The sequence below is a fragment of the Carassius gibelio genome, chromosome A4 (assembly GCF_023724105.1).
Source record: "Carassius gibelio isolate Cgi1373 ecotype wild population from Czech Republic chromosome A4, carGib1.2-hapl.c, whole genome shotgun sequence".
NCBI lineage: Eukaryota > Metazoa > Chordata > Actinopteri > Cypriniformes > Cyprinidae > Carassius > Carassius gibelio.
Genome location: NC_068374.1, coordinates 3704382 through 3765329, shown reverse-complemented (window position 1 = coordinate 3765329; position 60948 = coordinate 3704382). Strand labels below are relative to the sequence as shown.

General features: G+C 39.3%; 1 protein-coding gene and 1 long non-coding RNA gene across 4 annotated transcripts in view; both read right to left on the bottom strand.

The window, feature by feature from the left end:
* Positions 1 to 3206: 3206 nt before the first annotated feature.
* Positions 3207 to 28966, bottom strand: LOC127968688 (uncharacterized). Of its 2 annotated transcripts, none has more exons than XR_008156053.1 (3): positions 28735 to 28966; positions 16861 to 17155; positions 3207 to 3708 (listed from the first exon to the last, which is right to left on the bottom strand). It is a non-coding gene; the product is annotated as an uncharacterized LOC127968688 (long non-coding RNA). The 2 variants fall into 2 exon arrangements; XR_008156054.1 differs by lacking the exon at positions 16861 to 17155 and adding an exon at positions 14908 to 15202.
* Positions 28967 to 43889: 14923 nt separating this feature from the next.
* Positions 43890 to 60948, bottom strand: part of LOC127967162 (NACHT, LRR and PYD domains-containing protein 3) — an 89679-nt gene continuing 72620 nt past the window's right edge. For both annotated transcript variants that reach the window (XM_052568305.1, XM_052568306.1), the window contains exons 9-10: positions 60194 to 60240; positions 43890 to 44779 (exon numbers count right to left, since the gene is read on the bottom strand). In XM_052568305.1, coding sequence (XP_052424265.1) covers positions 44256 to 44779; positions 60194 to 60240 — 571 coding nt within the window. In that variant the 3' untranslated portion in view covers positions 43890 to 44255. The remainder of the gene's footprint in view (positions 44780 to 60193; positions 60241 to 60948) is intronic.

Below are 60948 nucleotides of genomic sequence, written 5' to 3'. Positions count from 1 at the left end.
TAATAATAATAATAATAATGCATTTTATTTAAGGCGCCTTTCAAACCACTCAAGGTCACCGTACAACAAGTAACAACAGTAACAATATTAGAAACAAAAAATAACAGCAAATAACAATGTCAATAAAAAACCACAATAATATTAGAATAGCACAACATATTGTGGAATACTATATTAAGACTTTATATATAGGCTTTATGAACAGATAGGTTTTGAAAGATGCTTGAAGTACTAGCATCACCTCCTCTTGTACGACGGTTTGAGGAATATATCTTCCAGATAGTACCGCCGCTCCCTATATGCAGAATACGCAGTCTTCGTAGGGCACCAACTCCCAGAGGAGGCACCATCCCAGTAAAATAAAACATGCGCCATTCTCCCAATTGGCTCGCGACCGCTCGGACATTTGCGGATGAATGTTCGTAATTGATGGATGGACATCTATGCCCGGGTAAAAGACATCAGCAATCCGGCACAGAGAAAAGAAAAATAAAGTAAAAAACAAAACAAAAACAGGCATAAAGTTGGCTTGACATTGGACATTCGAGAGTCTCAAATTTAGGGACCGTCTCTTAAGTTATATGTGATATTGTTATACAATTTTCTAACGTCAGTAGCATTTGAAGAGAATGACTTACAGTCATAAAAACAACTGTAATTGTTCATCTAGGTGACAGCTATAATGCACCATTAAATTGAATGTTTGATATTTATTAAAACAAACTGTAAGTCATATGTAAATTATGCTACTTTTTCACATGGGCTCGAAAGCAAATTTGAAGCTCAATAGCATTTGAGGAGAAAGACTTGCAGTCATAAACCAATTGCAATGTGTTCATTTAGGTGTCAGCTACGATGCACAACTTATACATTTTTTATATATATTAAAATAAAGTGTTACTAAAGTTATATATATTGTTCTGTGTATGTGATTTCAAAGTCTAGACGGGTCGGATTAACCCTTTAACTGCCATATCCCTTAAAATTTGATTGCCAGATGGTTACTGTAAATGCTTATGCCCGCTGGGCACAGTTTTCCCGATGCCACCGGGGTGGCGTTGCACTGACAGCTTGAGCCCGCCATCGCTGCTTGCAGCTATATTTATTATTATTATTCTTCTTCTCTAAGATGAATCGCATTTTAGAGGGCCTAAACATGCTCGAAAAGTCATGAAACTTTGCACACACCTCAGAACTGGCGAAAATTTACGTCTGATATGGGTTTCAGAAGTGGGTGTGCCAAAATGGCTCAACAGCGCCACCTATACACGTTCAACGGTGTGCGCCTCGAGCTACGTTTCATGTACATGTATGAAAATCGGTATACACATGTAACTCTCCAATACCTACAAAAAAGTCTCTTGGAGCAAAATCCGAAACCCAACAGGAAGTCGGTTATTTCTAATATTATGAGCAAATTTTGTGTCATTTTTGTCATTTCCATGCGTTGTATTTTAACGAACTACTCCTAGAGATTAATTCAGATCAACACCAAATTTGGTATGCCTAATCTAAAGGCCTTTGCGATGTTAAATTGCGAAGCTTTTGAGTTTTCGTTGAAGGGCCTGTGTGTGGCGGCCTGGCGAATTTCGATGATTCGCCATGAAACAGGAAGTTGCTATAACTCAGACATACAATGACCAATCTGCCCCAAACTTCACATGTTGGATGAGACTCCTGTCCTGAACAGTTTGACACGACCATATTCAGTTATAGTCATAGCGCCACCTATTGGCAACAGGAAGTGACATATTTTACGCTGCGACAAACTACTCCTAGAAATTTTTGACATCAATGTCTTTTTTGTCGTCAGTCTAATCTAAAGGCCTGTACGATGTTAAATTGAGAAGATCTTGAGTTTTCGTTAAAGGGCGTGTCCATGGCGCCATGTCAAAGTTCGATGTCTCGCCATGGGAGTAGAAGTTGCTGTAACTCAGTCATAAAATATCAGATCTTGCCCAAACTTCAAATGTTTGATAAGAGTACTGACCTGAACACATCTGGAGGCTAATATTCCATTGGGTGTGGCAAAATGGCTCGATAGCGCCACCTATACATTTTCAATGGAGTGCGCCTCGAGCTACATGTCATATACATATACGAAAATCGGTAAACATATGTAACATACCAATAGCTACAAAAAAGTCTCTTGGTACGAAATCCGAATCCCAACAGGAAGTCGGTTATTTGTAATTTTCCCTGCAAAATTGGTGTTGTTTTTGTCATTTTCAGGGGTTGTATTTTAACGAACTCCTCCTAGAGATTTATTCAGATCAACACCAAACTTGGTCAGTGTAATCTAAAGCTCTTTGCCATTTTAAATTGCGAAGGAATTGAGGTTTCGTTAAAGGGCGTGTCCATGGCGGCCTGACAAATTTCGATGATTCGCCATGAAAAATGATGGTGCTATAACTCAGACATACAATGTCCAATCTGCCCTAAACTTCACATGTTTGATAAGACTCTTGACCTGAACAGATCTACATGCCAATATTCAGTTATAGTCATAGCGCCACCTATTGGCAACTGGAAGTGACATATTTTACACTGTGACAAACTACTCCTAGAAATTTTATGACATCAATGTCTTTTTTGTGGTCAGTCTAATCTAAAGACCTGTGTGATGTTTAGTTGTGAAGATCTTGAATTTTTGTTAAAAGGCATGTCCATGTCGCCATGACGAAGTTCGATGTCTCGCCATGGGAATAAAAGATGTTATAACTCAGGCATAAAATGTCCGATCTTGCCCAAACTTCAAATGTTTGATAAGAGTACTGACCTGAACACATCTGGAGGCTAATATTCCATTGGGTGTGGCAAAATGGCTCGATAGCGCCACCTATACATTTTCAATGGAGTGCGCCTCGAGCTACATGTCATATACATATACGAAAATCGGTAAACATATGTAACATACCAATAGCTACAAAAAAGTCTCTTGGTACGAAATCCGAATCCCAACAGGAAGTCGGTTATTTGTAATTTTCCCTGCAAAATTGGTGTTGTTTTTGTCATTTTCAGGGGTTGTATTTTAACGAACTCCTCCTAGAGATTTATTCAGATCAACACCAAACTTGGTCAGTGTAATCTAAAGCTCTTTGCCATTTTAAATTGCGAAGGAATTGAGGTTTCGTTAAAGGGCGTGTCCATGGCGGCCTGACAAATTTCGATGATTCGCCATGAAAATGATGGTGCTATAACTCAGACATACAATGTCCAATCTGCCCTAAACTTCACATGTTTGATAAGACTCTTGACCTGAACAGATCTACATGCCAATATTCAGTTATAGTCATAGCGCCACCTATTGGCAACTGGAAGTGACATATTTTACACTGTGACAAACTACTCCTAGAAATTTTATGACATCAATGTCTTTTTTGTGGTCAGTCTAATCTAAAGACCTGTGTGATGTTTAGTTGTGAAGATCTTGAATTTTTGTTAAAAGGCATGTCCATGTCGCCATGACGAAGTTCGATGTCTCGCCATGGGAATAAAAGATGTTATAACTCAGGCATAAAATGTCCGATCTTGCCCAAACTTCACATGTGTGATAAGTGTCCTGGCTTGAACACATCTGAAGGCCAATATTCCATTATAACGATAGCGCCACCTGCTGGCAACAGGAAGATTGGCACACATATGGAATAAACTTTGATATATTGCACTTATATTTATGAGTTTAAATGCATATTTCTCAACGTTCACCTTTTTACTAAAGCCACACGATGGCGGTGAGCCCGGGTGCGAGGGCCCGTTCATCGCTGCTTGCAGCTTTAATTATTCTTCTTCTTCTTCTTCTTCTTCTTCTCCCGAATGAATCGCATTTTGAGGGCTTTAACATGCTCAAAAAGTCATGAAACTTTGCACACGCGTCAAACCTGGTGAAAATTTTCGTCTGATATAGGATTCAGAAGAGGGTGTGGCAAAATGGCTCGACAGCGCCACCTATACCAAGAAAATCAACAGCCTTCCAGCTATGTTTCACGTACATGCACGAAAATTGGCACACATATGTAACACACCAGTACCTACAAAAAAGACTCTTGGAGCCAAATTCTAAACCCAACAGGAAGTCGGTTATTTTTAATATTATGAGCATATTTTGTGTAATTTTGACCATTTCCATGTGTTGTATTTTAACGAACTCCTCCTAGAGAGTTATTCAAATCAACACCAAATTTGGTATGCCTAATCTAAAGGCCTTTGTGATGTTAAATTGCGAAGATCTTGAGTTTTCGTTGAAGGGCGTGTCTGTGGCGGCCTGGCGAATTTCGATGATTCGCCATGAAAAATGAAGTTGCTATAACTCACACATACAATGTCCAATCTGCCCCAAACTTCACATGTTTGATGAGACTCCGAACTTGAATAGATTGACATGCCCATATTCAGTTATAGTCATAGCGCCACCTATTGGCAACAGGAAGTGACATATTTTACCCTGCGACGAACTACTCCTAGAAATTTTATGACATCAATGTCTTTTTTGTGGTCAGTCTAATCTAAAGGCCTGTGCGATGTTCAGTTGTGAAGATCTTGAGTTTTCGTTAAAAGGCTTGTTCATGGCGCCGCGACGAAATTCGATGTCTCGCCATGGGAATAAAAGATGTTATAACTCAGGCATAAAATGTCCGATCTTCCCCAAACTTCACATGTGTGATAAGAGTCCTGGCCTGAACAGATCTGCAGGCCAATATTCCACCGGGTGTGGCAGAATGGCTCTATAGCGCCACCTATACACTTTCAACGGAGTGCGCCTCGCGCTATGTTTCACGTACATGTACAAAAATTGGTACAGACATGTAACACTCCAATACCTACAAAAAAGTCTCTTGGTACGAAATCCGGATCCCAACAGGAAGTCGGTTATTTTTAATTTTCCCTTCAAAATTGGTGTTGTTTTTGCCATTTTCAGGGGTTGTACTTTAACGAACTCCTCCTAGAGATTTATTCCGATCAACACCAAACTTGGTCAGTTAAATCTAAAGGCCTTTGCGATGTTAAATTACGAAGATCTTGAGGTTTCGTTAAAGGGCGGGTCCATGGCGGCCTGACAAATTTCGATGTTTCGCCATGAAAAAGGAAGTTGCTGTAACTCCGGCATACAATGTCCAATCTGCCTCAAACTTCACATGTTAAATAAGACTTCTGCCCTTAACAGATCTACATGCCCATATTCAGTTATAGTCATAGCGCCACCTGCTGGCAACAGGAAGTGACATGTTTTACGCTGCGACAAACTACTCCTAGAAATTTCATGACATCAATGTCTTTTTTGTGGTCAGTCTAATCTAAAGACCTGTGTGATGTTTAGTTGTGAAGATCTTGAGTTTTTGTTAAAAGGCGTGTCCATGGCGCCATGACGAAGATCGATGTCTCGCCATGTGCATAAAAGATGTTATAACTCAGGCATAAAATGTCCGATCTTGCCCAAACTTCACATGTGTGATAAGGGTCCTGGCTTGAACAGATCTGAAGGCCAATATTCCATTGGGTGAGTCAAAAAGGCTCGATAGCGCCACCTATACACTTTCAACGGCGTGAGTATACACTTTCAAAGGAGTGCGCCTGGAGCTATGTTTTACGTACATGTACAAAAATCGGTACACACATGTAACACACCAATATCTACAAAAAAGTCTCTTGGTACGAAATCCGAATCCCAACAGGATGTCAGTTATTTTGAATTTTCTCTGCAAAATTGGTGTTGTTTTTGCCATTTTCAGGGGTTGTACTTTAACGAACTCCTCCTAGAGATTTATTCAGATCAACACCACACTTGGTCAGTGTAATCTAAAGGCCTTTGCGAAGTTAAATTGCGACTATCCTGAGGTTTCGTTAAAGGGCGTGTCCATGGCGGCCTGACAAATTTCGATGTTTCGCCATGAAAAAGGAAGTTGCTGTAACTCAGACATACAATGTCCAATCTGCACCAAACTTCACATGTTAAATAAGACTTCTGCCCTTAACAGATCTACATGCCGATTTTCAGTTATAGCCATAGCGCCACCTGCTGGCAACAGGAAGTGACATATTTTACGCTGAGACAAACTACTCCTAGAGATTTTTTGACATTAATGTATTTTTATTGTGGTCAGTCTAATCTAAAGGCCTGTCCAATGTTTAATTGTGGTAATCTTGATTTTTTGTTAAAGAGCGTGTCCATGACGCCATGACAGAATTTGATGTCTCGCCACAGCAAGAGAAGTTGTTGTAACTCAGGCATAAAATATTTGATCTTCCCCAAACTTCACATGTTCGATAAGAGTCCTGGCCTGAACACATCTGAAGGCCAATATTCCATAATAATGATAGCGCCACCTGCTGGCAACAGGGAGATTGGAACAGTGTATATGGAATATACTTTGATATATTCCACTTATATTTATTACTTTAAATGCATATTTCTCACCGTTCACCTTTTTACTAATGCCACTCGTTGGCGGGGAGCCCGGGTGCGAGGGCCCGTTCATCGCTGCTTGCAGCTTTAATTATTATTATTCTTCTTCTTCTTCTTCTTCTTCTTCTCCCGAATGAATCGCATTTTTGAGGGCTTTAACATGCTCAAAAAGTCATGAAACTTTGCACACTCGTCAAACCTGGTGAAAATTTTCGTCTGATATAGGATTCAGAAGAGGGTGTGGCAAAATGGCTCGACAGCGCCACCTATACCAAGAAAATCAACAGCCTTCCAGCTATGTTTCACGTACATGCACGAAAATTGGCACACATATGTAACACACCAATACCTACAAAAAAGACTCTTGGAGCGAAATTCTAAACCCAACAGGAAGTCGGTTATTTTTAATATTATGAGCATATTTTGTGTAATTTTGGTCATTTCCATGTGTTGTATTTTAACGAACTCCTCCTAGAGAGTTCTTCAAATCAACACCAAATTTGGTATGCCTAATCTAAAGGCCTTTGCGATGTTAAATTGCGAAGATCCTGACTTTTCGTTGAAGGGCGTGTCCGTGGCGGCCTGGCGAATTTCGATGATTCGCCATGAAAAATGAAGTTGCTATAACTCAGACATACAATGACCAATCTGCCCCAAACTTCACATGTTTGATGAGACTCCGAACCTGAACAGATTGACATGCCCATATTCAGTTATAGTCATAGCGCCACCTATTGGCAACAGGAAGTGACATATTTTACGCTGCGACGAACTACTCCTAGAAATTTTATGACATCAATGTCTTTTTTGTGGTCAGTCTAATCTAAAGGCCTGTGCGATGTTCAGTTGTGAAGATCTTGAGTTTTCGTTAAAAGGCTTGTTCATGGCGCCGCGACGAAGTTCGATGTCTCGCCATGCGAATAAAAGATGTTATAACTCAGGCATAAGATGTCCGATCTTCCCCAAACTTCACATGTGTGATAAGAGTCCTGGCCTGAACAGATCTTCAGGCCAATATTCCACCGGGTGTGGCAGAATGGCTCTATAGCGCCACCTATACACTTTCAACGGAGTGCGCCTCGAGCTATGTTTCACGTACATGTACAAAAATTGGTACACACATGTAACACTCCAATACCTACAAAAAAGTCTCTTGGTACGAAATCCGGATCCCAACAGGAAGTCGGTTATTTTGAATTTTCCCTTCAAAATTGCTGTTGTTTTTGCCATTTTCAGGGGTTGGACTTTAACGAACTCCTCCTAGAGATTTATTCAGATCAACACCAAACTTGGTCAGTGTAATCTAAAGCCTTTTGCGATCTTAAATTGCGAAGATCTTGAGGTTTCGTTAAAGGGCGTGTCCATGGCGGCCTGACAAATTTTATTGTTTCGCCATGAAATAGGATGTTGTTGTAACTCAGGCATAAAATGTCCAATCCTCCCCAAACCTCACATGTTCGATAAAAGTCCTGCCCTGAACACATCTGAAGGCCAATTTTCCATTATAATGATAGCGCCACCTGCTGGCAACAGGAAGATTGGCACATATATGGAATAAACATTGATATATTCTACTTATATTTATGAGTTTAAACGCATATTTCTCACCGTTCACCTATTAACTAAAGCCACTCGCTGCCGGTGAGCCCGGGTGCGAGGGCCCGTTCATCGCTGCTTGCAGCTTTAATTAGGGCCCGAGCACCGATGGTGTGAGGACCCTCTTGTATCTGCTTTGTTTATTATTATTATTATTATTATTATTATTATTATTCTTCTTCTTCTTCTTCTCCCGAATGAATCGCATTTTTGAGGGCTTTAACATGCTCAAAAAGTCATGAAACTTTGCACACGCGTCAAACCTGGTGAAAATTTTCGTGTGATATAGGATTCAGAAGAGGGTGTGGCAAAATGGCTCGACAGCGCCACCTATACCAAGAAAATCAACAGCCTTCAAGCTATGTTTCACGTACATGCACGAAAATTGGCACACATATGTAACACACCAATACCTACAAAAAAGACTCTTGGAGCGAAATTCTAAACCCAACAGGAAGTCGGTTATTTTTAATATTATGAGCATTTTTTGTGTAATTTTGGTCATTTCCATGTGTTGTATTTTAACGAACTCCTCCTAGAGATTTCTTCAAATCAACACCAAATTTGGTATGCCTAATCTAAAGGCCTTAGCGATGTTAAATTGCGAAGATCTTGAGTTTTCGTTGAAGGGTGTGTCCGTGGCGGCCTGGCGAATTTCGATGATTCGCCATGAAAAATGAAGTTGCTATAACTCACACATACAATGTCCAATCTGCCCCAAACATCACATGTTTGATGAGACTCCGAACTTGAACAGATTGACATGCCCATATTCAGTTATAGTCATAGCGCCACCTATTGGCAACAGGAAGTGACATATTTTACGCTGCGACGAACTACTCCTAGAAATTTTATGACATCAATGTCTTTTGTGTGGTCAGTCTAATCTAAAGGCCTGTGCGATGTTCAGTTGTGAAGATCTTGAGTTTTCGTTAAAAGGCTTGTTCATGGCGCCGCGACGAAGTTCGATGTCTCGCCATGCGAATAAAAGATGTTATAACTCAGGCATAAGATGTCCGATCTTCCCCAAACTTCACATGTGTGATAAGAGTCCTGGCCTGAACAGATCTTCAGGCCAATATTCCACCGGGTGTGGCAGAATGGCTCTATAGCGCCACCTATACACTTTCAACGGAGTGCGCCTCGAGCTATGTTTCACGTACATGTACAAAAATTGGTACACACATGTAACACTCCAATACCTACAAAAAAGTATCTTGGTACGAAATCCGGATCCCAACAGGAAGTCGGTTATTTTGAATTTTCCCTTCAAAATTGCTGTTGTTTTTGCCATTTTCAGGGGTTGTACTTTAACGAACTCCTCCTAGAGATTTATTCAGATCAACACCAAACTTGGTCAGTGTAATCTAAAGCCCTTTGCGATAATAAATTGCGAAGGACTTGAGGTTTCGTTAAAGGGCGGGTCCATGGCGGCCTGACAAATTTCGATGTTTCGCCATGAAAAAGGAAGTTGCTGTAACTCAGACATACAATGTCCAATCTGCCCCAAACTTCACATGTTGGATAAGACTCTTGACCTGAACAGATCTACATGCCAATATTCAGTTATAGTCATAGCGCCACCTATTGGCAACAGGAAGTTACATATTTTACACTGCGACAAACTACTCCTAGAAATTTTATGACATCAGTGTCTTTTTTGTGATCAGTCTAATCTAAAGACCTGTGTGATGTTTAGTTGTGAAGATCTTGAGTTTTTGTTAAAAGGTGTGTCCATGGCGCCGTGATGAAGTTCAATGTCTTGCCATTGGAATAAAAGATGTTATAACTCAGACATAAAATGTCCGATCTTGCCCAAACTTCACTTGTGTGATAAGGGTCCTGGCCTGGACAGATCTGAAGGCCAATATTCCATTGAGTGTGGCAAAATGGCTCAATAGCGCCACCTATACACTTTCAACGGAGTGCGTATACACTTTAAACGGAGTGCGCCTTGAGCTATGTTTCACGTACATGTACAAAAATCGGTACACACATGTAACCCATCAATATCTACGAAAAAGTCTCTTGGTACGAAGTCCGAATCCCAACAGGAAGTCAGTTATTTGGAATTTTCTCTGCAAAATTAGTGTTGTTTTGGCCATTTTCAGGGGTTGTACTTTAACGAACTCCTCCTAGATATTTATTCAGATCAACACCAAACTTGGTCAGTGTAATCTAAAGCCTTTTGCGATCTTAAATTGCGAAGATCTTGAGGTTTCTTTAAAGGGCGTGTCCATGGCGGCCTGACAAATTTCATTGTTTCGCCATGAAATAGGATGTTGTTGTAACTCAGGCATAAAATGTCCAATCCTCCCCAAACCTCACATGTTCGATAAAAGTCCTGCCCTGAACACATCTGAAGGCCAATATTCCATTATAATGATAGCGCCACCTGCTGGCAACAGGAAGATTGGCACATATATGGAATAAACATTGATATATTCTACTTATATTTATGAGTTTAAACGCATATTTCTCACCGTTCACCTATTAACTAAAGCCACTCGCTGCCGGTGAGCCCGGGTGCGAGGGCCCGTTCATCGCTGCTTGCAGCTTTAATTAGGGCCCGAGCACCGATGGTGTGAGGACCCTATTGTATCTGCTCTGTTTATTATTATTATTCTTATTCTTCCGCTTCTCCAAAATGAATCGCATTTTTGAGGGCTTAAACATGCTCAAAAAGTCATGAAACTTTGCACACGCGTAAAACCAGGTGAAAATTTTTGTCTGATATAGGATTCAGAAGAGGGTGTGTCAAAATGGCTCGACAGCGCCACCTATACGAAGAAAATCAACAGCCTTCGAGCTATGTTTCACGTACATGCACGAAAATTGGCACACATATGTAACACACCAATACCTACAAAAAAGACTCTTGGAGCAAAATTCTAAAACCAACAGGAAGTCAGTTATTTGTAATATTATGAGCAAATTTTGTGTAATTTTGGTCATTTCCATATGTTGTATTTTAACGAACTCCTCCTAGAGATTTCTTCAAATCAACACCAAATTTGGTATGCCTAATCTAAAGGCCTTTGCGATGTTAAATTGCGAAGATCTTGAGTTTTCGTTGAAGGGCGTGTCTGTGGCGGCCTGGCGAATTTCGATGATTCGCCATGAAAAATGAAGTTGCTATAACTCAGACATACAATGTCCAATCTGCCCCAAACTTCACATGTTTGATGATACTCCGACCCTGAACAGATTGACATGCCCATATTCAGTTTTAGTCATAGCGCCACCTATTGGCAACAGGAAGTGACATATTTTACACTGTGATAGACTATTTCTAGAAATTTTATGACATCAATGTATTTGTTGTGGTCAATCTAATCTAAAGGCCTGTGCGATGTTCAGTTGTGAAGATCTTGAGTTTTCGTTAAAAGGCGTGTCCATGGCGCCGTGACGAAGTTCGATGTCTCGCCATGGGAATAAAAGATGTTATAACTCAGGCATAAAGTGTCGGATCTTGCCCAAACTTCACATGTGTGATAAGGGTCCTGGCCTGAACAGATCTGAAGGCCAAAATTCCACCGGGTGTGGCAGAATGGCTCGATAGCGCCACCTATACACTTTCAACGGAGTGTGCCTCGAGCTATGTTTCACGTACATGTACAAAAATTGGTACACACATGTAACTCACCAATATCTACAAAAAAGTCTCTTGGTACGAAATCGGAATCCCAACAGGAAGTCGGTTATTTTGAATTTTCCCTGCAAAATTGGTGTTGTTTTTGCCATTTTCAGGGGTTGTACTTTAACGAACTCCTCCTAGAGATTTATTCAGATCAACACCAAACGTGGTCAGTGTAATCTAAAGCCATTTGCGATGTTAAATTGCGAAGGACTTGAGGTTTCGTTAAAGGGCGTGTCCATGGCGGCCTGACAAATTTCGATGTTTCGCCATGAAAAAGGAAGTTGCTGTAACTCAGACATACAATGTCCAATCTGCCCCAAACTTCACATGTTGGATAAGACTCTTGACCTGAACAGATCTACATGCCCATATTCAGTTATAGTCATAGCGCCACCTATTGGCAACAGGAAGTGACATATTTTACACTGTGACAGACTACTCCTAGAAATGTTATGACATCGATGTCTTTTTTATGGTCAGTCTAATCTAAAGACCTGTGTGATGTTTAGCTGTGAAGATCTTGAGTTTTTGTTAAAAGGCGTGTCCATGGCGCCGTGATGAAGTTCAATGTCTCGCCATGGGAATAAAAGATGTTATAACTCAGGCATAAAATGTCCGATCTTGCCCAAACTTCACATGTGTGATAAGGGTCCTGGCCTAAGCAGATCTTAAGGCCAATATTCCATAGAGTGTGGCAAAATGGCTCGATAGCGCCACCTATACACTTTCAACGGAGTGCGTATACACTTTAAACGGAGTGCGCCTCGAGCTATGTTTCACGTACATGTACAAAAATCGGTACACACATGTAACACACCAATATCTACGAAAAAGTCTCTTGGTACGAAATCCGAATCCCAAAAGGAAGTCAGTTATTTAGAATTTTCTCTGCAAAATTAGTGTTGTTTTGGCCATTTTCAGGGGTTGGACTTTAACAAACTCCTCCTAGAGATTTATTCAGATCAACACCAAACTTGGTCAGTGTAATCTAAAGCCTTTTGCGATCTCAAATTGCGAAGATCTTGAGGTTTCGTTAAAGGGCGTGTCCATGGCGGCCTGACAAATTTCGATGTTTTGACATGAAATAGGATGTTGTTGTAACTGAGGCATAAAATGTCCAATCCTCCCCAAACCTCACATGTTCGATAAAAGTCCTGCCCTGAACACATCTGAAGGCCAATATTCCATTATAATGATAGCGCCACCTGCTGGCAACAGGAAGATTGGCACATATATGGAATAAACATTGATATATTCTACTTATATTTATGAGTTTAAACGCATATTTCTCACCGTTCACCTATTAACTAAAGCCACTCGCTGCCGGTGAGCCCGGGTGCGAGGGCCCGTTCATCGCTGCTTGCAGCTTTAATTAGGGCCCGAGCACCGATGGTGTGAGGACCCTCTTGGAATTGCTCCGTTTATTATTATTATTATTATTATTATTATTATTATTATTATTCTTCTTCTCCAAAATGAATCGCATTTTTGAGGGCCTAAACATGCTCGAAAAGTCATGAAACTTTGCACACACCTCAGAACTGGCGAAAATTTACGTCTGATATGGGTTTCAGAAGTGGGTGTGGCAAAATGGCTCAACAGCGCCACCTATACACGTTCAACGGTGTGCGCCTCGAGCTATGTTTCATGTACATGTATGAAAATCGGTATACACATGTAACTCTCCAATACCTACAAAAAAGTCTCTTGGAGCAAAATCCGAAACCCAACAGGAAGTCGGTTATTACTAATATTATGAGCAAATTTTGTGTCATTTTTGTCATTTCCATGCGTTGTATTTTAACGAACTCCTCCTAGAGATTCATTCAGATCAACACCAAATTTGGTATGCCTAATCTGAAGGCCTTTGCGATGTTAAATTGCGAAGCTTTTGAGTTTTCGTTAATGGGCGTGTCCGTGGCGGCCTGGCGAATTTCGATGATTCGCCATGAAACAGGAAGTTGCTATAACTCAGACATACAATGACCAATCTGCCCCAAACTTCACATGTTTGATGAGACTCCTGACCTGAACAGATTGACATGCCCATATTCAGTTATAGTCATAGTGCCACCTACTGGCAACAGGAAGTGACGTATTTTACACTGCGATGAACTACTCCTAGAAATTTTATGACATCAATGTATTTTTTGTGGTCAGTCTAATCTAAAGGCTTGTGCGATGTTAAGTTGTGAAGATCTTGAGTTTTCGTTAAAAGGCATGTCCATGGCGCCGTCACGAAGTTCAATGTCTCGCCATGGGAATAAAAGATGTAATAACTCAGGCATAAAATGTCAGATCTTCCCCAAACTGCACATGTGTGATAAGAGTCCTGGCCTGAACACATCTGAAGGCCAAAATTCCATCAGGTGTGGCAAAATGGCTCGATAGCGCCACCTATACACTTTCAACAGAGTGCGCCTCGAGATATGTTTCACGTACATGTACAAAAATCGGTAAACACATGTAACACACCAATACCTACAAAAAAGTCTCTTGGTACGAAATCCGAATCCCAACAGGAAGTCGGTTATTTAGAATTTTCTCTGCAAAATTGGCGTTGTTTTTGCCATTTTCAGGGGTTGTACTTTAACGAACTCCTCCTAGAGATTTATTCAGATCAACACCAAACCTGGTCAGTGTAATCTTAAGCCCTTTGCGATGTTAAATTGCGAAGATCTTTAGATTTCGTTAAAGGGCGTGTCCATGGCGGCTTGACAAATTTCGATGTTTCGCCATGAAAAAGGAAGTTGCTGTAACTCGGACATACAGTGTCCAATCTGCCCCAAACTTCACATGTTAGATAAAACATCTGCCCTTAACAGATCTACATGCCCACATTCAGTTATAGTCATAGCGCCACCTATTGGCAAACAGGAAGTGACATGTTTTACGCTGCAACAAACTACTCCTATAATTATTTTGAGATTAACATATATTTTGTGGTCAGTCTAATCTAAAGGCCTGTGCAATGTTAACTTTTGGAGATCTTGAGTTTTTGTTAAAGGGCGTTTCCATGGCACCATGACAAAATTTGATGTCTTGCCACAGCAAGAGAAGTTGTTGTAACTCAAGCATAAAATGTTCAATCTTCCCCAAACTTCACATGTTTGATAAGAGTCCTGGCCTGAACACCTCTGAAGGCCAATATTCCATTATAATGATAGCGCCACCTGCTGGCAACGGTAAGATTGGCACATATATGGGATATACTTTGATATATTCCACTTATATTTAGGACATTAAATGCATATTTCTCAACGTTCACCTTTTTACTAAAGCCACACGATGGCGGTGAGCCCGGGTGCGAGGGCCCGTTCATCGCTGCTTGCAGCTTTAATTAGGGCCCGAGCACCGAGGTGCGAGGACCCTCTTGTATCTGCTTTGTTTATTATTATTATTATTATTATTCTTCTTCTTCTTCTCCCGAATGAATCGCATTTTTGAGGGCTTTAACATGCTCAAAAAGTCATGAAACTTTGCACACGCGTCAAACCTGGTGAAAATTTTCGTCTGATATAGGATTCAGAAGAGGGTGTGGCAAAATGGCTCGACAGCGCCACCTATACCAAGAAAATCAACAGCCTTCCAGCTATGTTTCACGTACATGCACGAAAATTGGCACACATATGTAACACACCAATACCTACAAAAAAGACTCCTGGAGCGAAATTCTAAACCCAACAGGAAGTCGGTTATTTTTAATATTATGAGCATATTTTGTGTAATTTTGGTCATTTCCATGTGTTGCATTTTAACGAACTCCTCTTAGAGATTTCTTCAAATCAACACCAAATTTGGTATGCCTAATCTAAAGGCCTTTGCGATGTTAAATTGCGAAGATCTTGAGTTTTCGTTGAAGGGCGTGTCCGTGGCGGCCTGGCGAATTTCGATGATTCGCCATGAAAAATGAAGTTGCTATAACTCACACATACAATGTCCAATCTGCCCCAAACTTCACATGTTTGATGAGATTCCGAACCTGAACAGATTGACATGCCCATATTCAGTTATAGTCATAGCGCCACCTATTGGCAACAGGAAGTGACATATTTTACGCTGCGACGAACTACTCCTAGAAATTTTATGACATCAATGTCTTTTTTGTGGTCAGTCTAATCTAAAGGCCTGTGCGATGTTCAGTTGTGAAGATCTCGAGTTTTCGTTAAAAGGCTTGTTCATGGCGTCGCGACAAAGTTCGATGTCTCGCCATGGGAATAAAAGATGTTATAACTCAGGCATAAAATGTCCGATCTTCCCCAAACTTCACATGTGTGATAAGAGTCCTGACCTGAACAGATCTGCAGGCCAATATTCCACCGGGTATGGCAGAATGGCTCGATAGCGCCACCTATACCCTTTCAACGGAGTGCGCCTCGAGCTATGTTTCACGTACATGTACAAAAATTGGTACACACATGTAACTCACCTATACCTACAAAAAAGTCTCTTGGTAAAAAATCCGAATCCAAACAGGAAGTCGGTTATTTTTAATTTTCCCTGCAAAATTGGTGTTGTTTTTGTCATTTTCAGGGGTTGTATTTTAACGAACTCCTCCTAGAGATTTATTCAGATCAGCACCAACCTTGGTCAGTGTAATCTAAAGCCCTTTGCGATGTTAAATTGCGAAGGAATTGAGGTTTCGTTAAAGGGCGTGTCCATGGCGGCCTGACAAATTTCGATGATTCGCCATGAAAAATGATGGTGCTATAACTCAGACATACAATGTCCAATCTGCCCCAAACTTCACATGTTTGATAAGACTCTTGACCTGAACAGATCTACATGCCAAAATTCAGTTATAGTCATAGCGCCACCTATTGGCAACAGGAAGTGACATATTTTACACTGTGACAAACTACTCCTAGAAATGTTATGACATCAATGTCTTTTTTGTGGTCAGTCTAATCTAAAGACCTGTGTGATGTTTAGTTGTGAAGATCTTGAGTTTTTGTTAAAAGGCGTGTCCATGGCGCCATGACGAAGTTCGATGTCTCGCCATGGGAATAAAAGATGTTATAACTCCGGCATAAAATGTCCGATCTTGCCCAAACTTCACATTTGTGATAAGGGTCCTGGCTTGAACACATCTGAAGGCCAATATTCCATTATAACGATAGCGCCACCTGCTGGCAACAGGAAGATTGGCACACATATGGAATGAACTTTGATATATTGCACTTATATTTATGAGTTTAAATGCATATTTCTCAACGTTCACCTTTTTACTAAAGCCACACGATGGTGGTGAGCCCGGGTGCGAGGGCCCGTTCATCGCTGCTTGCAGCTTTAATTAGGGCCCGAGCACCGAGGTGCGAGGACCCTCTTGTATCTGCTTTGTTTATTATTATTATTATTATTATTCTTCTTCTTCTTCTCCCGAATGAATCGCATTTTTGAGGGCTTTAACATGCTCAAAAAGTCATGAAACTTTGCACACGCGTCAAACCTGGTGAAAATTTTCGTCTGATATAGGATTCAGAAGAGGGTGTGGCAAAATGGCTCGACAGCGCCACCTATACCAAGAAAATCAACAGCCTTCCAGCTATGTTTCACGTACATGCACGAAAATTGGCACACATATGTAACACACCAATACCTACAAAAAAGACTCTTGGAGCGAAATTCTAAACCCAACAGGAAGTCGGTTATTTTTAATATTATGAGCATATTTTGTGTAATTTTGGTCATTTCCATGTGTTGTATTTTAACGAACTCCTCCTAGAGAGTTCTTCAAATCAACACCAAATTTGGTATGCCTAATCTAAAGGCCTTTGCGATGTTAAATTGCGAAGATCTTGAGTTTTCGTTGAAGGGCGTGTCCGTGGCGGCCTGGCGAATTTCGATGATTCGCCATGAAAAATGAAGTTGCTATAACTCACACATACAATGTCCAATCTGCCCCAAACTTCACATGTTTGATGAGACTCCGAACCTGAACAGATTGACATGCCCATATTCAGTTATAGTCATAGCGCCACCTATTGGCAACAGGAAGTGACATATTTTACGCTGCGACGAACTACTCCTAGAAATTTTATGACATCAATGTCTTTTTTGTGGTCAGTCTAATCTAAAGGCCTGTGCGATGTTCAGTTGTGAAGATCTTGAGTTTTCGTTAAAAGGCTTGTTCATGGCGCCGCGACGAAGTTCGATGTCTCGCCATGGGAATAAAAGATGTTATAACTCAGGCATAAAATGTCCGATCTTCCCCAAACTTCACATGTGTGATAAGAGTCCTGGCCTGAACAGATCTGCAGGCCAATATTCCAGTGGGTGTGGCAGAATGGCTCTATAGCGCCACCTATACACATTCAACGGAGTGCGCCTCGAGCTATGTTTCACGTACATGTACAAAAATTGGTACACACATGTAACACTCCAATACCTACAAAAAAGTCTCTTGGTACGAAATCCGGATCCCAACAGGAAGTCGGTTATTTTGAATTTTCCCTACAAAATTGGTGTTGTTTTTGCCATTTTCAGGGGTTGTACTTTAACGAACTCCTCCTAGAGATTTATTCAGATCAACACCAAACTTGGTCAGTGTAATCTAAAGCCATTTGCGATGTTAAATTGCGAAGAACTTGAGGTTTCGTTAAAGGGCGTGTCCATGGCGGCCTGACAAATTTCAATGTTTCGCCATGAAAAAGGAAGTTGCTGTAACTCAGACATACAATGTCCAATCTGCCCCAAACTTCACATGTTGGATGAGACTCTTGACCTGAACAGATCTACATGCTCATATTCAGTTATAGTCATAGCGCCACCTATTGGCAACAGGAAGTGACATATTTTACACTGCGACAAACTACTCCTAGAGATTTTATGACATCAATGTATTTTTTGTGGTCAGTCTAATCTGAAGGACTGTGCAATGTTAACTTGTGGAGATCTTGAGTTTTTGTTAAAGGGCGTGTCCATGGCGCCGTGACGAAGTTCGATGTCTCGCCATGGGAATAAAAGATGTTATAACTCAGGCATAAAATGTCCGATCTTGCCCAAACTTCACATGTGTGATAAGGGTCCTGGCTTGAACACATCTGAAGGCCATTATTCCATTATAACGATAGCGCCACCTGCTGGCAACAGGAAGATTGGCACACATATGGAATAAACTTTGATATATTGCACTTATATTTATGAGTTTAAATGCATATTTCTCAACGTTCACCTTTTTACTAAAGCCACACGATGGCGGTGAGCCCGGGTGCGAGGGCCCATTCATCGCTGCTTGCAGCTTTAATTATTATTATTCTTCTTCTTCTCCAAAATGAATCGCATTTTTGAGGGCCTAAACATGCTCGAAAAGTCATGAAACTTTGCACACACCTCCGAACTGGTGAAAATTTACGTCTGATATGGGTTTCAGAAGTGGGTGTGGCAAAATGGCTCAACAGCGCCACCTATACACGTTCAACGGTGTGCGCCTCGAGCTAGGTTTCATGTACATGTATGAAAATCGGTATACACATGTAACTCTCCAATACCTACAAAAAAGTCTCTTGGAGCAAAATCCGAAACCCAACAGGAAGTCGGTTATTTCTAATATTATGAGCAAATTTTGTGTCATTTTTGTCATTTCCATGCCTTGTATTTTAACGAACTCCTCCTAGAGATTCATTCAGATCAACACCAAATTTGGTATGCCTAATCTAAAGGCCTTTGCGATGTTAAATTGCGAAGCTTTTGAGTTTTCGTTGAAGGGCCTGTGTGTGGCGGCCTGGCGAATTTCGATGATTCGCCATGAAACAGGAAATTGCTATAACTCAGACATACAATGACCAATCTGCCCCAAACTCCACATGTTTGATGAGACTCCTGTCCTGAACAGTTTGACACGACCATATTCAGTTATAGTCATAGCGCCACCTATTGGCAACAGGAAGTGACATATTTTACGCTGCGACAAACTACTCCTAGAAATTTTTGACATCAATGTCTTTTTTTGTGGTTAGTCTAATCTAAAGGCCTCTGTGATGTTAAATTGTGAAGATCTTGAGTTTTCGTTAAAGGGCGTGTCCATGACGGCGTGACAAAGTTCGATGTCTTGCCATGGGAATAAAATATGTTATAACTCAGACATAAAATGTCCGATCTTCCCCAAACTTCACATGTGTGATAAGAGTCCTGGCCTGAACACATCTGAAGGCCATTATTCCAACGGGTGTGGCAAAATGGCTCAATAGCGCCACCTATACACATTCAACGGAGTGTGCCTCGAGCTATGTTCCACGTACATGTACAAAAATCGGTACATATATGTAACAGTCCAATACCTACAAAAAAGTCTCTTGGTACGAAATCCGAATCCCAACAGGAAGTCGGTTATTTAGAATTTTCTCTGCAAAATTGGCGCTCTTTTTGCCATTTTCAGGGGTTGTACTTTAACGAACTCCTCCTAGAGATTTATTCAGATCAACAGCAAACTTGGTCAGTTAAATCTAAAGGCCTTTATGATGTTAAATTGCGAAGATCTTGAGGTTTCGTTAAAGGGCGTGTCCATGGCGGCCTTACAAATTTCGATGTTTTGCCATGAAAAAGGAAGTTGCTGTAACTCAGTCATACAATGTCCAATCTGCCCCAAACTTCAAATGTTAGATAAGACTTCTGCCCTTAACAGATCTACATGCCCATATTCAGTTATAGTCATAGCACCACCTGCTGGCAACAGGAAGTGACATGTTTTACACTGTAACTCAGACATACAATGTCCAATCTGCCCCAAACTTCACATGTTAGATAAGACTTCTGCCCTTAACAGATCTACATGCCCATATTCAGTTATAGTCATAGCGCCACCTGCTGGCAACAGTAAGTGACATGTTTTACGCTGCGACAAACTACTCCTAGAAATAGTATTACATTAATGTTTTTTTTGTGGTCAGTCTAATCTAAAGGCCTGTGAAATGCTAAATTATGGAGATCTTGTTTTTTTTTTTAAAGGGCGTGTCCATGGCGTCATGACAAAATTTGCTGTCTCGCCACAGTAAAGGAAGTTGTTGTAACTCAGGCATAAAATGTTCGATCTTCCCCAAACTTTACATGTTTGATAAGAGTCCTGCCCTGAACACAACTGAAGGCCAATATTCCATTATAATGATAGCGCCACCTGCTGGCAACAGGAAGATTGGCACATATATGGAATAACTTTAATATATTCCACTCATATTTATGAGTTTAAATGCATATTTCTCACCGCTCACCTATTTACTAAAGCCACTCGCTGCCGGTGAGCCCGGGTGCGAGGGCCCGTTCATCGCTGCTTGCAGCTTTAATTAGGGCCCGAGCACCGAGGTGCGAGGACCCTCTTGTATCTGCTTTGTTTTTTATTAGGGCCCGAGCACCGAAGGTGTGAGGACCCTATTGTATCTGCTCCGTTTATTAGGGCTCAAGCCTGGAGGGCGAGAGCCCTATTGTTTTCCTTAGGATTATTTGTTATTATTATTATTATTTTTCTTCAAGGTTTCGGGGGCTTTTGGGGCCCTTAACATGCTTAAAAAGTCTTGAAAATTGGCACACACATTGGAACCTGCGGCCATTAGGGCCGGGCAGAGACTGATACACGGGCGTGGAACAGGGGCTCTACAGCGCCCCCTGGAATACTGAGGGCCATATATCATACATACTTGCACGTAGACGCACGAAACTCGGTACACATGTAGATCTCATCAAACCAAACAACTTTCGTACTGCATGTCATAGGCTCCGCCCAACAGGAAGTTGGATATTTAGGGTTTAGTTTTCATATTTTTCGTCAAAGTTGTGGGGGCTTTTGGGGTCCTTAACATACTCAAAAACTCTTGAAAATTTGCGCACACTTTGGAATCTGTGGCCTTTAGGAGCCTGCAGAGGCTGGGACCCGGGCGTGGCACAGGGGCTCTACGGCGCCCCCTGGATCACAGTCAGAAATGTTGATGCATAGCTCACACATACTTGCACATATTAATATCAAACTCAGTACACATATAGATCTCATCGTGCTGAACAACTTTCGTATTGCATGTCATAGGCTCCGCCCAAAAGGAAGTCAGCTATTTAGAGTTATGTAAAAATCGCATGCTCTGGAATTTGAAATACTTGTCATAGGGTTTTTTGCCGATTGACACCAAACTCAGTCAACATGATCTCAAGACATTGGGGATGAAAAATTGCCAGGGGATTTTTGATATCTCGAACGGTTTGCTCGTAGCGAGGCGTTGAATTTATGGCGAGAATTGAGAAACAGGAAGTGTCTAATACCATCCACATACATTTCCTAATTGTAATCAAACTTCATCAGATTATTCATTGTATGATGTCGATCGCATATATGTGACTATTAGGAGTCAAAGTTATAGCGCCACCAACTGGCAGCAGGAAGTGTGTCATTTTCAAAATGCTTTGAATTCAGCATCTTATTTTTACTCGATTTGCTTCAATCTTCATCAGAATAATGTTAAAACACAGTCGATATAAATCTGCTGGGGGGATATTGATATCTAAAAATATTGTTGCCGTGGCAACATGTCAAACTGGAATACTTCTCAGGTGATTTTGAGGCATATAACATGCTTAGAATTTCATCAAACTGAGAACACATATCAGTATTAGTGACAGCTAGACACTGGCAAAAGTTCATAAGAGGGCGTGGAAGAGGCACTCTATAGCGCCACCTTTTGTCAAAAGTGGGGGGGTTAGTTTTAGCTACAGACACCAAACTCAGTACAAAAATTGTTCTTATCAAGACGGACAACTTTCTAATTCACAGTCATCAGCTACGACCAACAGGAAGTCGGCTATTTTGATTTGAATGTGGATTGTTTTTTACATTTAGCTGTGAATTAATGCATACTGCTCAGAGGAGAGTAACACTATAAACACCAAACTTTGTCTACATGTTGAAAAAACATTGAGGAACTTAAATTGTGAATGGGTTTTGGATAGCTTGGATGGTTTTGTCGTGGTGATTTTTTTAAATGACAGTAAAAATGGAATTATTAATTTTCCTGCATTTTTAAATTCCAAACACTTCAAAACCTTTTTTCATACAGAAAAAAAAGTTATTCTGAGTAAATATGCATAGTTTCATGACTTTACAACACTGTATGGATAACAGAAAATTAAAAAACTCTCAGACATCTCATCTCACTCTGTCCCTCTGTTTGAGTGTGTGTGCTTAGACTTCCATTGTCTGAGAGAAATAGCGCCCCTACAGGTGCATATCCTGAACTAAAAAAGGGAGGAGACTCTCTTTTGGTTTCACTTTTAAATCGGTTAAAATACAAAATAATACTTGGATTTAATTCACACTGACAAGCTAAACCAACATATATGATTATTACCAGGTCAGGGCTCATTAATAATGGATGTGTGGTCAGTGATACGTGAGAAACACGAGAGATGAATCACCGCTCTGAGCAGGAGCGTGTGGAATGATGAGCTCAGAAAAAACGAGTTTATTCTTGTTTTATAGCTATTAAAAATAAAGTATTGCAGCGATATCACACAATTCACCAATTAGAACACACCAAGAGCTAAATTAAGATGTTTTTGAACTGTTTGTGTGAAAATGAAATATTTGCGGCTGCCTGTCTGAAATCACTGCCTCCGATCAGCGCGTACAGTGTCACAAGTTCAAAACAAACGAATTTATTCTTGTTTAAGAGCTTTTTAAAATAAATTATTGCCATAAATGCACACAATACACCCATTATAACACAACACGAGCTAAATACAGGTGTTTGTGACCCGTTTATGTGTGCAAGACTATTTGAAAGCGCGACTGGCAGAATAACATATATCTCTCGAGCTGCAGGATTCTGCCTTTCGTCGTAAGAACGAACACATCATGGACAAGATTATTTCAAAATACATAATAGCTTGGCTAATATAAACGAAAACAGCCACGTGAACATAAACTGTTGAGAAATAAATCTGAAGTGGATCTACTGGATTTTAATATTAAGTGACCGCATATACCAGCTGCTTCTGTCTTCAATTTTAATCTATATAAAAAATTAAACTCATTAATCTTGGCTGCTTTTTTAATGTGTGTAGGTATTTATTTATTATTTTGCTCTAACAAGACTTAATCTATATTTAATTAAATCAATTACATTTTATTTTACATTTGATTTGTCCATTTCTGCATCTAAACGCCTAAAAACCTAAAACATGCTCTATTATACTATTGTTAGCAATTTCTTTATCGTCCAATTTATCTGGTGTACACACTTTATTTTCATAATAAACTTGTTTGTTAGATTATACACAGTTACAGTGGTCTATAATAAATATTAACAGGTTTTATTCAAGCTGTTTAGAATGATTGCCGTAGGCTTATTTTTTAAATGTAAATCCATACAGCTATAAATAGCTTGTTCTTGGTTTATAAGCACATTTATTAAAAAGGAGAGTAAAGGGTCAGTTATCTTCCTATGAAAAATAAAAAAATAAAAATAAACAAACAACAACACAGATTGATACAGAACTCAGAAATGTTATTGTGGATTTATGATAAACTCAGCCTGTAAATGAATTCATACTCCTCCAAGAAGACACAAGTAGTTCACACCTGTTTTACTGTTTTAACATGAAGCCATATACTGAAGATGTTAAATTGTGAATGGGTTTAGGATACCTTAAATGGTGTGGCCATAGCGATTTATTAAAGTAACATAAAAAAAATACAATAGTTATTTTACTATATCTTTAAAATTTTTAATTCCAACTCTTCATAATTTTTTATATACGTAGAAGTCATCATTTGAAGGAAGCACAGTAAGTTTCATAGCTTTATCATTTTCAAGAGCCAGCATAAAATTAAAACTATCATAACATATAAATCAAGCTTGCAATTCTTAGTACCAATAATGGCCACCAGATGGAGCTATAGGATTACTTTTAAATAATTATTGTAGAAACAAGTATGATTTAAATCATTTATAGAAGTCTTTCAAAGAAAAATAATATGTATTTTATGTATTTTACTGATAAAATGACCCTCACTTAATTAGAATAACAAGCTGAAGTATTGTGAACTGTATATTAAGAATAATTCTTTATAGGCTTTATGGACAGATTCGTTTTGAGTGACTCCTGAAGGATCCGCACCACATCCTCTTTTACCACTGTTTAAAGAATGTATCTTACAGAACAGGTGCGAATGAATTTTGAATAGCTTGAATGGTTTTGTCGTGGTGATTTTTTGAAATAACAGTAAAAAAGTAACCAGTAAATGTCTTTTATTTTATTTTTTTTAAGTGCAGCTTCTAAACACTTCAAAAAAATGTACACATAGGAAATATGTGAAATATGCATAGTTTCATGACTATACAACACTATATGGATGATAGAAAATTAAAAAACTATCATACATCTGATATCACTCTGTCCCTCTGTCACTGTGGGTAATGTGTGTGTGTGTGTGTGTGTGTGTGTGTGTGTGTTAAGTGAATTAGGTGTGAAACTATCAGGGAGCATTTAGTCTCCAGCGCCAACATTTTACAGAACTGCCACTTTCCTGGAGTCTCAGAATTACAATGTGTCAGGTTCTGAGAGATCTAAGATTCCAAAAAATTATTTGATTAGAATACCATGAAGTATTGTGAAATACTATATATTAAGACTTTATATATAGGCTTTATGAACAGATTATAGTGACTCGTGAAGGACCAGCACCACCTCCTCTTGTCCGATGGTTTGAGGAATATATTTTCCTGAATCCGGGATTAAGATTTAGGAGCTCATTTTTATTCCACCTCCTTTCCTGAAAGTCTGTCTTGCAGAATTGACTAAAAATTAATCTTCACATTAATTCCTAATTATTTTGCAATTATTTTTGTCAGTTCTTCTTGACCTATTTTTTTTTCTTCTTCTTTTCTGACCTCATGACCCAGTCAGCATTTTTGTACAATGGTCAAGTCTTAACTTATCCATTTCTGTATTGCATTTGTGTTTGATATTTCTCATGGGTATTTCATAATTTTCGACTTTGAGTTAAAACAGTTTGAGTTAAAACTCTTTTTTAGCGCATTTCATCTGTAAAAGAAAACATGCCTAATAATTCTGCACACATGAATATAAGGAGTTTTTCTCTTCCAGCTTTCCTGGACTATTGTATAGCACTCATAAATTATTAAATAAAAAATAATGGTAGTTATTAATGGTGCTGTAGGGAACTTTTGTAAAAAAAATATTTTTTACATATTTATTAAACCTGTCATTATGTCCTGACAGTAGAATATGAGACAGATAATCTGTGAAAAAAATCAAGCTCCTCTGGCTCCTCCCAGTGGTCCTATTGCCATTTGCAGAAAGTCATGCGCTCCCGGTAAAAAACAACCAATCAGAGCTGCGGTCCGTAACTTTGTTTGTGTTCAAAATGTAGAAAAATGAACATAATAAGCGAGTACACCATGAATCCATTTTCCAAACCGTGTTTTTAGCTTGTCCTGAATCACTAGGGTACACCTATAATAAGTGTTTATATTCTGACTATTTTAGATTGCTTCGGGGATACCGCGGCGGAGTAACCCAGTACCTTTGTGATTCTTCATAGACATAAACAGAGAGAAGTAGTTCCGGCTACGATGTTCTTCCGCAAGACGCAAGCAGTTCTGTTTATTAACCGCTAGAGCGTCAAAAGTTACCGACTGCAGCTTTAAGATTGATATGGTTTGGAATTGGTACAATGTGCTTGGAAACAAATCACAATAAAACAATGTTTTAATGTTTAAGTTTGGAATATTAACTGACATGAATGAATGCTATATAAATATTGTTCATGTTAACAATGTTTATAAATGAAATCTTATTGTAAAGTGTTACTAAATATATATATATATATATATATATATATATTGTTCTGTGAATGTGATTTTAAAGTCTAGATGATTCGGATTAACCCTTTAACTGCCATATCATTTAAAACCTCACTGCCAGAGGGATATTGTGAATGCATGTGCCCGCTGGGCACAGTTTACCTGATGCCACCGGGGTGGCGATGGCATTGGTGGCTTGAGCCCGCCATCGCTGCTTGCAGCTATATTTATTATTATTATTATTATTCTTCTCCCCAATGAATCGCGTTTTTGAAGGCCTAAACATACTCAAAAAGTCAGGAAAATTTGCACACACCTCCGAACTGGTGAAAATTTACGTCTGATATGGGTTTCAGAAGTGGGCGTGGCAAAATGGCTCGACAGCGCCACCTATACATGTTCAGCGGTGTGCGCCTCGAGCTACGTTTCACGCACATGTCTGAAAATCGGTAAACACATGTAAGACACCAAGACCTACAAAAAAGACTCTTGGAGCAAAATTCTAAACCCAACAGGAAGTTGGTTATTTTTAATATTATGAGCAAATTTTTTGTCATTTTTGCCATTTCCATGCATTGTATTTTAACGAACTCCTCCTAGAGATTAATTCAGATCAACAACAAATTTGGTATGCCTAATCTAAAGGCCTTTGCGATGTTAAATTGCGAAGATCTTGAGTTTTCGTTGAAGGGCGTGTCCGTGGCGGCCTGGCGAATTTTGATGATTCGCCATGAAAAATGAAGTAGCTATAACTCAGACATACAATGTCCAATCAGCCCCAAACTTCACATGTTTGATGTGACTCCAAACCTGAACAGATTGACATGCCCATATTCAGTTATAGTCATAGCGCCACCTATTGGCAACAGGAAGTGACATATTTTACGCTGTGATGAACTACTCCTAGAAATCTTTTGACATCAATGTCTTTTTTGTGGTCAGTCTAATCTAAAGGCCTGTGCGATGTTCAGTTGTGAAGATCTTGAGTTTTCGTTAAAAGGCGTGTCCACGGCGCCATGGCAAAGTTCGATGTCTCGCCATGGGAATAAAAGATGTTATAACTCAGGCATAAAATGTCCGATCTTCCCCAAACTTCACATGTGTGATAAGAGTCCTGGCCTGAACACATCTGAAGGCCAATATTCCATCGGGTGTGGCAAAATGGCTCTATAGCGCCACCTATACACTTTCAACGGAGTGTGCCTCGAGCTATGTTTCACGTACATGTACAAAAATCGGTACACACATGTAACACACCAATACCTACAAAAAAGTATCTTGGTACGAAATCCGAATCCCAACAGGAAGTCGGTTATTTAGAATTTTCTCTGCAAAATTGGCGTTGTTTTTGCCATTTTCAGGGGTTGTACTTTAACGAACTCCTCCTAGAGATTTATTCAGATCAACACCAAACTTGGTCAGTGTAATCTAAAGGCCTTTGTAATGTTAAATTGCGAAGATCTTGAGGTTTCGTTAAAGGGCGTGTCCATGGCGGCCTGCCAAATTTCGATGTTTCGCCATGAAAAAGGAAGTTGCTGTAACTCAGACATACAATGTCCAATCTGCCCCAAACTTCACATGTTAGATAAGACTTCTGCCCTTAACAGATCTACATGCCCATTTTCAGTTATAGTCATAGCGCCACCTGCTGGCAACAGGAAGTGACATGTTTTAGGCTGCGACAAACTACTCCTAGAATTTTTTTGAGATTAAAGTATTTTTTGTATTCAGGTCTAATCTAAAGGCCTGTGCAATGTTAACTTGTGGAGATCTTGAGTTTTTGTTAAAGGGCGTGTCCATGGCGCCATGACAAATTTTGATGTCTCGCCACAGCAAGAGAAGTTGTTGTAACTCAGGCATAATTTGTTCGATCTTCCCCAAACTTCACATGTTCGATGAGAGTCCTGCCCGGAACACATTTGAAGGCCAATATTCCATTATAATGATAGCACCACCTGCTGGCACCAGGAAGATTGGCACATATGTGGAATAAATGTTGATATTTTCCACTTATATTTATGAGTTTGAATGCATATTTCTCACCGTTCACCAATTTACTAAAGCCACTCACTGCCGGTGAGCCCGGGTGCGAGGGCCCGTTCATCGCTGCTTGCAGCTTTAATTATTATTATTCTTCTTCTTCTTCTTCTTCTCCCGAATGAATCGCATTTTTGAGGGCTTTAACATGCTCAAAAAGTCATGAAACTTTGCACACGCATCAAACCTGGTGAAAATTTTCGTCTGATATAGGATTCAGAAGAGGGTGTGGCAAAATGGCTCGACAGCGCCACCTATACCAAGAAAATCAACAGCCTTCCAGCTATGTTTCACGTACATGCACGGAAATTGGCACACATATGTAACACACCAATACCTACAAAAAAGACTCTTGGAGCGAAATTCTAAACCCAACAGGAAGTCGGTTATTTTTAATATTATGAGCATATTTTGTGTAATTTTGGTCATTTCCATGTGTTGTATTTTAACGAACTCCTCCTAGAGAGTTCTTCAAATCAACACCAAATTTGGTATGCCTAATCTAAAGGCCTTTGCGATGTTAAATTGCGAAGATCTTGAGTTTTCGTTGAAGGGCGTGTCCGTGGCGGCCTGGCGAATTTCGATGATTCGCCATGAAAAATGAAGTTGCTATAACTCACACATACAATGTCCAATCTGCCCCAAACTTCACATGTTTGATGAGACTCCGAACCTGAACAGATTGACATGCCCATATTCAGTTATAGTCAAAGCGCCACCTATTGGCAACAGGAAGTGACATATTTTACGCTGCGACGAACTACTCCTAGAAATTTTATGACATCAATGTCTTTTTTGTGGTCAGTCTAATCTAAAGGCCTGTGCGATGTTCAGTTGTGAAGATCTTGAGTTTTCGTTAAAAGGCTTGTTCATGGCGCCGCGACGAAGTTCGATGTCTCGCCATGGGAATAAAAGATGTTATAACTCAGGCATAAAATGTCCGATCTTCACCAAACTTCACATGTGTGATAAGAGTCCTGGCCTGAACAGATCTGCAGGCCAATATTCCACCGGGTGTGGCAGAATGGCTCTATAGCGCCACCTATACACTTTCAACGGAGTGCGCCTCGAGCTATGTTTCACGTACATGTACAAAAATTGGAACACACATGTAACACTCCAATACCTACAAAAAAGTCTCTTGGTACGAAATCAGGATCCCAACAGGAAGTCAGTTATTTTGAATTTTCCCTTCAAAATTGGTGTTGTTTTTGCCATTTTCAGGGGTTGTACTTTAACGAACTCCTCCTAGAGATTTATTCAGATCAACACCAAACTTGGTCAGTGTAATCTAAAGCCATTTGCGATGTTAAATTGCGAAGGACTTGAGGTTTCGTTAAAGGGCGTGTCCATGGCGGCCTGACAAATTTCGATGTTTCGCCATGAAAATGGAAGTTGCTGTAACTCAGACATACAATGTCCAATCTGCCCCAAACTTCACATGTTGGATGAGACTCTTGACCTGAACAGATCTACATGCCCATATTCAGTTATAGTCATAGCGCCACCTATTGGCAACAGGAAGTGACATATTTTACACTGTGACAGACTATTTCTAGAAATTTTATGACATCAATGTCTTTTTTGTGGTCAGTCTAATCTAAAGACCTGTGTGATGTTTAGTTGTGTAGATCTTGAGTTTTGTTAAAAGGCGTGTCCATGGCGCCGTGACGAAGTTCGATGTCTCGCCATGGGAATAAAAGATGTTATAACTCACGCATAAAATGTCCGATCTTGATCAAACTTCACATGTGTGATAAGGGTCCTGGCCTGAACAGATCTGAAGGCCAATATTCCATCGGGTGTGGCAAAATGGCTTGATAGCACCACCTATACACTTTCAACGGAGTGCGTATTCACTTTCAACGGAGTGCGTCTCGAGCTATGTTTCATGTACATGTACAAAAATCGGTACACACATGTAACACACCAATATCTACGAAAAAGTCTCTTGGTACGAAATCCGAATCCCAACAGGAAGTCAGTTATTTAGAATTTTCTCTGCAAAATTGGCGTTGTTTTTGCCATTTTCAGGGGTTGTACTTTAACAAACTCCTCCTAGAGATGTATTCAGATCAACACCAAACTTGGTCAGTTAAATCTTAAGGCCTTTGAGATGTTAAATTGTGAAGATCTTGAGGTTTCGTTAAAGGGCGTGTCCATGGCGGCCTGACAAATTTCGATGTTTCGCCATGAAAAAGGAAGTTGCTGTAACTCAGACATACAATGTCCAATCTGCCCCAAACTTCACATCTTAGAGAAGACTTCTGCCCTTAACAGATCTACATGCCCATTTTCAGTTATAGTCATAGCGCCACCTGCTGGCAACAGGAAGTGACATGTTTTAGGCTACGACAAACTACTCCTAGAATTTTTTTGAGATTAAAGTATTTTTTGTGGTCAGTCTAATCTAAAGGCCTGTGCAATGTTAACTTGTGGAGATCTTGAGTTTTTGTTAAAGGGCGTGTCCATGGCGCCATGACAAATTTTGATGTCTCGCCACAGTAAGAGAAGTTGTTGGAACTCAGGCATAATTTGTTCGATCTTCCCCAAACTTCACATGTTCGATAAGACTCCTGCCCTAAACACAATGAAGGCCAATATTCCATTATAAAGATAGCGCCACCTGCTGGCAACAGGAAGATTGGCACACATATGGAATAAACTTTGATATATTGCACTTATGTTTTTGAGTTTAAATGCATATTTCTCAACGTTCACCTTTTTACTAAAGCCACACGATGGCGGTGAGCCCGGGTGCGAGGGCCCGTTCATCGCTGCTTGCAGCTTTAATTATTATTATTCTTCTTCTTCTTCTTCTCCCGAATGAATCGCATTTTTGAGGGCTTTAATATGCTCAAAAAGTCATGAAACTTTGCACACGCGTCAAACCTGGTGAAAATTTTCGTCTGATATAGGATTCAGAAGAGGGTGTGGCAAAATGGCTCGACAGCGCCACCTATACCAAGAAAATCAACAGCCTTCCAGCTATGTTTCACGTACATGCACGAAAATTGGTACACATATGTAACACACCAATACCTACAAAAAAGACTCTTGGAGCGAAATTCTAAACCCAACAGGAAGTCGGTTATTTTTAATATTACGAGCATATTTTGTGTAATTTTGGTAATTTCCATGTGTTGTATTTTAACGAACTCCTCCTAGAGAGTTCTTCAAATCAACACCAAATTTGGTATGCCTAATCTAAAGGCCTTTGCGATGTTAAATTGCGAAGATCTTGAGTTTTCGTTGAAGGGCGTGTCCGTGGCAGCCTGACAAATTTCGATGTTTCGCCATGAAAAAGGAAGTTGCTGTAACTCAGACATACAATGTCCAATCTGCCCCAAACTTCACATGTTGGATAAGACTCTTGACCTGAACAGATCTACATGCCAATATTCAGTTATAGTCATAGCGCCACCTATTGGCAACAGGAAGTTACATATTATACACTGCGACAAACTACTCCTAGAAATTTTATTACATCAATGTCTTTTTTGTGGTCAGTCTAATCTAAAGACCTGTGTGATGTTTAGTTGTGAAGATCTTGAGTTTTTGTTAAAAGGTGTGTCCATGGCGCCGTGATGAATTTCGATGTCTCGCCATGGGAATAAAAGATGTTATAACTCAGGCATAAAATGTCCGATCTTCCCCAAACTTCACATGTGTGATAAGAGTCCTGGCCTGAACAGATCTGCAGGCCAATATTCCACCGGGTGTGGCAGAATGGCTCTATAGCGCCACCTATACACTTTCAACGGAGTGCGCCTCGAGCTATGTTTTACGTACATGTACAAAAATCGGTACACACATGTAACACACCAATATCTACGAAAAAGTCTCTTGGTACGAAATCCGAATCCCAACAGGAAGTAAGTTATTTAGAATTTTCTCTGCAAAATTAGTGTTGTTTTGGCCATTTTCAGGGGTTGTACTTTAACAAACTCCTCCTAGTTATTTATTCCGATCAACACCAAACTTGGTCAGTGTAATCTAAAGCCTTTTGCGATCTTAAATTGCGAAGATCTTGAGGTTTCGTTAAAGGGCGTGTCCATGGCGGCCTGACAAATTTCGATGTTTCGCCATGAAATAGGATGTTGTTATAACTCAGGCATAAAATATCTGATCTTGCCCAAACTTCACTTGTGTGATAAGGGTCCTGCCCTGAACACATCTGAAGGCCAATATTCCATTATAATGATAGCGCCACCTGCTGGCAACAGGAAGATTGGCACATATATGGAATAAACATTGATATATTCTACTTATATTTATGAGTTTAAATGCATATTTCTCACCGTTCACCTATTAACTAAAGCCACTCGCTGCCGGTGAGCCCGGGTGCGAGGGCCCGTTCATCGCTGCTTGCAGCTTTAATTATCATTTATTATTCTTTTTTTCCTTCATATCAGATTTGCACCTGTGTTACCTGGGCTTCCTGTGTGTCAAGATGACCCTACAACACGTGCAGACTGGAGTCCAATTGAATATTTTTCACAGTACATTGACAACAAGGTCTTTGAAGATTTGGCAACATACACAAATCAAAGAGAGCAAAGCAAAGGAGTGTGTATGAGCACTACGCCTCAAGAAATAAAAATCTTCTTTTGCATTTCAGTTCACATGGCCTGCCTTGGCTATCCCAGAATTAAAATGTTTTGGGCCAAAAAAACTAAAGTGCCAGTCATAAGTAGCAAAATGTCTAGGGATAGATTCTTCAGAATAAGAAACTACCTCAAGATTGTCAATGACCTGGCTAACAGAGGAAACAAAGATTTTACCCTGTAATAAAAGGATACGGACATAACAAAGTGTTAAGCTTTAATAGTAAAGATATTCTTGCAAAATGTAAGAAAAAGGATTCAAGAATGATAAATGTGTCTACTGTATAATCAACATGTTTGTATTCTTGGATAATAGTCAATTTACAGACCAAAATGTATGTATTCTTAGTTAAAAAACTTTATAATCTGGTAAAATTTGTATCTACCAAATGTGTTTGTTTTCGTACTTAAATGATCCTGTTGTCCACTACAGTGGACATGCTGTAAAACCAAAATAAAAAATAACAATAAAAAGGTCTAAATTGTAGGATGTTTTTTTAACCCTAAACAGGTATGGAATCACAAAAAAATATGATTAGGAAAAAAAATATTTTCCTTGGTTCTCAGGAGGATATCACCAAATATCTCAAAATCCAACTCCTGTCCACTGATCTATATATATATATATAACTGGATCGCTCATCGCGTTCTAAACTGCATAGTGAACAGGCAGTGAAGCCACCGGAAGTGTTCGATCCGCCATCTTACTAATCCCTACCAGCAGAGAGCACCATTGAGTTACATTCAAACCGCTGTCCTAAAATAACTCGATTTGAAGCAAATCAGTCAAACGGGACTCGTTTTTATGTTATGTGTAATAAAGTAATGTTTACTTCAGATGTTATCTGCAGTGTTTACGGTCTTTTGGGACAGGATAAGCGATATATTCAAATCGTTTTGGTGGGTGTGTCTGCTGTGCACTGATGAGACAGGTAACTGATCCAACACAAAAATGGCTTATTTCTTTATGAACAAAGTTATTCAGGAATTATTAAACGGACGTATTAGTATCAGAAATGGATTTTAATATATTACAATGAATTATACAATTATGTTGTTAATATTTCTCTATAATGAAATAAAAAATAATAATTGACTATATGGGAAATAAAGCTTTGTATTTATTTCTTAAATCCGTACTGTATATAGTCAGTTATGTCTCTGAATAAATTCAGATTTCAGAACGAACACTTTGTAGTTTTTTTATATGTGTTGAGGTCGTGTCCAGCTGATGTTTATCATGTTCATGATTAGATTAGATTAGATTAAATCAACCTTTATTTGTCTCACAGGTGAGAAATTTCAACATTTACAGCAGAAAGTGGATAGCATGAAATAATCAATAAATAATGAGTCACATTCAATAAATAATAAAAAAAAAAAATAAAAAAAAAATGTACCAAATATAAAAACAGTGCAAGTGAATATGCATAGATGGCATTCTTTCCGTCTCTTGAGTTGTGATTTCTGTTTAGTACTTAACCATGCTGATTATAAAGTCTCACGGCCGCAGGAAGAAAGGATCTCCTGAATCTCTCCTTCGCACAGCGTGGGTGTATCAGTCTGTCACTGAAGGAGCTGCTCAGTGATGTTAGTGTCCCATGAAGTGGGTGGGACGAGTTCTTAAGCATGGATGAGAGCTTAGCTCTCACCCTCCTTTCTCCTACCACCTCCACTGGCTCAAGTGAGCAACCCAGGACAGAACCCGCCCTTCTAATCAGCCCTCACTACTCAGATGCTCACTACTGTAATGAATGTAGCTTTTTTTATAAGTAGGGGAAATTCCCGACATTTAAAAAATAACCGTTTATATGCCTAGGGTGTTCGCATTGTAATAATGTACAGAGATACTTCATATTTATAAACACTGACTTGTTAGGTGATGTTTTCTCATTAAAATCATACAAATTCCTATTAATTCAATGGAACTTTTTAGCACACTAGGGATTACCAATATGGCGGCGCGGCGGCTTCACTTTAGTGACATCATGAGCAATCCAGTTCTATACTATAGATCAGTGCTCATGTCACAGAAACCCACGAGGTCAAGATGCGTTGACATCACTTTTATACAGATGTGTGATTGTCTGGTCTGTACCCGACCGTGTCAATCAAACGCTGATTCGGCGGACTATGCCACCGGCCGAAACACTGGTGAAACACTTCGAGGCTTCGTTTAACCATAGTCACGTGACATGGGCGTTTTGAATCACGCTTCGGATCAGTGTTTTGAAACATCTGCGCTTCTGGATCTCGCAAAGCTTCGGAACGTCTGTTTCGCGTCAGCCATCCGTACTGAACAGGACTTTTATTTTGATCTGGTGAGGTGACATCATATGGCTGCGCCGCTTCTCCTCAGTTTCGGCTGAAGAGAGGTTTGTGGTTTTAAAATGTTAGTGTTTTAATTAGTATTACAGTTCAGTATACTGTATAGTTTTTTACAAGTGATGTAAAGTTAATTATTATTTAATGTAGCGTTGTAAAAATGTACATAACATTAATGAATGTTATTTTGTGTAAATAAAGTACATGCACACATTATATAGCGACAGAAACGGTGGGTCTCATTTCGCTCCCTAATATAGTTAATCGGTACATCCAAACCACGAATCCAGTCACTGGGGAGTAGTTATGGAGAAACGGAGCTGTTCAAAACTATCGAGTTATTGAATCAAAATGATTCTCTGTTTTGAATCATCACTCTGACGTCATCACACACTGCTGTTCTAAACAGTGTGAAAGAACAACAAACACAAACATGTGCAGAGACAACTTTTACAAACAATAGCTTTTCTTTTTTTAAGAAAGTGTAATCTATTAAATGTTAAATACTAATAATGAAATACCTCATATTTGTCATAACTAAATAGTAAGTGTTAATATTTGTTATTTTATTTATCTTTATTGTTATAGGTTTTTAGTGTTTTTGGTTAATTACTCCACTTAAGTCCATTAATTATTCTCATCCTAAACAGGTTAAGTGTCCAAACACACAGAAAAAGTGAGATCCACATGACTCACTATTATTAAGATGGTGTTTTTTAAAGAGGAGAGTGAAGACGTGAAGATTGAAGAATAATTCAGAGTCAAACATGAAGATACAGAGGAACAAACAAAGATGGAGGTTATTAAAGAGGAGAGAGAAGAAATGAAGATTGAAGACACATTCAGAGTCAAACATGAAGAGACTGAGGAACAAACAGGTTGGTTTTCATTCTCAAAGCTGAACTATATTGTCCTGTACATTTTCATAATTAATTTGTCATTGGCAGATGTTTATATACCCTTGTCTGTTCTTGTCTGTAGTTCCCCTTTATTTATTTTTAAAGGATTTCAGCTTCATTCATTGCTTCATTTAATTAATTGTAAAAAAAAAAAAAAAAATTACATTTCACGACTTCTTCCACCTTTAACGGCAGTACTATTCAATCACCTAAAATACATGAACATTTGCACTTCTTATGGGCTCAAGTCCTTTCAAGTTCGTCTTCCTCCATTTAAATAAGCATGTGTTTTAAAAGAAAATAAATTTTTATGTGACATATATGCTTTACTTCCACATAAAAAGGCAATTTTCTACCCCTGTATTAGTGCTCTGATTTAAACACTGCATTTAAAGAAGCTGCCTGAGATATCTCAATGTTTCACCATGAAACAGGCAGTTGTTATAACTCAGGCATACGATGTCTGATCTGCCCCAAACTTCATGTTTGATAAGAGCCCTGTCCTGAACACATGCCCATTCCCATATTCAGCCATAGTGCCACCTTCTGGCAACAGGAAGTGATATGTTTTGTGCTGTAACAAACCTTTCCTAGAGATTTAATGACACCAACATTTTATTTGGTCAGTCTAATCTAAAGGTTTCTGCGATTCTTCAGTTTTTGTTAAAGGGTGTGTCTGTGGGAGCCTGACAAATTTTGATGTTTTGCCATGGAAAAGGACATTTTGTTAAGAGTCCTGGCCTGAAAACATCTACGTGTCAGTATTCAGTTGTAATCATAGCTCCACCTGCTAGCAATAGGAAATGACTTGTTCTCTTACAAGAGTACTCTTTTGTTGCATAAGCTAGTTTACACTATGGGAAAATCCCTTTTCTTGAGAATACTGATGCCAAAAAAAATATCCTTAATTTTTGCATTCATTTAAAATGCATTGCTGTACCGTTCAGTGTCACACACTCATTCACGGGCAATATCAATAAAACCGACTCACGCCGTGTGTTTTAAATGTAGGAGATGTGCCTGCTGTACAGTGCTCACCCCTACTCACAAACACGGGTCGCTCTGTGACACTCACTCACTTAGAGCCCCCATCAATAAACGCAAAATGCGTTCTGTGTGCAGAAAACCCATCAGTAGACACGAAATGTGTTCTGTGTGCAGAGAGCATATGCGCGCCTCCCTGAGTGCGGACCCACAAGCAAACACTTTATGCTATGCGCCGCACACACACAGTGACCAGAGCCCAGATACCATTCTTCGCCCAGCGTTAAGCTTAAAAGCATTGGAAATGATCCTGGGCGTGTCAGATTGGGTAATGAACACTTTAAAACGAGGCTATATACTGCAGTTTGCTCGCAGACCCCCGCTCTTTCAAGACAGGGCCAAAACCATGGTGAAAGAAGTTGTTTAGCGAGATTGCAAAAGAAAACGTGCTATATAAACCGTCCAGCTGATCCAGAGCAATGCAGGTTTCTACAGCTGATATTTCCTGAGAGCAGCGCACGTGCCAGGATGTCAAAATGTGGGTCCAGACATGTTGACCAGAGACAATGTTCCCACAGAGAAATGGTCCCTGCACTCCCAGGTAGTCCAGTTACTATGGGACACCTCAGGCTGCCCAGCATTTTTCATGAAAGGAAGGGGTGCGCTGACCCATATATGGCACAGCCGCTCGCTTTATGCGTTTCCCCCGGTCGCACCTGTTACCACAGGTGATCAAGCGAATCAGGGAGAACGAACGCTCTGTGCTCCTCATGGTGCCGTTCTGGAGGAACCAGGTTTGGTTCCCAGAGCTGATGCAGCTAGTGAGCACAACCCCATGGATCTCCTCTCTCAGCCCTGACTTATGGGCCCTGCACGTCTGGGCCATCAACGGGTACCCGCGGACTTCCCAGAGAGAGTATTGAACACTATTACACAGACGAGAGTGCCTTCTACTAGAAGGCTTTACGCTTCAAAGTGTTCAGTGTTTTCTGGCTGGTGCTCAGGTCAAAACATAGACCCACACCGCTGTAGCATTGTGGAGATTCTCTCCTTCCTACAAGAGCTGTTGGAGAAGGGCAGGTCCCCCTCCACGCTCAAAGTGTATGTGCTTCCAAAGCAGCGTTTGTCAAACCTATGCTTGGCCAACCACTGGGAAGGAAAGATCTCATCATTCATTTCCTGAGAGGTGCTAGGGAGATTAAACCCTCCCCGGCCCCCTCTGGTTCCGGTCTGGGACCTCTTCACGGTACTGGAAGCTATGAAGGGCGGCAGCTTCAAACCGCTGCAGTTCATGGATTTGCGGTATCTTTCCTTGTGGCTCTCGCCTCGGTCACGCAATGGGTGACCTGCACGTGCTTTCTGTGAGTGCTGGTTTGGTTAGGTTTTGGGTGGTTTTGGTGGGGTCTGCGTTTGTGTCCCCAAAGTGCCTTCCACTCCATTCACAGCACAGGTCATTTCACTGTCAGCTTTTCCAAGATCTAATAGTGAGGGCGATGTGAACCTTCTCTGCCCGGTCAGGGTGCTGAGGATATATATGAGATGGTCTAGATTTACCCACTATTATGTATATTGCTCATCGTTCACTGTTTTCCTAGACCCACCAGGGGTAGGAGGCCCTGGGTGTGAGGTCCCTTTCAATGCTGCTTAAAGCTTTAAAGTGCCGCAATTATGCTATTTCCAATATTGCCTTTCAAGCTGTGTGTAATTTACCAGTATGTGAATGTAATGTGCACTTTAATGAGAGATGGAATACAAGACAGGAAACCATTTCGTTCTGTTTTTAAATGGGCAGTTTGAATAATGAAATAATAAACAGGATATTTTATTCAGATTATTTGTATTATTCCAAGCATAGGCCTCTCACATTTTGTTGACATCATCTTGTTACCTCATTATTGTTTGAGGTGCTTCACCTGCTTGTCTTCCTATTTATTCTCCTGACCTGAGGGATTCACCTTGAAATTCAGGAGTGCTGTAAAGGGTTTGGAGTATAATGATTTAGCTCCAAAGGACTTGTTTTCTTATACCCTTGATGAGCCCATCAGTATCTGAAAGAGGTACGGCACTTAACCCTGTCTTTTGGGGGCTTTTGTGGACATAATAGCCCACAACGGAACTTTTCCTGACATGGCTGCCTGTTCAGAGTCTCTTCACATGATGGCTTATATGTCAGTGTCTCATCACAAAATGGCTGCCAGCACAGAGCCTTTTCACAGAATGGCAGCCACTCCTGAGTCTCGTCCCAAAATGGCCACCACTCCTGAACCTTGTCCTGTTAAGGCTGCCTTTCCAGAGACTCTCCACAAGATGGCTGCCAGTTTGGAACCTCTTCACCGGATGGGCCCAATGCTTTTGAGACTGGCTTTTAGTATGGCAGATCCAGAACGCATTCCAGATTTCTCAGAATCCGTCCAGTCTGGGAGCCCTCAGAGTCCAGTCTGGGAGCCCTCAGAGTCCACTCCAGAACCCACTCCTGTCCGGGAGCACTCAGAATCCAATCAAGAACCTATTTCAGTCTGGGAGCCCTCTGTGTCCACTCAAGAAACCTGGTGGTTTCCAGCTCCGCTTGATCCAACATTGTAGCCCTCTGTTCCGTCTATTTGCTGTGGTGGTCATGCACTCCACCATAGGGATCTTCGGTCATGCCTGCTCTGCTGGGGTGGTCTTCTGCACCACCGTGGAGAACTTCAGCTATCACTCAGCGGCTCTGGTGGGATTGAGCTCCACACTCTTCAACTAGTGGGCTTACGCTCCACCCTTGCTTACTGCTCTCCCAGAATTTTCTGGTCTACCTCTTGGCTTTAGGCCCTCTTCTGCCACACAGACCTGACCCAACATATCTCCCCCTGGTCCATTATTTTAATTCAGAGTTATTTACCCGTATTGCTGCCATATTCCTGCCTTGCATTGTTGTGCTTTTTTTCAAGCCTGCCTGCCTGCCTTTTTCCCCCCAAGGGTAGTTTTTGTTTGTTTTATTTCATTTTTTTATTAAAAATTATAATTTTTGCGGTAACGCTTTAATATAACACTTATCAATTGCTTATTAGTATGCATATTACTAGAATATTAGCCATGTATTAGTGCTAATTAAGAACATATTAATGCCTTATTCTACTTGACCTTATTCTTCATCCCTAATCTTACACAATACCTAAACCTAACAACTACCTTACTAACTATTAATAAGCAGCAGATTAAGACATTATTGATAGAAATGTCATAGTTAATAGTTAACGAGTGTTACCTATTCTAAACTGTTGTCAATTTTTCTCCTGAATTTGAATCCACGCCTTACTCTCTGATACCATGACAAAAACAGCCCTGGGAAAGCATAAGCCTATACATGCATGAACATAATTACACCACTGATCTAATAGAACTAAAAGAGAGATGTAGCCACAATCAGATGGCAAAAGTAGGTAATGTAACTACAATAAGAAGTTTGTCATTTCCAGAAGAGGCCTGTGCCTGTACAATAGGGTGACTATTCATCCTCTTTTTCCCATACACTCTTCGGACCTAAAAGAAAATGTCCATCCATGATTTCTAAATTGCCCAAAATGTCTGGGGTTCACCATTCATTGTGAGTTTTTGCATTGCTTTGACCTTTCTCTTTAGCTCTCTGCCTTCTTGCCCACCACCACTGGATAGTCATGTACACAAACATTGTTCAAACTGCATCTCAATTATCTCTAATTTTCTCACCCTAGACCTGACGGTGCTGAAAGATGAGAGTCAAGAACTGATTGAAATGGAAGAAAGAGATCAATATAAGAATCAACATGATTATTTAACTGGAGAAACATATTTTAGTTGCTCACAGACTGAAATAAGTTCCTCAAGAAAAATGGATCAAAAGACCAGAATTAGTCTGAAACTGCCTTCAGTGTGGAAAGTGTTTCAGTCAAAAAGTAACTCTTAAAAGCCACATTAGAATTCACACTGGAGAGAGGCCATTCATATGCCCTCAGTGTGGAAAGAGTTTCACTCATTCTGGAAACCTTGGAGACCACATGAGTATTCACACTGGAGAGAAGCCTTATTCCTAAAAACAGTGTGGAAAAAGTTTCAACCAGAAAAGTAGTCTTAACTGCCATATCATAGTTCACAGTGAAGAGAGTCTTTTCATCTGCCAACAGTGTGGTATAAGTTTCAGTCAAAAAGGAAGCTTTAACCAACACATGAGAATTCACAATGGAGAGCAGCCTTACATGTGCCAACAGTGTGGAAATCTTGAAGTCCATTTGAGAACTCATAGAGAGAAACCCTACATATGCCCTTTGTGTGGAAAGAGTCTCAGTCAAAAACGACACTTTGAAAACCACTTGAGAATTCACTCTGGAGATCAACCCTACACATGCACTCAGTGCTGAAAGAGTTTCAATAACAAAAGACACTTTGAAGACCACATAAGAACTCACACAGGAGAGAAGCCTTTCATCTGCCAACAATGTGGTAAATGTTTCAATATGAAGGGAAGCCTTAATAGGCACATGAGACTTCACACTGGAGAGAAACCGTTTACATGTGGTCACTGCGGAAAGAGTTTCAAAAATAAAGCAGCACTTAAGTACCACATGAGTTTTCACAAATAAAAGAACAGTTTTATGTAATCTGTCGAATTGTTGAAATTTTCACAGACAGGAAACATTGTTAAGAATCATGTTATAACACCAGAGAGAAGGCTGATCAAATCACAAATCGAATGACCATCGCTTTTCCCACTTTCAACCACTCTGTCCCCATTTTTTTCCATGGGGGGTGGGGATCAATGGGCAGGTGAATGCATTTTTTGTGATCTTTTTATCCAATGTATTAACACATTCACACAATGTCAAGATAAATGTGAAATGAGACAATGAAAAAACATAAGGAGAGCAACAGCTTTCTACAAAACATCACCTAACGCTGAGGATGCATGTTAGAAGTGAGGATTGGTGGAGAATATTGTGCTTTGTACAATTTTCATCTTCAAACTGATTTTACTACTTCAGCTGACGAAGTTTACATCCCATCTGGAAAGATGCTTGCCATTGTGTTTATGCATTAGATCTGTGGGTGAAGAGTAGGCAGTATTTTGTGAATACATTTGATCAACTCGCATGTGTCAGTGTTTTTACGAATAGATTAAATGAAATGGGACAAATTTAATCTTGACAACCTATGTATCATTATAAAGATCTAAGCCTCAGGAATCGACAACAAATCGCTGTTTTTCAATGGAAAGCTTATAAAGACTGTATTTGCTACATTTGGGTAAGCAGTACACATAAAAAACATGAACAAAGGAAACGCTGTACATACCAGATCCGTCGTAATAACGAGTCATAAACACATCCACAGCTGTAAATCCCGGTTTTGTTAGAAAGGTAAGGGTCCACTGAACGACATCTCATGAAGCACGTTTAGTCCAACGAAGCAATAACGTTGTAAAAATGGATCATAATTCCTTTGTTTACGTTTCAGTTCTTCAGCGACAGAACTGTTTGTGTCCGTTATGGAATAACTTAAGTGTGGTAAAAAAAAAATTCAAGGCACTTCAGTGTCTATAACTTAATATTTTTGAGCATTATCAAATTTATGTTATGATTTATGACACCAAAATTATGTTTGTAACATACTGAAGTAGGAAACTGTTACAATTATAAGTTAGGTAGAGCACTTTCAGCTGTGAGTCCCATAATGGGGGGTGCTGGCTAACAAGTTAAGCAAACCACTAAAAATGGATACTGATGCAGTAATCATATTGTACAGAAGTCTTACAATTTTAACCAGCAGCAGTTTTACCTTTAATAAATAACAAAATCTTACTATTCCACTATAAACTAAATGTCAATATTTAATAATAATAATAATAATATACACATGTAAATAACCTAAATATTTTATATTATTTTATATTATAACATTTTATTGTTATTTTAATTATAACTAAGGAGCAAAGAAATATATTATGATTGCAATAATCCAATTGTCCTGTAAAATAAATAACTAATGACAATAAAAAAGTAATGGTAATATTGTTTTTATAACAATTATATAACAAAGAATAAATAATGATAATATCTTTGTTGTAGTATTATTTAAATGTTAAACATAGTTTGTAAATCTTTTAACATTGTTAAAACCATTGAAAATGATTGCAGTAAAATAAAGTTAGTATTTTAATTATTATCATCATCATCTTCATTTTTATTAATCATTTTATTAAAAATCATTTTATTTCATTATAAATGCTGACTTTTTTAAGAGCAATAATATTCTTATATGTTTTTTTATTCATTTAACTGGTATAAATTAAAATACAAATTAAATTGATATTCATCATTATTATTATTATTATTATTAAAACATGCATACATTATTTAAGAGTGCAGTATTATTGTAATCATATTTCTTTACCATATTATTATTCAATTAATAAAAAAGATCATATTGTGGTTGCTATTACTATCAATTTATGTATTTTATTAAACGCTATGATTAATGTCAAATTTTATAATGTCAGAAACTCTTGAAGTTGATTTCAGTCTTGTGAGGAATCAATTATATGTATGATACAAAAATGAATTCAAATCTAATCTCAAATTGATTTATCAATGCATTTTATTTCTTCACAAAATCAAGAGAAAAATGTATTAAATTTCACAAACACGATTAATGAAGAACTTTTCAATTAAAAGGACATTTTTGAAAGAAATAATACAAATGATTGATATGACACTTCTATAAAAATAAATGTAGATAAACTGTCTCTCTCACACACACATTCACACACACACATTGATCTCTCTGTCATTAGGAGGATTTCTGACACATTTATTCTGTTATTTCAGTGATAGACATTCATTCAGCTGTAGTATTAATGTCATGAAGAGACAATAACATCTCACTGTTACTGATTTATCATTCAGCTCAAAACATGATGGGAAGAATCTTTCATGAGTCACTTCTGATTCATCAACACAGTTTCACTGATGATCCAGCAGAATAAACCCTAAACCCAGGATAGAGCGGCTGAGTGAATGTGGTCTGTACTGTGTGGATGAGGCTCATTGTGTTTCTGGAGACGCTGTAGAAGGACAGAGTTCCTGCTCTGTGATCCACATACACTCCTATTCTACTGCCAATGGACTTCACAGGGAGAACAGTCACTATGTTATTGTGTATGAATGAGTAACTGATGGGAGAGCAAAACAAACTCCAGGACTGATCGTTAAATCCAAACCAACACTCAAAACCCCGTCCCTTCCTGGTGATGCTCTTATATGACACTGATATAAACACACATCCACTCCACTCAGTCTCCCAATAACAGCGCCCACACACACTCTCTTTACACAACACTTGAGGACACTCATCAAATCTGTCTGAGTGATCAGGATACAGCTTTTTCTGTCTCACATCTGTCACCTTTCTGTTCTCCTCAGACAGAATGAGTTCAGTGTGTGCTGTGTTTGGATCCAGTGTGAGAAAACAGGCATCTAAACACAAGAACAGTGAGATTAATTACAACAACAATCACTACAGCTGTGTGTGTGTGTGTGTGTGTGTGTAGGTGTGAGACCTCATATTTAGACAATTCAATCATCAATAGAAGACATTGTATAGTTGAATCCTTCATAAAATATCTCAAGTGAATTGAGTTCTTGATAGAGAGACCAATCCACTTCGATTGTGTGAATAAATAATTCCCATCTGGCTACCACATCCTGCAGCATGTGTATAAAAGGCAGCAGGTGCACCACATTAATTAATATTTTCACTTCAGAGCCAAGCGTTGGTGTATCAGTACTGCTCTCCCCTCTTCAAATGATTGCAAAAGATGAGTATATATATTTTGTGGAGACAGTCAGACTTGGAGTGTGCGGTGGCCAACTCCAGCACCTAAGAGCAATCTCTAAAAGAGCAACACGGGTGATCACGTCTTTTTAAAGATGTCTTATCACCTGTGTGTTTCTGGATGTAGTTGTTTCCTGGAGCCACAGGATGGTCACGATTGCTGCCTCACATGTCTGGGCATTCAGCACGCTGAGTAAACATTCGTGGATGGTGCATATTTTCTTTGTAGGGACATGAACATCATGGAGTTGCATAAAAGACTCCATTACATCAAGTGAGGCGGAGTCCCTCTGCCGCGATCCAGCACCCAGTGCGCCACTGCGTCCCATGAAGTCAGAGGTGATTTGAGGATTATGGTGAGGGTGATGCTGTTGAAAGCTTTATCCAGCAGTTCTCAGCAGCAAAGAAGACTGAGGCAATTAAACATCGTGTGCCGTTAGTGCAAGAGGCCCTGAGACCGGCACTCCGGACATGGAGGAGATTGCTCATCGGGAGATAGTGACCACACCACTCCCTCCCCCGGACCTGCAGCCAGAGGTATGCAAAACTTCAATAAAAGAGCAGTTTCCTCGGTCTCAAGAGGAAGAGAGTCATGAACCATGCATCACGAGATCACTTCCCTCCTCTCTTGTCAGTGGGCAGCAGTGGGTTGCCCAAGAGCACCCCTCTACTGACCAGTTTTGAAACCAGGTAAGGGCTGTAGCACTCGAGTCCCCCCTTCATGTCATCACACGCAAGGCTGTCACAAGCCTTAAGCCGGGCTCCTACATTTTCTTCCGCAGGAGGAGGAATCAGGTGTGTGTCACACTTCACACCTGACTCCACCCTCTGCTGTCACAGGCCCTGGGGTGGGTCCCTGTGTCCTACCATGCTGACCCACTGTGTGTACGTAAGCAGTTCCGTTTGTTCCACTGGCACGGTCTCTCTGAGCCTGGTTAGTTCTTCCTAGTCCATCTCAGTGGCTCTTGAGGACCATCAGACTCGACTATGAGATTCAGTTCACCTGGTGTCCCCCCAAGTTCAGGGGCATCAGGTTCACATCAGTCAAGGCTGTTGATGCCCCTGTCTTGCATGCTAAAATCGCAGTCCTTCACAGGGTTCTACAGCCCTTACTTCATCGTGCCTAAGAAAGGCGGTGGGTTTACAACCGATCCTTGATCTGCTTAACCATGCACTTCACAAGCTGTTGTTCAAGATGTTGATGCAGAAGTGCATTTTGAAATACATGGTTCCCCTAGACTGGTTTGCAGGAATCGACCTGAATGATGTATACTTTCATGACTCAATCCTCCTGCGATACAGGCCATTTCTGCGATTTGCATTCAAGAGTTGGGCATATCAATCCTTTGGGCGGTCCCAGTAGCATCGCGTCTTTACCAAATACCAAAACTTTCAACCCGTGGCCAGATCTTGGGCCAGATCTCTGGTTCCCGAAAAACTCATGCTCCTTCCGACAGCCCCTCCCTGGCCAAATCCTCTGAGGAAGGATCTGCTTTCTCAGAGATGGGGCACCCTCTGGCACCCGCGTCCGGACCTGTGGAAGCTCCACGTGTGGTCTCTGGATGGGACACAGAGATTCTAGGTGACCTACCCAGGGAGGTAGCACTTCACTATCAATTCAGCATGTGCCCCTTCCACAAGATGAGCCTGTGCTCTAAAGTGGAACCAGTTTATTGAATGATTTTACTCTCATCACGAGGACCCCTGGAAATGTTCGATCAGTGCCGTGCTTTTCTCCTTGCCGGTTCCTTAAGGGGGCCAGGAGGTTAAATCCTCCTAGGTCACCCTCCCTACCCTCTTGGTATTTGGGTTTGGTGCTGAGAGCCCTACAAGCTGCCCCATTCAAGCCTTTGTACCCTCATGTACTATTCATGACTTCGTGCGCCTCGATCAAGAGGTTGGGGAACCTGCAGCCATATTCAGTTAGTGAATCATGCCTTGAGTTTGATCCAGCTGACAGTGCAACGCTGAGTCCTCCAGCACTCCGGGGGCCAGACGTGGCAGAACATCAGGCACTAGGCCTTTCAGCCAATGAATTCCTTGAGATCTGGTGTATTGCTAGTGCCTAAAAGAGTGACCCTGTTGTTATACCATGTGTGTATGTCAAGGATACAGTTACTAGGGCCGTGTTTCCCCAGGCAGACTACATATTGCGCCTCATAGGAAGGGTCAAGGGGCTTACTCAGAGCACTGGAGGGGGCAGCACCTGTTGTGCTTTGGTAGGGATCCCAATTCATTGGTCATCACCAACGTGAGAGTCTTGGTTATGTATATGTAACCCCCATTCCCTGAAGGAGGGAATGCAGAGGTCATGTCCCTTCGGCACAGTTGCTGTACCACCGCTGAGCTGCTGGGTCACCAGCTCGGTTCCTTAGTGAAAATATGGATTAATGTGGTGCACCTGCTGCCTTTTATACACGCGCTGCGGGGTGTTGCAGTCAGATGTGAAATATCGCATGGCAATGTCCATAGGCTCATTTAGTTACATTTAGTCTTTATGTACAGTTGATGACGTTATGACAGCTGTAGAGAAATTCTTTGGTCCTGTAGGAGCTTCTCAACTCACTGATGAGTAGTGATGTATGGTTTGTGAACGAATGGCTTGATTTAACCATTTCTTCTTAGTGAACCGGTTGAACCAGTTCACCAAATCGAACTGAATCGTTTGAAATGGTTTGTGTCTACAATAAGCATTAATCCACAAATTACTTGTTAACTTAACTTTTTGGCTGACACTCCCTCTGTCAAAATATTTCATTGAAAAGTATGCATTTTATTTATTCACAGGCTATATGGTTGAAATAATATTTTAGTTCAAATCTTTACGTAACATTGTTTAAAAAAATGCTTTATTGACTAACGTTTCATAGACCTTTAGTTGTTATGCTTTAAAATCCCATGCCATTTGTAATTTCACTGTATTTTCATCTCCTAAATTACTATCCCAATTCTATAATGTTAAAATTAATTCAGGCCGATGGCATGTTTTATGTTATTATTTACTTTTATTTTTAGAATAATTGTAGCCTATGTAAATGGGTGAATCAAAACAAATATGAAAACTTTTTAACTGCAGGCCTACAGGTTACAAATCATTACATTACAAATATTTGGATCGTCCCTTATTCCTACCCTTATTTTCATAAAGAATAAATATCTATTTTCTTCAAGAATAAAGATTATAAATAAAGAATAAAATTAGCCCTTATTTTCCATTTCTGAGTTAATTTGCAACTCTAATGATGATGTGACTCCCCTGACATTGGCATGTTCCTCAAAAAGAAATAAAAAATAATAATAAAAAATTTGTTAGAGCTGTGAGTGAAAGTGAAAGTGACGTGACATTCAGCCAAGTATGGTGACCCATACTCAGAATTTGTGCTCTGCATTTAACCCATCCGAAGCGCACACACACAGAGCAGTGAACACACACACACTGTGAGCACACACCCGGAGCAGTGGGCAGCCATTTATGCTGCGGCGCCCGGGGAGCAGTTGGGGGTTCAGTGCCTTGCTCAAGGGCACCTAAGTCATGGTTTTGAAGGTGGAGAGAGAGCTGTACATTAGGCCACGACTTCCCCTATGTGAGCGATTAATACATTAAAAATAGAAAAAAAAGTAGGTGCATGGTTTCTGAAGTGGAAAACAAATATTCAATTAAATTCAATTCAAGTTTATTTGTATAGTGCTTTTTACAATACAAATCATTACAAAGCAACTTTACATAAAATTATGTTTCTACAATATTTAGTAATAGCTTGTAAATGGTGACTGTCAGTTTTTTCACGTATGACAGGATTTTTAGAAAAGACAGTCAGCCAGACGATGAACATTATTAATATTATTCATTAATAATTATTATATGATGCAGTCACACTTGTAGCAATATTTGTTAGTTCTGTTTACTGATTCAGGGTTATACAGCTCGTAAAAAATAATATGATGAAAAAGTCATGATAACATATTATTAATTAATAGAAATAATTAAAGCAATTAAAACCTTTTTTTTTATACCATATTCAACTTGAATTTCAGTAATATTAAACTGACTTTAAAATCTCAAGCAGTTTATAAGTTGAATTGGTAAAATGTCACAGTGCATGTTAAATATCCTAAATAAACTTGAATCTTGCATAGTATCCAAAGACCTTGATTGCATGTTAGCATAAAACTAACAATATATTTTGACTTTTATACAATTCCTGTATAAAATGTGACAGCAAAATTTAACAAATTTATCAGAACAAAACAATAATTAATTATATATATAATTCTAATGGATAAATATAATTGCAGTGTATAATAGGCTTATAAAAACAACAACAAAATAGTTACAAATAATTTTAAGCGAAACGTAAGGTAAGGTTGGGCTTATCTCTCTCATTTGGGAGAAATCCAAACATTTCTATATTTGTGATGTTGCATGACGGGAAAAAAAATCATAATGAGCAAAAAATATGCCAGTGTACTGCTGCTCTTGCTTGTTTCCGAATCGAAGTTTAAATTAGATTGCATATCCAGTAGTGTTTGTCGATCATACTGTATGAGAGTCTGTACTGTCTGATCAAAAATAAGTATCCTAAGTAACACAAATAACACAAAATAACACGAAAAACAGCAAAGTTTGCACAGAGCGCCCATCATAGCGGCACACAAGAAGTGAACATTTGTGAACAAATCTGGATGTCCACCTACTGTATAGGAGTTTAATTCCAGAAAATTGACAGAGAGGCAGCCGTGGCCAGGGGCGGACTTTACCATTAGGCAAAGGTCGGCAATTGCCTTGGGCCCCGAGCTACCTAGGGGCCCCCAAAATGCCCCATTAACTTGCTTAAAGATTTTTATTTTTTTTTACTTCGTGCAAAATATATATTTCTAAAACTCCATTTGCGAAAAATGGCATCAAATCATTAGTGTCGCAGACAGGAGGGCCCCCCCCACCTCACTACATTGGACTATTCCATTATTTCACTTACTGCGCATCTGCGAAAGTGACAAGGCTGTAATGCGCCAAAAAACTGACGAAGAAGAAGTGATTGACAGTGATAGACATTGTGTACAGAGAGAGAGTGTTGACAGTAAAAATGAAGCGAAGCGGTGCTGAAAAAAGGAAGAAACAGGAGGAAAGCAAAAAGTTTTTAGCAAAATTGATGAGTAATAAGTACTAGCATTCACTAGCCGCATTTCCACTGTCGGCCCAGTGCGAGCCAGGGCTTAAAAGAGGCCGTTTGTTTGCATGCTTTGTTATATATTCAAATTCAAAATCATCGATGTTTTAATTATAGAATTGATTTAATTTATCAGGACTCAAAATTAATCACACATAAATACACTTATTTCTATTTTATTTATTTATTTTTAACGCTTATGAAAATAGCCTGCTTATTCAGTCGAGTCTGTTTCTGTTTATTAGCCACAGTATAGCCGTCACATTTAGAATGAATGATAATATCTCTATTTTTATAAAAGCTCCTGAACAAAAAACATTATTAGGCTACATTTTTTTATGATAGGCAACGTGAGATAAACTCTCGAGACGAGGCTTGTGAAAGATAATATAAGTTACTTAATACACTATTGTGATAGAGAATAAGAAGCTGACGTCTGATTTCTTCAAGCGGTCTTATTTTACCATGTTTACTATGGTAACATGTTTAGCGTGCATATCTTTTTCATCGCTTATACATATTTCTGCCTTGTATGGTGATTATCCACATTGGACCAAGTTATTTCAAACACTCGCTGCTGACTGAAAGAGAGTTTTGAGCTCAACTTATTTTTTTAAAAAGTGTTTAATGCTGGTGTTAAAGCTGTTATCTTTCTGAAATGATCCTCGGCGCAGACTCGCTATTTTTATAAAAGCTCCCGAACAAAAATCATTATTATATTTTGATGATATGCAACGTGGAGCTAAACTCTTGAAAAGAGACGACAGATAAAATGTTACTTAATAAATACACAATTGCGATAGAGAATAAGAAGCTGACGTCTGATTTCTCCAAGCGGTAATATTTAACATGTTTACTGTGTAACGTTAATGTTTAGCGTACATAGTCTTTTACATCGCTTATAAATATTTCTGCCTTGTTTAGTGATTATAATCCACATCGGATCAAGTTATTTCAAACACTTGCTGCTAACTAAGGGTGAGTTTTGAGCTCAACTTATTTTAAAACGTCTTTAATGCTGGTGTTAAAGTTGTTTTCTTTCTGAAATGATCCGCGCTGACGCTCTCCAGACACGGAGAAACTCCGCCTTTGTTCATAACCACTCCTCTAGCCCCAGCTGGCCCGCTTTGGCCCAAGGTTTTAGTCAGGCCAAAAAACCCTGGCCGTTGGCCCCGAGGAAGCCCCGGCGAGGCACGATCAAGCCCCGGAAGTGACAGTGGAAACGCGACTGGCCCTGGCACGCACTAGCACGCCGGTCTTAGCTCGATAGTGGAAACACGGCTATTCTGACCAATTTGTTACACTTGAACTTGAAGATGACCAAGCACTCTGGCCAAAACATCTCACTGACAAAGAACGCTGCTTAATAGTGCAGAGAGGCCCTGTTCAGAGCAAGGATAGAATTTATCCTTTTTATTTTTCTTCTTTTTTTCTTACAGATACAACTCCAGATGTCTATACATCATTGCTGTGTGAAGACTGCTGAAGAGAAGTAACAAGTAGGGCTTTTTTTTAAATAAGGATTGACAAAAGGAGGGAAACGAGATGTAGAGGGCCCCATGTCTGTGTTTGCCTTGGGCCCCAAAATGTCTAAATCCGCCCCTGGCCGTGGCACCATGGTTTTGTTGCCAAATCAGTTTTCTGTTTTCTTCCACTGTGTAGCATATGCACTCGATTTAGACTCATATGTTAATAATTACAGTTACTAGCTGAAAAAAAAAAACTATTATTAAAAATAGAATAAAAGATTTGGAACTTGTGAACATGTCTGATACATATGTGTATATATTAATGTTTGTCACAAAATAACATATTAAGATTAAGGCACAGCCTTTATTTATGAGATTAAAGCCTAAAATAGTGACGCACATGGTTTATTTGGAATATACAGTATTTTTAAACTATAATATTCCCCATGAGTTGAAAGGCTGCGCTAAAAATAACACTCATAAAAAAACAGTTTGTCAACTTTATGCAGAGATTTGTCAACGATCAGACCAGCTGAACAATTTTTTATTTTATTTTATTATTTTGATTATGGTTAACTGACAAATACATATAAGCTTATGTTCATAACACATGTAGGGTAAGACGGGACAAGATGACACTTCACTCTCACCCTAATTTTTTTTTTATCATAGACAGCATTTTTGTCATTTAATCTCATTATCAATGTTTATGAATTAAGTCAGTTGAAACTGTTTTGAGGTTGATTTAGTTTTGTGTCACTTAAAAATCTGTAACTGTATTTTGACATTGTTTTTGACATTGTGTATTTGAAAAGTAGGGATCTGTGAACGCATTAATATTTTCAGACTTGTGAAGTAAACAATAATTTATTTATAAGTGAAATTATAAAATTAGACCCCTAAGAATTGGCACATAATTTAGGTTTAAATGTAATAGTTATTATAATTCAAAAGTAGCTTTCAGTTGATTCTCTTGGATTCTGGTTATTCAGCTAATTTGCCAAAAACACCTTGTTAGAATAATTTAGTATTCTTAGAAATGGTTAATGTTTCATAAATAAATAATTAATAAATATTAATATAAAACGTTATAAGTGTTAATTTACTTGGTGTGTGGTTTTTAAGAATAAATATGAAGCTATATTAGCCCTTTAGTGCTAATTTGTTTATTTAGTTGTCATAGCTCAAATGTCAAATTGTTCTAATTCTTTCCCATATCAATTTGGCTGATGCATCATTGTCATCATCCTATATATCCGAGGTGGACAATCTACAGACCCTGGACACATATGGCCCACTCAGTGTTGCCAACTTGGCGACTTTGCCGCTAGATTTAGTTACTTTTCTGACCCCCTTATTATTATAATTTATGCGCAGATACTGGTTTGATAGATGTATGCATGTACACATTTTATTCACATTCCCATAATTCATATTCTAGGCTTGACTATTTTTTTCCTCCCATGGAAACTCTAATACATGCTATTATTTTATCCAGATTAGATTACTTTAATGTATTGTACTTGAAAGTTTCAGTCTCTATTCTCTCTTCTTCTGCTTGTTCAAAATGCTGCCGCTTGATTGATTTATTTTAAAAGCAAAATTAAAATGAAAAAAAAAAATGTAACATCAAAAAAAGTTTTAATGCAGTTCCCTTTCATAGGTCACTTCGATGCTGCGGTGACGTCACCACGTATGGGAATACCTTCGGTGTGACGAATGTCTGAAGCCCTATACCATCCCGCCAATCCTATTGGCCAAATAGAGCATGGCACCACCCTACGCATGCGCACGCATCATATACCTGGGTACCGCGTGCCATTTCGCTCAGATTTCATTCCTTCAGGAAAAGCGAATCATCTGTGCCCTAATCATTTCGCGTTCTCCAGCGATTTTCATCGAGCAGTGTTTAACTCCTCTTCGCGGACGCGATGAGTTTCCGAAAATGCAAGGAGCCATGTACCAGGTACATCACGGCGGGTGACACTCATGACAGGTGCGTAGTAGGTCTTGGTTTGCATCACGCACAGACACGCTTAGCGGCCTTTCTTCCTGTCCCCATTGTGATGGCCTGCGGCTCAGAGTACTGTGCTCTAGGGTGGAAGTATTTTCCGATGTCACCCTCGAGTCTAACCCCCGTCATGTCACCTCTGCGACTGCCGAGGCACCGCACGAGGCGATAGCTTGGGGTGACACTTGCGACATGGATTTCATGGACAGCGCAGCGCTGGAATATTCTCCACATCGCTTGCTCTCCCCTACCCTGCTGCAGAATAAAAGTTATATTGAGCCTGTCTTCTTCTCTAATGAGGATTTACAGCCCACCCCGGAGGCATGCACCGCCATCTCCTTCGGTTGTGGATGCTATGATGACGACGTTCTATCCACCGCGGCCTCGGGGTCTGAGGACTTCGCGGCCGACACTAGCCCTCTCCCTCCTAGCGGACAGGAGAGGCTTGTTTCCCCCTACTACAGTGAGCTGTTGGACGTGGTTTCTTGCGCAGTGGGTAAATTGGGGTAGACTGGGAGGTTGAGAAGGCCGAGGCCCAACCTTCTTCTAAGCTGGACGACCGTTTTTTAAGTAGTTTTTAACCACCGTTTCTGATATGGCGAACAATGGCTACACAACAATGCCCCCGGTGGAAGAGACTCTCGCCGAAAACCTCGCGCCTAATTCGGCCGTGGCATGAAAGATTCGCCCCCTTCTTCCTTCGGAGGCGTGTCGAGTCACGTCTAGCCTGGTGGGGAAATCCTACATGGCTGCTGGCCAGACGGCTGCTTCGCTCCACTCTATGGCGGTTCTTCAGGCCTACCAAGCGGAGCTATTGAAGGAACTTGAAGAAGGGGAGGGCATCACGCCAGAGGCAGTAAAAGAACTGTGTAGAGCAACGGATTTGGCGCTAAGTGCTACCAAGCATACCGCTCGTGCAGTGGGCTGTTCCATGGCCGGTTTAATTCCGGTTGAGAGCCACCTCTGGCAACACCTTAATACTGGAAAGACCTTTATTTATTTATTTATTTATTTATTTATTTTTGTTAATACTATCGTGTCCAGTGTAGAAAAAAATCACTGGGTTCTGTTGTTTTTTGTTGGATCGCGCCACTCGTGTCTGGTGTAGACCTGGCATGCATTTTTTAATGGGTTATGTTACAGCCCTGTTTGCTCAGTAAACAGATCGATAAAGTTCTTAAAGATTTCAAAATCATTCAAAATCAGATACTGATAATGTAGCACTGTAAGATTACGTTAGTTTGAATGCATTATTGCGAAAGCGATTGTGTGTGAATGTGTTGCATCTGTTTAAATCATGCTTTAACCTGAAAATAATCAGTAAAAGACTGACAAACAGACAAACTCCTTGAGAACTAGACTGTAAAATCCCGCTCAACTATTGCTGTCATTATAACCTTCTGACCAAGCCATAGCTAAATATGTTTAACATGAATACTTAAACTTCATAACAGACTTACATCTGCATCCAAACTCAAGCTACTGTCAAATTTGCATTTCTCAAAGACGAGAAAATTTAATATTATTTATATTGCAGACTGCACTGCAAACATTTAGGAGCAAAAATGCATTTAAACTCGAAAGAAATACAGATTTGAAATTAATTGTGATAATTATCGATAATTATCGATTGACTGATGTGAACAATTTTATTGTAATACATTTTTTGGCATATTGCCCAGCCCTAATACATCTCATCAATTTACACAATATGTTTTATTTGTGAACTGATGTTCAACTGTTCTTTTAATAGTCAACTTGTGTTCATTCATCAGTCATCATGGCAGCAAAAGTTATTCTAGAAGAATCAGTGCACAATAATTTTAGAAATTCAAAAATTTATTGAAAAAACTATTTTGTGTGGAACAAATAAAAGTGTTGCACTAAATATGGTATAATGTTACTCATGGTATTTGTATTATAAAATACATTCATTAAAAACATTCATGAATGTGTTTAAATAGAAGTGTATACTATCAAATTAAAATACATTTATTTTAAATGTATTGCTTTTTTTTAATAAGGCAACAACATACGTTACAATAGGACAAAACAAAGTGCAGCATGAATTTTTTACAATGTGTTTATCCGACTGAAGCACGACATTCTGTAAACCAGATGCACACACTGTAAGCCCTTCATGTTAAAAAGTGAAGTGCAAAGTACATAGAGAATAGACATTGATGTGTAGTGTATATGTGCAACAGTTATTGAGCCTTTCTTTTAACAGTTTAAAATTTCAGTTACTGTGCAATTAATGTTAAAATGTTAATCTTAAAAACAATTTATAGTCTTTTCGTTTTGTTCTCAAAGACACCAAATAGCAAGTAAAAACACAACTCTGGTAATTTAAAGTACTTTTTGCAAATTCATAGACATGCATTTATAAATCAAGTATAATAATGGGAACACAGAATTATCTTCCAGAGAGCTTTACTGAGCTGACAGTCATAACCAAACGTGACTAGGGTTTAAAGGCTGAAAGACTGAGTGACAGACACAGCAGAGAAAAGAGTTAATTTTAACTTAAATGTAAGGACTTAGATATTCATATGTAGCTCACATTAAGCTGCACAACATTTTCACAACTTATACATTTATACTTTGGAATCATGGCGGAATATCCTGTGATGTCCACTTCGCAGGGCAATTACATTCGAAAAGAACAAAATTCTGAAGTGATAACAAAAACGTACAAACGTGCAGAGCAGGAGGGCTTGAGGACTGGAATTGAGAACCGCTGCATTAAGCTATAGTATGGCTTCAGAAGTAACACAAATTAATTTGCACAATCAAAAAAAAATCTCTGATTTGGATCGGCCCTCTCTGAAAAATACTCGATCCAAGAAAAATGGCAGTATCGGAACAATACTCGTGCCTGTGTTTGCATATCAGATTGGAGCATCATTAGTTTCAAGTAGGGCTGGGATAAACTATTATTTTTTTAAACTATTAATCTAGCGATTATTTTTTCGATGCATCGATTAATCTAACGATTAATTTTTCAGACCGATTCGATTTCGATTATCTCCTCATTGACTACTATCAATTTATACATGTTGATTTACATATATTGCAATGTTAAGGAATTCATGTTTTTTTCCATTCAGATATGTTTATTGCTCTTAAAATTACGAAATAAAAGACTGACTAAGAATGCATTACTTTGCACTTGTATAGATAGCATTCAATAAAACCTTGAAGCCTTAAACACATAGTTTACTGAAACAAGCTTACTGAACACATAGGGCCTAGCTTGCTGAAAAAAAGTTCTTCTTTCAGATGAAAATAACAACAACTTGATGTCTAGCATTCAATAAAAAAGGTGAACCAAAATACTTGTTTAGAGCAATTGAAAGAATACAGTAACCAATGTAAACTTGAGGGCTTTAAGCTAATACAGAGAGTGCTTTTCCAAAAAAAAAAAAAAATAATTTACAGTGGGAGCCAGCAGCCTGTCATGGAGAAGAAAAAAATCTCAGAATGCTCCACGTGAAATTTTGGCATTCCGCCCTTTTTCTATCGTGTCTAATGATTTTGGTTAATACGCATGAGGGAGAGAGAGAGAGAGCGCGCGCAAGACAGCGGTCGTGTAGTTTGAATACTGTGAGTGTGCGAGCGCGCGTGAAACTTTGGCGTTTCGCACTTTTTCTATCGTGTTTAATGATTTTGATTAATATGCACAAGGGAGAGAGAGAGAGCAAGAAGCGCTCATGTTGTTTGAAGAATGTGAATGCGCAGCCGAGGCTTTCTCTCGTACGTGCCCTGTCAGGCGCAGCAGTCATTCTATTCTACATCACTCACCGATCAGTCAAATAAGGCTTTGACAGCCGCCAAAAAAAAGATCAATAAGGTAAACGTTTTGCAAATGTTTTTTAGGGAAATAAAAACAGATCGACGAATCGATGCGCTTATTTTGCGTCGACTTATTTTTTGCGTCAACGTCATCGATGACCTCGAGGCATTGTCCCAGCCCTAGTTTCAAGCCATCGTAGGTTTGATTTTGACTTGACAAATTGGTGATTTCTAAATGAGTGAGATGTTTGTTTGCTTTTTTTATGGTTTATTTTTGACGTATATGCCTTTAATTAAACAGGACAGAAGAGAGCTGCGGAGTTGGGGTGGGGGTCCTCGAGCCAGCATTTGAACTCAAGATGCCTGTAGCGCAACGGAAATATATGTCCACATGCTGCCCACAAGGCTATCGGCTAACTAGAGCTCCTATTAAAAGCCATTATTTTCTCATTCAGACTGATTTGAATGATTACTCATGTGAACCAGTATTAGCAGATCATTACCACATCCAATACTGTGATGGAAGTATTGCCTCGTCACGTGGCTTCAAACCCAGCACACTTATTAGGGGTCAGAACCAACTCAACAAACTCAATGGAGACATGGTCTCCTACTGTAACTTTATCTTCTGCTGTCACTGTTGGACAGTGTTACTTCACAAAAAAGCTATTTATATCTTATGCTTCAATAGCAAAAAAAGATGGCATTGAATTAAATGTTGCATTTGACCAAATAATGCAAAATGACAGAACAGTTCTGTAACTATAAGACTGTTGCTCGCTGATATGAGGATGCTGATGTTCTACAGAGAAAAGTTATTATTGAGTCTTACTGGGTTTCCAACCTTGGCCAAAAAAAAAAAAAAAAAAAAATAATAATATTATATATATATATATATATATATATATATATATTTATTTATTTATTTATTTATTTATCAGGGGTGTAACGGTTCACAAAATTCACGGTTTGGTTCGATACGATACACTGATGTCACGTTTCGGTTCGTTACGTTTTAGATACAGCAAAATTGACCCGCGGGTCATGTGACTAGAACTAACCAATCAGCTTCATCCTTTCCTGTAACAACGTTGAAAGCTCAGCCAAGATGAAGGAACAGCTGATCATAGTTGTATATGGATTGCAATATTGAAATAAATTTAGTAGCAGAGCTAGCCTACTGCAAGCCATTTTTAGAGCAGCAAATCCATTTATCCTTTGCTGAAATTTCCACGTCTTCATGGAGAGAGCAGGTCATTGTTGCTTAGCAAAGGCAGACGCCTCAGGGGTGCTTCTGCCCAAGCGCTTTGGAAAGGAGGAGAAAGACGTGCCTAGCGTTTTCCATGCGTTTTTAGGCGCGATATGTGAACGGCCCCTAGGGCGCTCGCTCACTCAGCACGCGCTGAAGGCTCGTTGCAAAATGTCTAATGCATTTAACAGACCAGAAATAGAAGATCCTCCAATAACCAACAGGTCTGGTGTCTGGGTGCACTTTGGATTCCCTGTAAGCTATAATGGTGATGATAGAATGAATGGTAAATAATAAGGTCTCATATCCGCGGCTATAACGTAAATGAAGCCTACCAATCGCAACGGTGATGTCTTTTGCCCTGTTTGAATCCGTTGGAAATATCTGTCTAAATGCTGCGGGGATAGTTTGTTGCGTGTATGTTTCTCCTTTTTTCGTCTTTTCCTAGATACTGACACACTAAGGTGATGTAGGCGTAAATTATTTGATGTTTCAAGTATTCCCGCTGGTCTTTTTTTTTCCTTTTTTTCTCCGCTGGTGTACCCTATTGTCATGTAGCAGATGCAACATACCGTTGTTTTTTTATCCACCACTCTCTTGCCATCACCATTATAGATTACAGGGAATCCAAAGAGCACCCAAACACCAGACCTGTTGGTTATTGGATGATCTTCTTTTTCTGGTCTGTTAAACGCATTGGCTATTTTGCAACGAGCCTTCAGCGCGTATTGAGTGACATACACACACATATACATATATATATATATATATATATATATATATATATATATATATATATATATATATATATATATATATATATATATATATATAATCCAAAGCAATTTACACTTTTTTTTTACCTTAAAAAAAATATTTTTTTTGTTGGAATTGAACCTACAACCTTGCGGTGCTAACACAATGCTCTTCCACTTGAGCCACAGAAACACTTATTTCACTTAACTAAATGTTTAAGCAGCCTTTTAATAGTGACACTGAAGTTGTTTGTTGTACTAGTTGGTATTAAGGTTTTAATAAATTGTTTAGAATATGAGGAGAATATGTTGATCTCATGAGTTTATCTTTTTTTTATTTTACACTCAAACTTGTGTTTTCTTTGTACACAGGCATGAAAGAGGTTTATGCAAGTTTTATATGTTATATGTGTTACTTGCTGACCCACTAATGTAATGAGTTTTGAGAAATGGTTTAGATTATAGGTCAAATGTTTGTTAAATGTTTTTAGAAATTAATGAAAAAAAAATTATATATATATACAGTCTGTACAGTATAACAACTATTAAGCCTATGGACAGTCCCCATGAACCACAGATGCAAGTATGTGTGTGTGTGTTTAGACATACATTTCTGTAGTCCTGCTGTAATCCTGGATTTTCCTCCATGATTCACACTAGAAAACACACACAGAATCACATTTAGTTGGTAAACAAATTGCTGTTGCTATGTAGTTGCTAACGTACATGATGTGGTTGCTTTGATATTGATAATATGTGCAGGGTAGTTGCTGGGGTGTTGCTATGCAGTTGCTAGGGTATGTGGGGTGATTGCTTGGGAGTTGCTATGTAGTTGCAAGGGCACTTGGCAGGTTGCTATGCAGTTGAAAACATGTTCTGGTTGGTTGCTATGTGGCTGCAAAAGTACACAACATGGTTGCTAAGGTGTTGTAGTGCAGTTGCTAGAGTACATGGGGTGGTTGCTAGTAGGGTTTATATCAACAATAAAGTCAGAATATGATTGATCCCAATATGAGACTGCACTGAATTTCACCTCAGCAGAATTCAGTGAAACAGCGGTTTATTAAACACTGCATTCTGTAGAACCATTTCTGACTGTAGTTAGAGCAGGCGGTCCAAGTCTGCATTATGAAGCGCCTCCAGAACTGTATAACAATATCAGTAATGGTGTGGGTTTCATGTTAACTTTGGGCACTCTTGACCCGATACAATATTCAGATTTGTGCATGTTGTTTTTAAACCCAAAATTAATAATGTACTCATTAAAATATATTTATATTGTAATGTCCTCATTATAATATAGGAATTAAATCATCTTCACATTGCTGGTGGGTGATCATTGCACACATTTTTTAAAACTAATT